At 36.6% G+C, this 72089-nt stretch overlaps 2 protein-coding genes across 2 annotated transcripts; one reads left to right on the forward strand and one right to left on the reverse strand.

The window, feature by feature from the left end:
- The first annotated feature begins 2592 nt into the window (after window positions 1-2592).
- On the forward strand, window positions 2593-31472 carry LOC137961985 (splicing factor U2af large subunit B-like). The gene is made up of 11 exons (XM_068808660.1): window positions 2593-2681; window positions 3034-4433; window positions 4530-4667; window positions 12299-12370; window positions 13503-13544; window positions 29484-29573; window positions 29842-29949; window positions 30122-30214; window positions 30319-30398; window positions 30485-31069; window positions 31291-31472. The coding sequence occupies exons 2-11, from the start codon at window positions 3054-3056 to the stop codon at window positions 31352-31354; spliced, it is 2652 nt and encodes an 883-aa protein (XP_068664761.1). The 5' UTR covers window positions 2593-2681; window positions 3034-3053; the 3' UTR covers window positions 31355-31472.
- Window positions 31473-56280: 24808 nt separating this feature from the next.
- LOC137962657 (rho GDP-dissociation inhibitor 1-like) lies at window positions 56281-59345 on the reverse strand. Its single transcript, XM_068809658.1, has 5 exons — window positions 59067-59345; window positions 58842-58908; window positions 58519-58737; window positions 56716-56840; window positions 56281-56601 (listed from the first exon to the last, which is right to left on the reverse strand). Exons 1-5 carry the CDS (start codon window positions 59322-59324, stop codon window positions 56527-56529), a joined length of 744 nt encoding a protein of 247 aa, XP_068665759.1. The 5' UTR covers window positions 59325-59345; the 3' UTR covers window positions 56281-56526.
- Window positions 59346-72089: the final 12744 nt, after the last annotated feature.

The following is a 72089-nucleotide window of genomic DNA, read 5'->3' on the forward strand; positions in this document are numbered from 1 at the left end:
CAAACATGTTAGAAACACTTAGGATTATTCATTCCCATGCTTTAAAAGTAAATTGGATGAACTTGCATTGGAATGATAGATTAGCATCTGCCAATGATCGACCATCCAGAAGTTTACAAGCCAAAATTATAAAGCTTGATCGATCATCTAGAACATGACCAAACCATGCTACAAAGCATGATGGATTATCCCATTTGGACTGATCTATTAATACTTTCCATGCAAGGGAATTTCATGTTGATTTGTCAATCAACTTATAAGACTGATCAATCATACAAAACTTTGTCAGTCAAGGACATAAAACATGATTGATCATGGGAAGTTTATTAATCAATCATACTTGTAGTACACTACGACAAGGAGTTTTGATTGATCAATCATACCATGCCATTGATCAATCAACTTAAAATGTTTGACCCAATGGGATGATCGATCATACCATTGATCAATAAGACACATTATGATAAAAAAAATAACCATTACCCCCGATTGATCGATCAGTTACTTTACATTGATCAATTAATGTAAACTTTGATTTTTGCAAACATGCAAAAAATGACTAGTTTGGCTAACACTCTGGCTTCCATTGAGAAGTTAATGAGAAATTATTGACATATTCTGAAGCCTTTACTCTAAATTCTTTGAAATCCTCCCATGGTGTTTTTGTGAGAAAAAGTGAGCTAACACTCTGGAAAATCCCATATTCTTTTTTCATTTCCTCTCCATTGCATTTGTATTAGACAAACTCCACTATTTTCATTGTGCTGCAAAGCTGGAAGCTTCAATTTCTCAAGGAGACGATTCTCTCTATGTGATAAAGAATGTAAGTTTCATCCTTTATTTTGTAATTTTCTTTTGAAAAAGGTTAATTTAAAACCTATTGTAATCTAGATAGAAAAAGCCTAGCTAGAGTTAGAATCTAGCCAATCTCTGAGGGAGATTGTTTGTAAAAACATGTATTTGAGCTATACGTGGCTTAAAAAGAGCCAAAATTTCTTTGATGTAAATTCCAGCTAATAGAGCTAAATTAACGGAAATTCCGAAGCATTGGTTTTTGGGTGGTGAATACCAATACAAGAACTTCAATAAAAAATCTTGTATTATCTTTGTGGTGTGTGAATGCTTTAATTTTAAATTTGCATGTTTTCTATTTCCAAACCTTAAGTAAACTTTTAAGTTGTAATCCTCAATTCACCCCATCTTGATAAGCCACTTGGGCCAACAAAACATTTCTTAGAAACGCTCTTCTTATACTAAGTATGGTTTATGTAATGACATGTGCATCTCTCACACCATAGGCAAGAGACATCCTAAGTATAATTTTTCTGCCATTGATCTATTTAGGTACTAATGCTAATAAAACCTATGGGTTTTTAGCTTTTGCTCAAGGCTAGGTCCCAAAGCAATTCTATAGCATTAGGCATAATAAAAAACATGCATCCTTTAAACAAAATTCTCTTACACCAATGTAAGCACCTTCATGGGTTAAAAAAAAAATGAACTTCAACGTATGTAAATATAGTCTTTCAATCATAAAACACCATGAAACCACTAATAGAATAACAAGGCTTCATTCAACAAATAAAGAACTAGAAATCCACAAGCTGTATCAATCTAAAAATTGATTTCTTATACTGAAGATAACATAGATTAAACATATCGTTATCAATCAAGTTAAAGCTGATATATAAGATGCAATAACTCTATCTTTTTATTTTTATTTTTTATCAAAGTATGGTTAATAAACCTTTAACTTGCCGAGATATATAACAACATTCATTTCAAGGAAAAGAAGAGAAGAAAAAATTTATCTTTGTGAGCCAAAAGATATTCAAAACTGAACCTTGTTCAATACCTCAACTTCTATAGAGAGAGTTGATAAAACCTCAATTAACTAACATCATAATTTCGGGATCCCAAACCTAAAACTCTGATACTATGTTAGATTTAGGATCCCATGATAAGGTGCTCCACTAAGCGGGTGAGAGAGGAGAGAAAGAATAAGAGAAGAAGAAAAGGAGAGGAAGGAAGAGAGGATAAATGTGTGAGAGGGGCGACTAAGGAGATGAAGAGAGAGAGAGAGAGAGAGAGAGAGTTTAAGAGAAAAGTCTAAGGACAAATTTGAGAGAGAAGAGATGAGACTTAATGATCTACCCCTTGTCTTGAGTATCTATTTATAGTTAAAGAAAGAAGTTTATAATGACTATAATGTCCTTAGGATTACAAACTCTCAAAAGGAAAATACTTAAACAGACATACATCATCTTCTTTAATTATACCATTGTGTCATCCTTACGAAAAGACCATTAATTTACACCGTTTGCTATCTCGTTGAGGTGGGAAGGTATTTTACCTTAATGCCCCTTTGAGATGTCTTCCAACACATGGGTTGGTTCAAACTTCAAAGTCCAAAGTTCAAACACCATGCATCACACCCTATATGTACTCTCGGATATATTAACTGGACCCAAATAGGTTATTCAGAATCCGACTTTTGTTAATCGGGTCTTTGGGCCCGCCAATTTTCGTCGGTCGCACCTTAAAACAGGTAAATGATATTATCATTTTCTTCTCCTCATTGCTCACCGCGCGCAGCGTTGATCGACTCCATTGCTCAGCTGCTGCCAGCTGAAACGGTCGTTTTCTCTTATTATATCTTTCTCCTTCAACGATTACTAGAGGTATTAGCGTTTCTTAGTAATTTTCTTTTATGATGAATATGTTTTTTGTTTTTTTGAGTATTCGTGATTTTCTGAAAAATGGGATTGAAGCTGCCTCCATACGTGTGTCATTTTTTCTTTTGCTACCTTACTTCGAAACTTTAGATTGTATATAAATTTGTTCCTTTTTGACGAGTGTGTGCTAGTCTCTGGTCAATTTTGAGTTTAGTGGCATGGACTCTGAACTGACTCAGTTTCTTCTTCCTCTTTTAATGAAGTTCTCACTGTTTTTTTTTAAACCTATGCCCACGGTTTAAACTTACAAGTATGTCTTGTTGATTCTTGTTCTAATGTTTTTGTCTTGCTTGAGTAGGAATTATCTGGCCTACTAAGATGAGCGGAACTGGTTCGTTGAAAGATAACAACGATAGGAAAAATGTGCTGTTGCAAGGTAACGCAAATGAAGGAACATCAGCCCGAACAAGACCTTTCAGCTTTGAAGAAATTATGGTAAGGAGGCAAAATAAGAAATTAGCTGTAGATGCCAAAGATGCAGAGCCGATGAATTTATCTGATAGTTACACTACCCTAAATGTGTTTAGTCATCCTGATTCTGACGGAGGGACTACGTCTATGAAGGAATCTGTTCCCATTAAGCCTGTAAAAGAGGACACTCTCAAGGGTACTTCGAGAACCAAAGAAGAAGTTAGGTCAAGAAAGGAAGATGACTTGGTGAAAGATAAAACAAGTTGTGATTTGGCAACCAATTTAAAGTTGAAGTCCTACCAAAACTCAAGCAGTAGAGACAGAGGAGCAAAGATTGAAAAACAAAGTCATTCCAGGAATAGAACAGATGAATGTTTGAGGAATGATCTTGAAAATAAATTTGAAAAGAGAAAGCCAAAAGATGTGGCATCAAAGGATAGATACAATGAGAGAGAAAATAATTCCAAAAGATTGGGCAAGAGAAAACATCAGAATGAAAATGGTGACAGAAGTAAAGCAGAGCTAGATGTGAGTAGTTTAAAAAAGCATGATTTGAAAAGACACCAGCAGGCAGAATATTCAGAAAGAAAAGCCAGGAAAAAAGAGTCATCCGGGTCATTTTATGAAGAAGTGAAGTCAAAAAGGAGAAGGTCAAGGAGTCATGAGCATGTTCAAGATAGAGATGAGAAGTCTCTATCAATCTCACCAAGAGCCCAGAAACGTGAGCCCTACCATTCCATAAGATCAGGAAGGCATCAGTTTGATGCAGACAAGAATAAGACTGCAAGCAATGACCGTCCTTTTAGTGGAAGTTATAGACGAAACAGTGGGCATTCAAGTAGGCTTGGTGGATATTCCCCTAGGAAAAGGCGATCTGAGGCTGCAGTTAAGACTCCTTCCCCAACTAATCGTTCACCTGAGAGGACGAGTGTAGCATGGGATTTCCCACCTTCTGGAACAATAAATAATTCTACTGGCTCCTCAAAGGCTGGTTTTCAGCAATCAGAGCAAGCTGTTTCTTTAAATTCACATGGGTTATCCATCTGTAGTTCTGTCACACTGCATTCACAGTCAGGGCTGCCTTCTTTGAACAAATTTTCAGTTAATAAGATTGTATCAATTGATTCTATTCAATTAACACATGCAACCAGACCGATGAGGAGGCTGTATGTAGAAAATGTTCCGTTGTTAGCCTCTGACAAATCCCTGATGGAAGGCCTAAATGACTTTTTGCTGTCATCAGGTGTTAATCATGTTGAAGGGACCAAACCCTGTATCAGCTGTATAGTAAGTGGGCTTTGATCTTCTTTTTCATGTATCTTATGTTTTTCATCTTTTTTTTAGTTATTTAACTTGATTCTCTTGTATTATTTGTTTAATCAGATAAACAAAGAAAAAGGTCAAGCTGTTGTAGAATTTCTCACACCCGAGGATGCGACATCTGCTCTAGCTTTTGATGGGAAATCAGTTTTTAATTCAATTCTTAAAGTTAGGCGCCCAAAGGACTTTGTGGAAGCTGCTGTAAGACTTCTGATTATTGTATACCCTGTTTATCTCTTTTCCATTACTTTTTCTCTCTGATGACTTTAGATTCCTTTTATGTATACAATGCATTGAGATTTATCCAGATGGATTGTCTGATTTTTTTTCTTTTCTTTTGATAAAGATGTATTTATATATAAACAAAAATTAAAATTTTCATCTGTTTAATAAAGACAAGAATATGATTGTCTGATTAACGTAGATGGTTTTAGAATTTAATGTAGAATTATTTTCAGTATATTTCAGTGTTTAATAAAGAAACATGAAAACGTTGTTGGTGTATTGGTTTTGAGCTGGTTTGAACTTGTTCCTGGTTGTTCCTTGTGACTTTTTGAGTTTAATCTGTAGGCTTTAGTAGTAGGTCCAGTTATAACTTCTTATAAGAGTTATTTCATTGTTTTTATTGTCAGAATCTTCCAGTCAAAGAACATATTTGTTATAATGCTGGTTTAATTTGAACTTATCTTATGATGTTGGTTGAGACATGCATTTATCATTGGCTAGCCCCTGTTACATATATTACAGTACATCTCTTACAAAACTTATACATTTCTAGTAGCTATCTTGGCAAAGTACCATCTTTTATTAGGGTACTTGTCCAAAGAAGAAGTTCCTGTATTCTAACAGCCTATTTGTTACTTTACTATTTGGGATTATCTTGTCAAACTTCTTGCCACTACTCCAATGTTTGAAGTGACAATAAACTTGGCTTTATTTATCAGTCACTCTTGATTATCTTGTCAAACTTCTTGGCGGTACTCCAATATTTGAAGTAACAATAAACTTGGCTTTATTTATCTATGGTTCTTGATTATCTTGTCAAACTCCTTGCCGCTATTCCAATGTTTTGTAGTAACAATAAACTTGTCTTTATTTATCTGTGATTCTTTGCACTGCTGATGTTTCTGAGCTTGCAATCCACAGTCACTGGTATTTTGGACATGATAAATAAAAGAGCTCTTCATCAAAATGAAGACTTCAAGACTGATTGCCCTATCTACACAAAGAAAAATGATAAAAAAAAATGAAAAAGATGTATCACAAAATCAAGTAGTTGAAACTTATTCTTGCTTTATTAAACAGATGAAAAGGCGGATAAACTTGGAGTGTCCTTTGTCCTGGTTTTTCTTTTCTGTGAAAGAACTACAGATACTGTTTATTCTTAGAGGTGAATCTTCTCAATTTATCCATTATTGTGTTGGCTATTGGTATGCAGATACCATGATTCAGGAGCCATTTGCCAAGGTAATCATCCCAGACATAGTTGCCTAAGTTCCACTTGGAAGTGCTGCACATATACATCTAAACTAACAAAAGTTGTCAGGTTGCAAGTCTATGGCCAGTTGTGCTTGTTATCTGCTCATGTAGGGGTTGTAAATTCTTACCAAATCAGAAAAATGGTCATTTCTGTGGCATGATTACCCAAATTCAGCACAAGTTCATCAATCATGAATGGAGTTCTATCCATGGAGCCTCAATTGAAAATCCCATGGAGGTCCATGTGAATTAGATGGGTCTACGAAAGCTAAAGAGCAAAAAAAAAAAAAAAAATTGTTCAAATACATCTTAGATTTTTTCCTTTCTGTTTTGGAAAAATCTAACTCTACTTGTATGGAGGGAGGAAACTTTTACAATGTAGTCTTGATAATGTGTGATGTAATTGATAACTTTAATGTAGAAGCAATAGCTGAAGAATGAGGAAGATTATGAGGAAACTTAGAGCCATCCAAAAGAATTGAAGGTTTATGAAAGGAAGCAGAACAATGGAGAAAAAGGGATAGAAAGTCTTACAAAGAAGTAGTTTTATTTGGGGAAAGCCTTAGGTCTTTTCTTTAAATGATTGCTCTTTGTTTTGGGAAGCTGGTTAGAAAGTCTTATGTCTTTTCTTTAAATAATAACTAGCTTGTTTAAGGTCTAAAGCTAGTAAGTTTATGATGACAATTTCTTCCTTAACTAGTTGCTTGAATTTTTTTCCATGGCCTATAATTAGATACAGGAAAGTCATATCATGGTATTGTTTCTTAGTTTATTCATTCTACCTGACCATAAGTAACCCATTCTATGATCCGTTCTTGAGAATTAATGTTTAAACATGAGTTTTGGGATAATTTAGTTTGATGATATGTGAAAGAGTTTATTTGCTTAGGGCAGTCACACAATTTTCTGTTACCATTTGAGTCGCTGTGATAAGAATTTGGAGGGGTGGAATGACGACTGTTTGATAGTTCCCATTCCTCTGTCTCTCTTCCTCCCTTGCAACTCTCTCATGTCTTTTTCTTTTATTTTTCTTCTCTGCTCTCTATTTTTTGTTTTCTCTTTAGTGTTGAAGGTCGACCCGAGTACCGACTCAATGTAAGGTGTTAATTAGGCTCCACAACTAAACATTTTCTTCTTTGGTAAGTAGCCAGAATGGGAGGTGATGGAAGTTCCAGGCTGAGTGTGGTTCCAGAATTGGGTTCGGAGTCCAATGTATTCTCTGGATCATGAAGAGATGGCTTGGGGGGGGGGGGGGGGGGGGGGCGCATTTCATCCGAATTTTGAATCCTGGAAGTGAGGTTAGACGCAGTTTTTGCCATGGTGGTGTTTTGAGGGATTGGCGGAGTCGTGGGCTTTTCTAAGGGGAGTTGATTTCGCCATGGTTCGAAATAGATCGTCTCTGGGCAAGGGCTGAATCCATCAGAGTTGTTGTCTTCATGGTGGTTGCAGAGGGGGTTTTGGAAGGCAGGCACGAAGAGGGTCGTTTGATTTTTATCGGGTGAAGTGTGGTTATCTGGTGGTGATGAGAGGTAGGGACATTTCTGGAGGGTGGGAGGCATATGGGGATTAGGGACGGGGCTTCCAAGATCATTTTCCGAGGTTGAGGTACTCAAGGTTTGAGAGTGGGGTAGCTGGAAACTAATGGTGGGGTATTCTAGGTACGAGTCAGCAAACACGATACTCAAGGAACGAGGGTGTGGTGCGCGGGGGAGGGAGGTGGCATTCAAGGTTTGTTTGAAAATAGCACTGACGGGGAGCTGTCCCAACTTTCGGCAAGGAGGGGGAGGGCATTCAGGTAGGTTTTTCTAGAAGAGGGAGTTTCGAAACATGCTCCAGTTGAAAGAGGACCTGATTTCTCTAAGATATAGATCCGCGCCATGATCAAACCTCCCCTGCTTTGGATGATTTTGCTTTCTCTGGCTCCATGGTATTGGAAAACAGAGACGGAATTGGTTATGGAGTTGGATCAAAATTCCATTTGACTAGGGGAGGAGGCGCTTTTGGTGGTGATGGCGTTGAAACTTTGAAGAAGATCTTTCAATGCTGCCTCTAGGATCGAGATGAAGGCGCGTTTCAATCCGTTTCTTATTGTGATTCGGATTGAAACTCCATTCTTTTCCCGGAGTTGTCTCAGTGAGATCTCCGAGTCTTTGTCGGCCGATGATGAAGAGCGTCGGAGAACACTTTTTGCCGTCGGAGAGAGTTTTGCGAGTAGAGGTAATTTCCCCATCTTCCTCTTCTCGTCGCTGAGTAGAAAAAGGCTCAATTATCAGTTTACCAATGTCGCTGGCGTCGAAAACACCCTGATCCCTACATTTGCCTTGATTTTGTTTTCCGTGTTTGTTTTACCAGATAACGTGAGCACGCTCGTCGCAGAGCCCCTTACCTCGATCAGCGCCCGGGAAAGCTCTTTTTTCTCCTTCATTTGCGCTATTCGCACATTTCTCGCTTACATTTCTCTTACCTTCTCGATGTTCTTCGCTCACACTCACGCATTGATACTATTTTAGATGAACAAGTGGTTTATTATGATTCTTTCAATATCTTTGACAACTTTCGCTGGGCAATGCAGGAATGAGAGGTAGTAGGTGGGATTGCCTGAAAGACATGCTTGGCTTAGAGGAAACATTACTGCCCTAGAGATCATCTTCCCCTTTCATGTAGACAGATGATTGCGGAGTTTTTCATTAACTGGATACTGCAAATTTCTGTCAATTCTGTCAATTTCTTTCAGTTCTGTCAATTTCTTTCAATTCTGTCAATTTCTGTCAATTTCTGTCTTTCTTCTCCAAACTGCTGCGTACTCTTCCTTCTTCATCTCATATCTATTGCTTCAGTCCTCTTGTCACTTCTGTTACTTTTTTTGTTTTTTTTCATTTGCTATATTTTTTCCTTGTTGATATTTACTGGTTGGAGATGAGTGCTGTGCAGCTGTTTGGGGCTTGCAGGGATGTGGTGTGGCGGTGGGACAGGGTGAGGATGTGGTTGCATGTCCAACTGTGTTTGGTTGAGGTGGCTCAGATTTTCCAAATCCCAGCCCTAATATGCCCCACAGTCACCACTTTTTTAACCCTATATATGCTTTAATTTTTAGCTTTCCTTTTTATATTATCTGCAATTTGATGGTTTTCTTTGAAGTTATATTCTGCATTATTTGATGATCTCCACTTGTATGTTTCTAGTGATTTACCCAATTTCTTCTACGGACTCTATGTCTGGTGGTTGATATTCAAATGTTAGACATGCATGTCTATGTTATGTTGTTACATACATATGCACTATAGGATTTTAGTTTATTATTTGGTACTTCAGAGACATTGTTGACTCCTGAAATATTTCTGCATGTTTCAATGATATCAGAATCTTTTAGTGCGGGATTTTTTATTTTTTTTTGAAATGTAAGTGGGAAAAAATTTGAAGCATCATAAATGCCCTTTACTTTAATATCTATCTATCATTATTATGAGATGCTCCATAGATCAAATAGAAATATGTCATGTGTTTGTCTAACCAATGGTTGTTTTTGTTCAGTAAACACTTTTTTTTTCACCTTGGGTGAATGCACGTTTGAAGATAATAGAGTTGTTCTTTTGAGTTCGGGTGGTGATTTATATTCCATTTTAATCTTTTTTCTTTTTTTTATGTTCCATTTATAGGTTTCCCAACATTGCTAATTGGATTTTCCCACAGCCACTGTTTTTTTAGTTTCACTAGCTTTTTGGTTTGCTGAGGTATAATATCCTGTCTGACCATGGTACTGGAATCTTTCTTAAATAGGGTATTTGTGTTGGGTATGTCATAATTCACATTCAGGATGGTGCAAAAGCGAGAGGGCATTTAAAGGGAAGACTTCCTACTGGAATAGTGGCAAGCTTGATGTCATCATAGTACCATCTATTTCAGAATTATAAGTTGCGGTTTGATTCTTGACATTGATGAATTGACCATTAAGTGGTCCTATGCTTTTATTTAATGGCAAACCTACAGGTCGTATCAGGTGTGCTCCTGACATGACAGTGATAATCATTCACATTAAGTAGTTTCTAGGTGTCCGTATGGTTCCTGAAATCCTGCTTGGTTATTTAACTTAAGAAAAGGCTTGTATAACAATAAACATTGTTCCTTAGTTGTTTATACAACGTAATGTAAAAACATGTTTTTGTGGAACTTTGTGCACACATACTCTTTTGATGATTTATAACCCATGTGATCAAAGAATAGGCCTCCTTCCCTCTGGAATCGAATCTAGAAAACCTCCATAGAATTGTACTACAGAAATAAGGTGTTTAGAATTGGGTAATGAAAAAATAATATTCAAATTATTTGAAAGTTAGTGCCTTGTTTACATGTGTGTGTACAAGTCTTTCAAAGTTTATTTGATTCTTGAAGTGACCTGTGCCAAGTTTTTTTTTTTTTTTTTTTTTAATGAAGACTTGTGCCAAGTTATTATCCAACAAGCAAGATATGAAACATATAGAACTGCTCTTTTTTCTTTTTTGTTCCAATAAACTAAGTATTATCTCTTCATATGATTCAGATGGCAAAAATACTACTCTAGATTAAACCTTTTTTGCATCTATGAATCACAAGTTCATTTCTAGACCTTCAAATTTAATCAGGTTATTTTTTTACTCCTTTTTTGACCAAAAATTCCATTTACTAAAATAATTACAAGTTGTGTTACTTACAGCAGCTTAGTAAATAAACTCTCTAGTGAGGTCTATGATATATTTCTTATATCTTTTTAACTATCTGTTCTAGTTCAGAACTTGAAACTGAATCTGCTGCGTGTAATTCTTTTTGGGAATGAGTAAAAATATGCACCACATCAGTGCTTCTGACATAGTCTAATTTTCCATTTCCTTTTATTTTTTTTTCTGGTGATATAACTGTTAAAATGTTCTTACGTGGATTTTTACAATGTTGGCATGGTTGACTAATGTAAACACTAAAACCATTAATATGTCATCAAGTTCCATGTTGGCCCAACTTAGAGAATGATAAGAATCAGTGATAAGTATTGTTTCTTGTTGAGGCTCAAACCAGATTAAGATTAATTTATGAATGTTGATATTGTGTGACGAGTCATTCTGAACTTGTTTTCTAACTTGAATGGAAAAGTTGGTGTTAGCCAGTATACTTAAAATTAGACAGTGTGAATATGTCCCTAGACTCGAGGAGTTTTTTCTTTTGTGAGCAAACCTGAGAAAGTTAACTTTAGGTTTCTTCCAAATTCTTTTGTTTGCTGTCTATATAACGAGCACAGTTGACAACTTTTGCTAAAAACAGAATTGACTTTATTATATATCAACTATCTCATCAAACTGTTCTATCTCTGAAACAGAATCATGAAAGAAGCTGATATCTGTCTTTGTGGAGATGAAGTTTTTTTTTTTTTTTTTTGGGTTTAATTGAATATTTGATTACATTGGGGGTGTTAATGAGACTTTAATTTCTTAAGCCTAGCATACTGATTGCCAATCCCATCAGCTTCAAACCAGTTTTAGGTCTCATTGTCATTGGATCTCAACAGGAATTTAGCATAGATGTTGGCATATCAAACATCTGATAGCCCACATATATCATGGCCCTTTCTTCAGTTGATTTGGTTAGACACCTAAATTGTAAATTTGGGGTGTTGGAAAACAAGTCAGGGGTATTTTGGTCATTTCATTACTTCAAGTTTCATACACTTAGGATGTATAGGATGGGAGATATAAGGAGATAAGGCTTGATTGATTAAGTGAGGGCATTTTTGTAATTTAAAAAGAAGCTCCATTCAGAGCTTTTCTCCATTTTCTCAATTCTCTCTTCCTTCTTTCCTTTCCTCTACTCTTCAATCTTCAATTTTGACAGGGGTTTTTGAGTTGAATCGCAAAAATAGCATGTATGTCTTGCCTTTTGATACTTGCTTCTGTATGCATGCTTCTTTAGCTTATTTTGTTACACTGTCATTGTGATTATGCTGGAGACCATGCCTGTATTATTCCTGCTTCCAAGTTTCTTCACTTTCTCTTTCTCTAGTTACTAGTTTCTTGGTGTCCAAGGACCTAAAAAATGCATTTTCTGCATTAATGAAAAAAAAAAATGATTCTGACGGCTGTGAAGATTGGATGGTTGAGAACTGCTGCCCCGAGTTTTGTTCTGAGAAGTAAAAAACACACTGCTATGAGTTTCATCCAAATGTTTTATTGTTGCTGTTGTTTTCTGATTTTCTCTGGTTTCATTAATCATGCTTTTGTTGTGTAGATTCTTGGTTATTGTTGTTGAATAATTTTCTTATGACTTTCCTCTTTGTAAATGAACAATGTTGTGGTTGCATAAGCTTTCAGTTGCTTGATGTTTATGTGCAGGCTGGGGACCCAGAAGGATCAGTTGTAGCAGCTCCTACAGTATTAGACATAGTAAAAGATTCACCACACAAGGTACTCACAGGAAGCAACAGCTACTAATCATTAGATTCCTTTTAAAGATTGTTTTTACATGATTCATAGAGGTTTCTGTCTGTGTTTCGAGAAAAGAAAAGATAAAAATTATTGTTACATAAGATGCATTTTCTGTACATATATGGAGGATCAGGGAGCTCTCTGATCTATATAATATGATTTACTAAAAGTTGCCTGACTATAGGTAGTTTTTCATTATTGAAATTGACCTGAGTATAGCAATAGGAACAGGAAATGGAAACATGAAAGTAAATGGGAAGGGGGGAATGGTAAATGTGGCAAAAACAACTATTAAGATAACAAATTTATGAACTGACTGGGAATGTTTGACAAACTTGTGTGAATGGTTGAGGATACAATTAATATAAATACATCTTTTTAAAATAAAAAATAAAAAATAAAATGGTTGAGGATACAACTACGAAACCATTTAGAAGTTGTAGGAAATGAACAAGAAACAAATAAGATGCGTTGCTGTAGATAGTATAAAAAAAATAAAGTACTAATTAAGCATAAAACTTATTGAAAATAATTATAAATAAAATTAAATAATTGATTAGCTATAATTGATTTTATTTGCTTAAACACCTACCTTAATCAGAATGCTTCAAAATTTTCATGTTAACCTCTTATTTTGGGGAAACATATATAATCTATTATCTTATATGGATAAATAAACATATTTCAAATGAATTTTAGTAATAGTTTCCATAAAGTTTTGTTTGGGTCCAAAACAAGTTTGCCACACCAATAGAAGCTTTCCTATGACTATTTACCTGACAAATTACTTGTAGCATTATTTGCTCTAGATGTAAAGGCTACCTTGGGCATTGCAGGGTGAAATAGATCAGTATCCCCCTGTTGCCTAGATCCTGCCTAATCAGAATTTTACTTCATTATCTTGTATAGTTCAGCTTTCGGAAGTGCCACAGTGGCAAGCCAAGAGCTGCAGTGTCTTCCACCTCCAGTGCTAGGAGGTTGGATGCTATGTCAACGCATCTAAAACTTGCTTTTGCATGTTGGATTTCATAATCATCTTTCATTTCATTATTTTTTTTAGCGCCATCATTGATATTTATAAAGTCTGTTTCTCAATTTTCTTTTCTTGCAGATCTTCATTGGCGGGATTTCAAAGTGTATTTCCTCTGTCATGGTAATGTTCACTATATACATGTTGGCGCAGAAAATAAAAAAGCATGGAAAATGAACCTAGTATATGATAGATAAAAATATAGGAAAAGGATTTATATGCCAATCCTAATGTAGGTGGAAGCTAGAGAGGAGGATGATAATGATAAAAGTAAATGTTGCACACTGTAAAAGGAAAGATGAAGTTGTTTGTAGTAACTTCAGTGTTAGAAAATCTATTGAAGTGCAAATATTTCCTATAAAGTCCAGCAGCTACACTATCCTATTCTATATGTTTAATTTTATCTCTAGTTCAATTTTCGTGTAATTTGAATAAGTATGTAAGGAGATAAAAGGGTTTAAGTGTTTTTAGGTGACTAAAGGCATTCTTGTAATTGTTTTTCAGAACTCTAATAAAGCATTGGGGGTCGAGCTCGACCCCTACGCAGAGTCATTCCAGAACTCTGATTTTTTTCTCTTTTCTCTCCCTCTCTCTCTCCACTTCTCCAAAACCCTAAAGTTCACTCTTTTACATGGTATCAGAGCAATAGATCTTGGTTGAAGTCTTCAAGTCCTTTCTAGATATCTCACTCAAAGCCTACGATTTCATGAAAGAGAATTTTTCAGAATCTGCCTTGATTGGTTGGTAAAAATCTGAACTTTTACCTTCTTATCCTACCACAACCTAGGGTTGATGGCTCCTACTGTCTATTGAGTAGTTCTGAACTACTTATTGCCTTATGACTGATCACTGAGTAATTAAAGTCACTTTTTTGGACTTTACAAACCCAACAATGGGTCCTTTGCTTGTGTCATCTTCTAGACTGCCTGCGTCAACCCTAATCTTCTGGATTTTTGCATGAGTTGTGTACACTTAAGTGCTTAAACCTGGAATTATGCCTTAAAGGAGAGTTCTTTACTTGAATTTCATATTTTTCTTGCCGAGCAGCCTATTACCGTGTTGGACTGCCTGCATCATCATTGGATTGGATGTCAGCCCTGGAAATTGTGAAATTTGTGGATTTTATTACCTACCAGAAACAAAGAATTGCATGTTAGGGTAGATTGGTTCTTCCAGTTTGTGAAACCCAATTTCTTTCTTGCAAGGTGGGACCCACAACACCTATGCATATTAACTTTGTATGCTATTTTGTGCCTGTTTAGGAACTATAATGGCTGATTTAGGTGAGGTTTTTACTCCTTCAAGGAGGTCTGCAAGCTCAGAAGGAAGGGTTACTATTATGACAACTACTGAGACACTGAATGACCAAAATTACTTGAGCTGATCAATATCAGTCACTTTATATTTGAAAGGTAAAAAAAAGGCAAATTTCATTAGGAATGACCCTCCTATTCCACTGAATGAAGACTGAGAAGTTGAAGATAGTCAGGTTATGACCTGGATACTTAATAGCCTGGATCCTGATTTAAGAAATCAGGTTATGAACTGCGGTACAGCTCAGAAATGTTGGATTTCTTAGAATCTGTTATACACAAGAAAGTAATTTGTCACATGTTTTTGAGCTGTATGCTAAGATGTTTAGCCTCAAAAGAGTTCAGAGGTCTTTCACTACATACTATAGTGAATTGGTTGGTATACTGCAAGAGATTAGTGTTTTCCATCCCATTACTTCGAATGAATGGGAAATAAGAAAACAAAATAGACAGGCGCACATTGCTAAATTTCTGGATGAATTAGCCCCGAATTTGACTCTATTAGAGCTCAATTATTGGCCTCTGAGAATGTTCAATCATTATCCACAGCCTATAGTCGAGTACTACGTGCAAAGAAGGCTATTGTAGCACTGGGAAATACAGAAGTGACCAGCATTCCGACATCAACACTGAACTCTACGGGCTCCTTAGAACTACCTAAGGGCAGATTTGGAAACACTAGAGGAAAGGGCAAAGATAATCAAGGAAGGGGAAAGGTAGAGGTGACACTAAGCCATGAAGAAAATGTATTCTCTGTGGCCGTACAAACCACTTCTTTGAAAAGTGTTGGGAGAAGTTTGGTAAACCTGTATGGGCCAACTCTCTTGTTCATGAGAGTACTGCATCATCCACTGAGCCTCCTGTACAAGTTGTAACATGCGCCTTTGATGAAATGCAACAATTACTTTAATGCATGACACAATAGAATGCTGCCTCATCCTCTATTACTCAATCTTCCACTCCTATTGCCACATTTATGTCTGCCTTTCATGTGCGTCCATCTTCCACTTGGGTCATTGACTCGGGAGCGTCAACTCACATGCCACGTATGTCCATTGTTGGAACAGGAATTGTAGTGACAAATTTGTATTTCTAATTATAGGAGATTAACTATAAATTAGTAGATAATAGTTTCCTAATTTCTAGAGATTAGAGTCAGATTTGTATTAGCTGTAAATTAGATTTGTATTCCTAATTTCCTGATTTCCTAGAATAGCAATACCTTACTGTATTAAGTCCTTGTATTTTATCAGTTCAATATGAATAAAATTTCAGAGTTTTCTTCATGGTATCAGAGCTTTAGACTCTTTTATGGGATCAGAAACCTCGTCATACAGGCTTTCATTGCAAAAATCATACCGCTGTTTCATTGTGCCCTGTTTCTACCTTATTTTTAGTTAAAAAACAGAGTTTTTTTTTTGTTGTTGCACATTTGCTGTTCAGCCGTCACCAAAACTTTGGGCTTCATAACCCCTCATCCAACGTTTTTCACCATTGGTCTTCATCACCATTCTTTTCTCTTTAAATCCTATTTCGAAAGGATTTCAACATGTCTTTCACAACCGAGAATACTCCTACTGCTCAATCCCTCACTAGTGCCCAATCCGAAGAGGGGACACTCAATCAAGCAACAAGATAATTACAGAATATTCAATCTGCCTTCAGATTGAATGATAAATTATATGAAGTGGTCTCAAGTGGTTAGGACCATTTTGAAAGGGAACGGAAAATTGAACCATCTCCTTGGTACTGGGCCCAAGAAGGGAGATCCCAGATTTGATGCTTGGGATGAAGAAGACTCCATGGTCATGTCTTGGCCATGGAATTCCATGCTGCCAGAAATCAGTGATACGTTTATGTTTCTACCAGTGTCTAAAAAAATATGGGAAACTGCACAACAGACTTATTCTAAGGTAAGGGATGTTGCTCGAGTCTTTGAGATTAAAACTAAAATCTTTGAACAAAAATATGGGAAACTGCACAACAGACTTATTCTAAGGTAAGGGATGTTGCTCGAGTCTTTTAGATTAAAACTAAACAAGGAGACCGCTCAGTCACGGAGTATGCCAATCACTTGAAGAATCTATGGCAAGAGATGGACCATTATCGGTGTATTGAGATGAAGTGCAGTGATGCTGTAGCTGCATTAAAGATTTTCATTGAAAATGATCGAATTTATGATCTCACTGGTTTAAATGTCGAGTTTGATCAGGTGAGAATTCAAATATTGAAAAAAAAAGATTTACCTTCATTGAATAAGACCATCTCCATTATCAATGCTGAAGAAAGTCGAAGAGAAGTTATGCTTTACTCTCAACCGGTTGAAGGATCAACAATGATAACTAGAAAAATCAATGATGAGAGTCCAAAGTTCAATATTGAAAAAACATTGGCCTCCTCAAAAGTTGAGAGAATGGAATCTCGACCCTCAAACAAGGATAACCTATAGTGTACCTACTACAAAAAGCCTTGTCATACCAAGGAGCAATGCTGGAAGCTTCATGGAAAACGAAAAAGTTCTCAATGAATAGAGGATCTAGAAGTGGTACACAACGAAGCCAGGTGAATATGACTTGATCTAGGGAAGACAATTACATGATGTTGTATATTCAAGTAGTGGAGAGCAGAATGAATTCAACAAAGAAGACATTGATAGGTTGAGATCACTCCTGGATTCATTAGAGAAGTCTAGTACCTGTTCCTTGGCAAATTCGGGTAATCTTTGTTCCTTATATGCTTTAAGTGCCTCTGGTTCAGATTTTTCAAAATCATGGGTTATTGACTCCAGGGCAACCGATCATATGACTCATTCTTCACACAAATTTCTAACATATCATCCCTGCCCTAGCAACAACAAACTAGCCATTGCCGATGGATGTCTAGCCATTGTTGCAGGCCAGTGAGACATTGTTCTAAGTCCATACGTGATCCTTAAAAACGTGCTACATGTACATAAGTTATCTACAAATCTTGTGTTTATTCGTCAACTTACAAAAGATTTAAACTGTAGTGTGACGTTTTCTCGTCACTCCGGTTTCTTGGATTTATTTGTTAAAACAAAAATCTGAAGTGAGCAACATTTTTCCTATTTTTCATACAATGGTCAAAACTCAATTTAATGTTAGAATTAAGAGGTTGAAGACAGATAATGCTAGAGACTACTTTAATCAAAATTTGTCTTCATTCTTTCATAAAAAGGAAATTATTCATGAATCTTCATGTGTTGACACACCCCAACAAAAAGGGGTTGCCGAAAGAAAAATGGTCATCTTTTAGCCAATGATCGTGCTCTTTTTTTTCCAAAAGGATGTTCCAAAAACCTTTTTGAGGTGAAGTTCTCACTGCTGCTCTCCTAATAAATCATATCCCATCTCGGGTCTTTGATTTTAGAAGTTCAATGGAGGTGTTTTCTTGATATTTTCCAGATTTCAATGTGTCAACTAAATTAACTCCTAAAGTTTCTGGATGTGTCTCATTTGTTCCTACTCACTCTCATGGCTGGAGCAAGCTAGATCCTAGAGCTATCAAGTGTGTCTTCATAAGATATTCATCTACTCAAAAAGGATACAAGTGTTACAATCCTACCACTTGTAAAACTTATGTTTCTGTCAATGTGACATTTGCTGAACAAGAAAGATATTTTTCTAGCCCTTATCTTTAGGGGGAGACATCATCTATGGAAGATAAATATTTTTTTTTAAGAGAACCTTCTATGTTAGTCAAAACATCTCTCATGCATACTGAACCCACTTCTAAAACTAAGCTCACTTCTGAGCACATTTTTGAAGCTGAGCCTATTGAATCATCTCCTAATCTTTCTAAAGAACCATCAAGGCCAATAAACCCTACACTCACAAAGCCACAACAGGTCTACTCAAGAAGGATAAAGCCCATGACCAATCCTGTGCAAGTTCAAGAAATTGAATCGTCTCTTGGGAATGGGGTAAATCCTTCTACTGAGCTATCACCTACTGTTCTTGATTTGGATGTACCCATACCCACAAGAAAGGGTGGTAGAAAGTGCACTCAACATCCTTTATCATATTTTGTATCATTTGGAAAATTATCAACCTCACACAAAAGCTTTCAACTCATCTAAACATTGTAGTCATTCCACAAACCTTATCTGAGGCACTTGGCAAAGAGGAATGGAAGCATGCAATGAGAGTAGACATGGAGGCCTTGGAGAAGAATAAAACATGGGAACTAGTGGAATTACGAACTGGAAAAAGACCGGTGGGGTGTAAATGGGTCTTCATAGTGAAGTATAAGTCGAATGGATCAATTGAGATGTATAAAGTGAGACTAGTAGCCAAGGGATATACACAGACCTATGGGGTAGATTATCTGGAGATGTTTGCACCAATGGAGAAGATGAACACAGTAAGGGTGTTGTTATCTCTAGCATCAAACTATGATTGGACTTTACAACAGTTCGATGTGAAAAATTCCTTTTTACTTAGAGATCTTGAGGAGGAAATCTATATGGAAGTTTCACCTGGCTTTGGCATAAATCTGGGTAAAAACATAGTGTGCAAATTGAAAAAGACCTTGTATGGGCTCAAATAATCTCCTCAGGCTTGGTTTGGAAGATTTACTAAAGCAATATTCAATATGAAGTATAAACAGAGCTAGGGTGATCATACATTGTTTATCAAGCATTCTGCTTCAGGGGGTGTCACAACATTGATAGTTTATGTGGGTGATATTATAGTAACTGAGAATGTTCTAGATGAAAAGGAAGCTCTTTAGAAGTATTTAGCAAAAGAAATCGAAATAAAGGGTCTTGGAAAATTAAAGTACTTCTTAGGAATAGAAGTAGTTCGGTCCAAGGAATGAATCTTTATTTCATAGCAAAAATACGTTCTTGATCTGCTAGAAGAAATAGGTAAATTCGGTAGTAGACCATCATACACGCCTATTGAACCAAATCATAGACCGGAAGAGTCTATGGAAGAAGAACCAATTGACAAAGGCATGTACCAACGACTTGTTGGGAGGCTAATCTATTTGTCACACACATGACTTGACATTGCATACGCAGTGAGTGTGGTAAGTCAGTTCATGCAAAACCGTAAGGATGTCTATCTCCATCCAGTATACCAGATCTTACAATATTTGAAAGGCAACCCAGGAAAAGGGATTTTCTTCAGAAAAAGCACAATTATGGAACTAGAAGTATACACAAATGCTGATTATGCCGACTCTGTTACTGACATAAGATCAACGTTTGGTTATTGTACCTTTCTTGGTGGTGGTAACCTGGAGGAGTAGGAAAAAACCGGTTGTAGCTAGATCTAGTGCAGAGGCAGAGTTTCAATCGATGGCACAAGGTATTGTGAGTTGTTATGGCTCAAGATTATCCTAGAAGACTTGAAGATTAAATGGGAGACCCCAATGAAGCTTTATTGTGACAATAAGTATGCAATCAACATAGCTTATGATCCAGTTCAGCATAGCATAACTAAACATGTGGAAGTTGACAGACATTTCATAAAGGAGGAACTTGAAAGCAGAATTATTTTTACTCCCTACATTTCTGCAAAGAGCTAATTAGTAGACATCTTAACTAAAGGATTGACGAGTTCAGCATTTCAGAGGATTGTGAGCAAGCTAGGGATGAAAAATATCTACTCCCCAGCTTGAAGGGGAATGTTGGAAATTCGGAATTTATTGAAATTCCTTGATTTCTGTGAATAGCAGTAATTGTAGGGACATATTTGTATTTCAAATTATAGGAGATTAGCTGTAAATTAGTAGATAATAGTTTCCTGATTTTTAGAGATTAGAGTCAGATTTGTATTAGTTGTAAATTAGATTTGTATTCCTGATTTCCTAGAATTAGCAATACCTTGCTATATGAAGTCCTTGTTTTCGATAAGTTCTATATGAATAAAATTTCAGAGTTTTCTTCATCCACCTTGTTTTTTTATTTGAAAAAGTTAACTTCTATTAAACAAGTCACCTTGGCCGATGGATCTATTTCTCCAGTACGAGGAATGGGTACATTAATTCCATCTACTTTTATGTCACCAGAGTCTATCCTGTTTGTTCCTAATGTCCCCCACAACTTGTTGTCTATAAGTTAACTCACGAAATCTATGAATTGCTCGATGACCTTTTATCCTTCATACTGTGTTTTTCAAGATCTTATGACGAGGAGGATAATTGGTTTTGTGCATAAGAGAGGCGGACTATACTATGTAGAGAGCAATTCTCAAAATCCTCCACGAGCATTACACGCTATAGTTTCTCTTCTACAGTGGCATCTACAGTTAGGTCACCTCTCTCCTTCAAAGTTGATTCAACTATTTCCTGCATTTCGTTCAAGTCTATCCTTCCAGTGTGACTCGTGTCAAGTGGGCAAACATCACAAAACATCATTTCCTACAAGTCAATCCCAAAGCAGTCACTCGTTTGATATTATTCATTCTTATGTTTGGGGGCCTTATCCAATGCTTAATATTTCTAAATATAAGTATTTTTTGTCTTTTATCGATGATCTCAGTCGATATATTTGGTGTATCTCCTACGGGAGAAATTTGAAGTATGTGATATGTTCAAACTTTTTTTATAGTGAAATAAAATATCAGTTCAATACTTCTATTCGTGTACTTCTCGTTGATAATGGTCTTAAATTTATGAATCAAAAGTTTGACTTATTCTCTAAAGATCATGGTATTATATGCCAATCTTCATGTGTTTTTATGCCAGAACAAAATGATATTGTGGAACATAAGAACCTTCATCTGTTAGAGGTGGCTCGTATTATACTTCTCCATATGAATGTACCTAGACCATATTGGAGCAAAGTTGCCCTAACTGCTTGTTTCTTCGGGTATTTAGATGCGTTTGTTTTGCATATGTATTTGGTTCCTCCAGAGACAAGTTGTCAACTTGGGCAGTCAAGTGTGTCATTTTTGGCTACTCATGCACACAAAAAAGGATATAAATGCTACTATCCATCTACTAAGAAAACATTTGTTTCTGTTGACATGACATTTTTGAGGATACTCCTTTCTTTTTTTCATCTTCCATTGATGTGTCTCCACAAGTTTTTATGCTTGAGGTTGTTGACCCAATTCTTTTGGATGATATTCCTAGTCCACTTCTTGATGCTATTGCAGAGAACTATAGGTATATCACAAACATAAAGATACTAAAGATGAAACGGTTTCCTCTCTCCCATTTGACCAAAAACCCCCTTGTCTACTGATCCTGAGGTAAGCGACCTACATTTGCCCATTGCTCTTTGGAAAGGTGTTAGAAAAAGGTACCTATTATCCTTTGTCTTACTTTGTATCATTTGATTCTCTTTTTGACTGGTAGAAACGGTTTGCCTTGTTCTTGTCTTTCTGTACTACTCCTTTGTCTGTGCAGGATGCTCTTTCCTCCCCTCAGTGGAAGAAAGCTATGCATATTGAGATGGAGGTACTACTGGATAGGGGCACCTAGCAGTTGCGGGCTATAGATGGGTATACACTGTGAAGTATAAACCGGTCAGGTTTGTTGAAGGATACAAGGCTCGCTTGGTAGCCAAGGGCTATACTCAGACATATAGGATTGATGTATTTGAGACCTTTTTTCGGTTTGCATGTCGTCCGATCTGGATCTTGATGTCCGTTGCAGTTAACCAGGGATGGCCGTTGTAACAACTTAATATTAAAAATGCCTTTCTGTATGGTGACATAGTTGAAGAAGTTTATATGGAGTAACCTCCTGGGTATGTTGCTCAGGGGGAGAATGCAAACTATGCCGACTAAAGAAAGCCATATACGGTCTCAAACAAAGCCTTGAGCATGGTTTGAGAAGTTTAGTCAAGTGGTTACGCCGATTGGATTTATCATGTGATCATTCACTACCTGTTATGAGGAGGTTGTCCATTATTGTGGTAATACTTGAATATGTAGACAACATCATTCTCCCTGGCAGTGATTTACAAGACATTGAGAAGGTAAAAGCCCATCTGGCATAGCAATTTCAGATTAAAGAACTGGGGTCCCAAAGATATTTTCTAGGTATTGAAGTAGCTGGAAGCAAGGCATATTGAATGACTTGGAGGAAATATGTCACAAACATGCTACACGAGTATGAACTATTGGGTGCTAAGCCTTTGGAGACTCCTATGGGGGTTGGGCATGACCTTCATGATGAACTCTGCGATAAAACAATGTATAGTATACTGGTTGGAAAACTCATATATACTATTGTCATTCATCCTGACAAATCATTTGCTGTGAGCATTGTTAGTCAGTTTATGGAGGGCCCTTTCAAAGTTCACTTAGAAGTTGTCTAACAGATTTTGAGATATCTGAAAAGGGCACCTAGAAAGGGAATGTTCTTTAAGCCTCATAATCACATGAAGATAGAGGTCTTCTCAAATGTTGACTATGTTGGGTCCAAGCTTTATTGAAAATCTACTATTGGCTAATGCGTTTTTCTGGGAGGTAATCTGATTAGTTTGAAGCGTAACAAGCAAAATGTTGTAGCTCGTTCTAGTGTTGAAGCTTATAGAGCCATGACTCATGCAATCAATGAATTGATGTGCGTGAGATTTGTGGTAAGAGAGTTGAAGCTACAATAGGAGGAGCCAATGACTATGTACTGTGACAATCAAGTTGCCATATTTATTGCAAGGAACCCTGTATTTCATGAACGAACGAAACACATTAAAGTTTATTGTCACTTCACTTGAGAAGTGATGAAAAATGAAGTCATCACCCCCTATGTGCGGTCTGGTGATAAGATTGGAGGTATGTTTACCAAAGCACTGGGTCGACGTGAATTCAGTGTGTTCTACATGTTGAATTTATGAAAAAGAGAAATACTCTATATTGTTGTATGAGTACAATGAGTCTCTATTTATAATTGAGGAAACAAGTCTAATCAAATTACAATTAAACTACTCTTCTACCAGTTACACCCAAAGTTAAACACTAAAAAATAAGTCATAGAACAATTAAACAATTGAATAATAAATAAAATACTAATATTGCTAAAAGTCCTTTAAATTGAGGCTCTTCTATGACATTCTTCCCATGAGACTCTTCATGGACTCCACCATATTAATTTTGATTTCGTGAGATTTTTTGATATAATACTCATATAAAACTTTTTCATACCTGTTCTTTATTGCTCCCCATCAAACTGGAGTTTTTGACTTCAACTTGAAATGAAAAAGATTCTTGGTCTTCAATCTTCATTGGCTAAATTTTTTCATAGATGCCTATTCTTCGTCTTACGTTTTTCCCCTTTCTTGAATATTTTAGTCACATAAAATTTATTACAATATATGAAATAAAATACCTCTTTCTCCTTCTATTTCTCCCCCTTAGGCTTGGAGGTATTGGCGTGATCCAACTTGAAAAAAAAAATAAAAAAAATAAAAAATAAAAAATAAAAAATAAAATAAACTTCATCATGGATGAGTATATGTACTGAATTGGATACAAATTCTCAAAAAATAAGAAATATGAGTGATAAAAAAGAGTAGAAGCCAACGTCATAGGATTTCAAAAAAAGGGGTAATGTCTGTCACTCAAAGAACGGCGATGAAAATCACTTTAAGAGTTTTTTATTTTTTTTTATTTTATGAAATGTGAATTTTATTAAGAGAAACAAAAAGAGCTAACTCCTGACAACAAGAGATTGCAAGGAGGCTCCTTGTTTGGCTAGAGCATCAGCCACAAAATTTGCTGATCTCGGAATGAGAGACTAGAAACACTCCAAGAGATTTACAAAATCCAAAACTTCAAAAAAAGCATCCTAGTGACACCATGGAGGAGTAGAGGCATGCTGGCACCAACCGATCACAACCTTAGAGTCTCCCTCGATAAGGACAGGTCCGAAGCAATGATCACGAAAAACACGAAGCCCATTGAGGAGGCTTTGGAGTTCAGCCGTTGTGGAGTCTACAATACCAAGGGGCCCAGAGAAAGAGACGATTTGGTTCCCAAGAGAGTCCCGGATCACGCCACCAAACCCAGCTAAGCCAGGGTTACCAAGAGAAGAGCCGTCAAAATTCAGCTTAAGGACTCCAGCAGGAGGCGGGGTCCATTCGCATCTGACAGGAGGCTTCGAGGAGAGGTGGAGCTGGGCTAAGCTTCTCTAATTATCCATGATGGATGTTCCAGAGAACGGGGAGAAGGCCTTTCTTGAGTGAAGCCAAGTAGCAATACTGCCTGAGATGGTTTCAATAACTCTATCTTGATTGCTGGGTTTGACATTGAATCTTCGTTGATTTCGCTCCAGCCAAAGACCCCACGGGATGAATGCGGATATAGCAGAGATCATCAGTTTCCCAATACTGGGGATAGGAGTTCTAGCAAGCATACAACAGGTGGCTGACAAATCCTCAGGGAAGCAGAGTTGGAGCCCAATTTTCGTAAGAATCGACGTCCAAATCCCCCAAGAGAAAGAGCACAAAAGGAGCAGGTGGCTTACAGTTTCTTCCTGTGCATGGCAGAAGGGGCAAATGGGGTCAAATCCTTGATTGCCACGAATTCTGAGGTTGTTAGTAGAAAGAATCTTATTACGACAAGCACTCCACATGAAAAATTTTATTTTTGGGGGGGCACTAAGACGCCAAGTGAATTCCACTGCATGCTTGGGACCCTGAGTGATCTCTCCTCGAATAACAAGATAGGTGGAGCTGACAGAGAAGGAGCCACTTTTATCTGGCCATCAGACTAGCTTGACTGATTTGTTAGCTTGGATTCTGGTTGACTGCAAAGTGTCCAACAGTTGACTGGCTTCAAGACCTTCTGAATCAGATAAGCCATGATGAGGCTGAATGTTCCATCCCCCATTATCAGCAACTTCACTAATGGTACTATTCCTCAATCTCGAAATACCGTGGAGGCTAGGAAAAGTGCTCTGAAGAGGCATATCCCCCAACCATAAATCTTCCCAAAATCTGATATGATGGCCATCTCCCACATAAAAGCGGACTGCAGCTGAGAAAGTAGGAGTCAAGAGATAAAGCGACCGCCATATAGGAGATAAATTCCTTCTGTTTCCCCCATTTGTCCACCATTTTGAGGAGATACCGAGCTTTGGTAGCACCATATTTTTCCAAAGGTTTGGAGCTGATGAGTTGAACCGCCAAATCCATTTAAGAAGTAAAGCCTGATTCATGTCTTTGGATAGCCGAATTCCGAGACCTCCAAAATTTTTTGGAAGGCAAACTTCCTCCCAGTTGATCAAATGGTACTTGAAATCCGGGCTATTCCCTCTCCACAGAAAACGTTGCTCAAGCTGCTGACAAATAGAAGCTGGGGCAAGGCATGGAGGAGAGATAATCGTTTGGAATGCCAGCGATACATGATTTCAAAAGAGTCAACCTTCCTGCCTTGCTAAGCAGACGACCCTTCCATGATGCAAGACGTAATTCCATCTTCTCTATGACTGAAATCCAAAGATCTTTGCAAATACGACCAGTGAACAGAGGGAGGCCAAGGTAAGTGCGAGGGGTGGATGAGATTACACACCCAAGCACCTCTGCCATTTCTGAGAGAGAATTTGGGTTGATATTGAATCCAATCAAAGAAGTTTTCCTCCAATTAACTTTCTGACCTGGGCAGATTTCAAAGAGCCCCAATACTACCTTTACTTTTTTTATGTTGTCCAGTGTTCCTGCACCAAAAATTAAAGTTTCGTCCGCATATTGAAGCACCGGAATGTTGAAAGCCGAAGAGCTGCTGATTGGATGCAACCATCCACATTCTTTGGCCAAGACTAGCATAGTAGAAAGAAATTCCGTCACAATGTTGAAAAGATGAGGAGAAAGAGGGTCACCCTGTCTCAATCTTCTAGATCCCTTGAAGCATCCACAGACTGTTCCATTTAAGATAAGAGAGTACGAGGCGGAGGACAGACAACTCCTAATCCAATATCTCCAATGATCTCCAAAGCCCATCCTACTCATAATGTCATCCAGTAGACTCCAATTTACCCGGTCAAATGCTTTTCTAAATCCAGCTTAAGGATAAAGATTGGATCCTTTGAGCGAGAAGATTTATCAAACAACTTGTGCGCCGCCATAGCCGAGTCCAATATGTTTTTGCCCTTTAAGAAAGCACTTTGGCCATAGCTAATAACAAGTGGGAGAACTATTTTGAGTCTGTTTGCAAGGAGTCTTGCAATGATCTATGAACTTGAAATTAGGCTGATAGGACGAAAGTCACCCAAGGGTCTCGACATTTCTCTTCTTGGGGATTAGAGAGATAAAATCACTTTAAGAGTATTAATAAAAAAAGTCTCAATGGACTTCAAAACACCCATATATAAAAAAGAGGAACCAACCAAATCAATGCACCAAAAGGTTGGCCCAAAGAGGTAAACACTGACAACGGCTAGCCAATACACCCAAAAGACCGATCTGTTAGGTGCAGAAAGTTACTGCCTACAAGAGTGGACGGAACCACTCTGACACCCACCCCGCCCATTCTCTACTGCCTCTCACGGGATTCGAACGTGGGATGTGGCGTGCCCAACTCTGATACCATGACAGCGCCTAGCTAATACACCTCAATAGACCGGTTTGTTAAGTGCGGAAAGCCAAGTACCTAACCCAGGTGGACCGGAACCGCCTAGCTCTGACACCCATCGTTCCCATTCCCTACCGCTTCACCCGGGATTCGAACGTGGAACGTGTTGCCCAACTCTGATACCATGACAGCGGCTAGCCAATACAACCCAACAGACCGATCTGTTAGGTGTGGAAAGCTACCGCCTACAAGAGTGGACGAAACCACTCTGATACCCACCCCGCCCATTTTTGACCGCTTCTCACGGGATTCGAACGCGGGACGTGGCGTGCCCAGCTCTGATACCATGTCAGCGGCTAGCCAATACACCCAACAGACCGATTTGTTAGGTGCGGAAAGCTACCGCCTACAAGAGTGGACGGAACCACTCTGACAAACACAATATCCTTAGTTTATCCCCCAGCTTGGACAAAACATAATATGGGAGAAGAAAATCACTGTAAGCCGTACGACATAGCTCCATATACAGTCAAAATGGTCATAGTCCGAAACACACTCCACTCAATTTTAAAGGTGGAAAAATGACCCAACTTTAGAGCAAAACGAAGAGACTTCTCACTTTTTAAGGGTAGCTCAAACACAAATCACCTCTTGGTTGAATAACAAAAAGACTTGACTGAAGCTGTATGTTGGACACAGTCCTATAGTTTTAGGTAGTGAGTCTAGGCATTGCTTTGAAGTGATGAAAACACATGATGAGAAACTACGGAAATAGTACCCTATCTAGGAGGTATCGACTATGTAATACCAAACTACCCTTCATATTGTTTTCTAATGAGGTGGATTTCAATTGTTGGTGAATTAGATTGCTGAAAGGAAGATTGATACTTTTGTGCTCAAAATTATGTCTTTCCATCTTTTTCAGCATATTGAGCTTTGGTGAAGGTTTTGAAAACAAAAGTAAGGGTGAGCGTACTCTATTTCCTGTAGATAGATGGTTTCAGTCCATTCATATGTCGATCTTGAGTTTTTCCCAATTGGTTTCTTGCTAGCAATTTGTAGAACTCTTCATGTAACAAATTTTGTACCTTGTGTGAGATTATGAAGCTTTTTGTACTAGGCTTGATGAAGGGCAGAAACTCTTCTCCTATTATCCTTTTCATCTCTTGTCATGTAGTGATCTCGAGCTCCAAAAATTGGTTTTGGTGGTATGTTGTGGCTTGTCTCCCCTCAACCCTAAAACTAACAAAGCAAGTTGTTTATCTGGTGGGACCTCCTTGAACTTGAAATTTTTTTCAACCGTAGTTACCCAATCAAGGTAATCTTCAGCATCAAGGCTTCAATTAAATTCAGAAAACTCAATTTTGATTCCATCTCTCATTGTTGTATGTTGGTGGAGGATTATCTTGGAGGTGTCTTGGGTGCTAATTCTGTAGTCTTACAAGAAAGGCATGTTTTTGGACTGGAGTTTCCATGAAATTATTATTACCTTCGTGTCTTGGGTGCTAATTCTGTAGTCTTACAAGAAAGGCATGTTTTTGGACTGGAGTTTCCATGAAATTATTATTACCTTCTTCATATTCTTGATTTTGTAGTCTTACAATAGAGGCACATCCTTGGACTGGAGCTTCCATGAAGTTATCACCTTCTTCATAATCTTCAAGTCCCACTATTAGTGGCAATAATAGTAGTTTCTTGTGACACTTGCTTCATTAGCTGCTAAAATTTGCTTGTGATATCAGCCATAGACTCTTCAAAATCTGATCTAGACACGTTCTCCATGTTGATTTTTTCAATATTTAGAGACTTGGTATTAGCCTTGATTAGACACTTACTCTAATAAAATAATGCCACCAATTATTGAAATAAAGTTGATGTTACTAGCCTTGATGGACCAAAGTAAATCAATAAATGGTTTGGTAGTTAAATACTGTGTTTATATCTACACATTTTCAACAGTATGAGAAAAATCTGTCTCCAAGTATTGGTAGGAAAGCTTCCCTGCAGGAAAATGTGTATCAACCTATAAGGTGCAAAGTCTAAGTTGCCTGTCCTATGACATTCTGCTTCTACGAGATTTTGCTTCCAGCAATGCTCTGTAGATACTGGTTTACTAATATAAAATGCAGTCTCCTTTTAACTGAGAGAGTTGTTTACTGAGGTGATGCTCCATTAAGTAATGAAAGTCGATGCTAAGGATTACTAGTAAGTTTTATACTTCCAGTATTTTGATCTAAATTTTATTGTATCTGTTTTTTCAGCTTAAGGAGATTGCCAGTGCATTTGGGGTTTTGAAGGCATGTCATTTTGAACTTAATAAGGGCCTTAATGAGCATTTTGCTTTTCTCGAGGTACTTGTGCTATGCCTTTTAAGTCCATGACAACTGTTCATGCTATAGCTGTTTTGAGTATGATCTAGAAATGGAAAGACAATAGGTCTTTTAAAATGCTAATATGGTCATCAGCAAAACCGCTTATGCACAAAAGCTATTTTGCATTCTGCATTAAAAAAAAAGAGCTATTTTGTCTGCAATTTTCTCTTATGTAATCAATTCATTTATACTGTCTAATTGAGATGTCTTGAGACGTGTGTTCCATCTGAAGAGCATTCTCTTGCAGTATGCAGATCAATCAATTACCCCTAAGGCATGTGCTGGATTGAATGGGATGAAGTTGGGTGGGGCTGTTTTAACTGTTGCTCAGGCAAATCCTGATGCCTCCAGACAGGTAATCTTGTATGTTAGATGATCTTTTCTATTTCTTATTTTTTTTAATCATTTTTTCTTTCAATTTCATATTTCATTTGCCACTTGTACTTCTATAAAAGTATCAAACTGTGATTCTCTTTGAATTTATCCTTTCTTTCCTGTAACTAAAAGTTGGAGTGTCTGTGTCACAGGAAATTACTGAAAGACCTCCTTTCTACGGTATTCCCGAGTATGTGAAGCCACTGCTTCAGAAACCAACGCAGGTCTTAAAACTGAAAAATGTTGTATGGCTCTAGTCCCTGCTAGTTGATCATCCAATAATGTCTTTTATTCCAACTTTTTAGAGTTTGAATCTGATAAATTCGTCTATGATGTTGGTCTGGATCAGTTTACTCGAGAGGAGTTTTTCCTGCTTACTGAACCAGAACTGGAAGAGATGTTGGAAGACATACGGTTAGAATGTGCCAGGTCGGTGTATGACTGTCATATTGGAATTCTTATGGCAATCCTGTCAAGCAATTCGCTAATACCCGTTTCTTGTGAAAATTATGCAGGTTTGGGACTGTCAAATCTGTTAATCTTATTAAATACAGTTGCAGTGATTTGGTTGTTCACCATGAAGTGGACATTGTGAATGATACGAGTGCCCAGAGTCCCGGACCTGGAAATGGTTCTGAGGCTGAACCAAATTTGGACCACTCAAACTGTGTTGATCAGGAATGTGGTAAAGAATCGTTTCAAAGTGTGAAAGAAGCTCAGAGTGTTGAAGAGGATTTCCATTTGAGCGAATTGAAACCAAAGCAGGACTACGAGCAGGATGAATCTATCGCGGGTAACCTGCAAGACACTGATGCTGAGGCCGGGATTGGAGACTCTAACCAGAAGCTAGAGCAAACAGACACAGATTTGCAAAAACTTGCGGTCCAATTGAATGATACTATGACAGAAAAGGCAGATGTCATTACGGAGCATAAATGTGGCTACATGAGCATATTTGAAGAGGGGTGCATCCTAGTTGAGTATATGAGGAAGGAGGCTGCATGCACAGCTGCACATTCTCTGCATGGACGATTTTATGGGGACCGGATGGTGTCAGCAGGCTATGCCCCATACGATCTGTATCAAGCAAGGTTCGCAAGGTGAATAGTCACTAAATTTGATCCCGTGCTGAGCCCAACGTGGCTATCATTTGTTTCTGAGAGGAGTATTTAGTTATACTGGAGGGCCTATATAAGCCTTGTTCTCTTTTTAGGAATTCATTATCAGCTGCATTGTATCTGCTTTCATTCAGGTAGAAGCGATTATTTTACAAAACAATATCAGTCTGACTTAGTGACTTGGAATACCCTTTTCATTATAGGTTGTTACATCGTGATGGAGTAAAACCCAATTTGTATTCCAATGCATTCACTGTGGAAGTATAGCTAGAAATGACAATCTATGATGGTAACTTCATTCCGGTATTCTAGATGGAAGTTTGCATTTGTCCATGGAAGCATGTACCTATCCAATTTGTATGTCTCTACAGGTAATTTTTAATAGTTTTAGTATCCTATCTGTTAATAGGAATAAATGTACTATGTACAACAAAAAATGTGTAGTTTGCTATGTGCACCTACTATAAAATACGGAGTTATCTGTAATTGAAGTATTTCTAAATAAGACTGTTGGGAGTAATATTTTTGTCTTACTATGATGCATTAGATTCAAGGATAAATTGATAGTAAATACATTCACTAGGGGATAAATTAAACTTAACAAAGTAGTCCCAAAGAGTTTGTTTCATCCAAGGTCGAAATATGCCATGGATGAAGAAATGAAGGCTATGTCCAAGAATTTGGTTCCTCTTCCACTAGGAAATAAAGCAGCTGGGTGTAAATGGGTATTCTCACTCAAGTATAATCTAGATGGGTTTGTTGCTCAATATAAGACTCAGTTCTTTATTAAAGGTTATGTACAGTCTTATGGTATTGATTATGATGAAACTATTTTTGTCATTGCAAAAATAAACTCTGTTCAAGTTCTCATTTCCCTTGCGGCCAATTTTAAATGGGAGCTCCACAAATTCGATATCAAGAATACTTTCATGAATGGGACTCTATCTGAAGAAGCTTATATGAGCCAACCACTTGGTTATGTGGTTGAGGGGGAGAAAATATGTTGACTGAAAAAGGCTATTTATGGGTTGCAACAGTTTCTTTGGGTTTGGCTTGATAAATTTACAATTATTGTTACAACACTCGATTTCAATAGGTGAAAGTAACCACTCAGTGTTCACCAAAAACATCACTACGGGAAACATCTTTATGGTTGTGTGTATGGATGACATTACAAGCAGTGATCCTAGTGACATTCAGTAGGTTAAGCAAAACCTAAAATAGGAGTTCCAAACCAAGGACTAATTACTTCTCAGGTACTTTCTAGGGAATGAAGTTCTTCAGTCCAAACATGGTATAATTCTATCACAAAGGAAGTATGTACTTGATCTATTGAAGGAAACCAGGATGCTTAGATGTATGCTAGTTGATACACCCATGGAACCTAAAGTTAAGTTGTGTGGTGGAACTGGGGGTGATATTGATGTTAGGTCGGTTTCAGTGATTAGTTAAAGAATAGACGAAGACAAGGATTGCTATACAAATGTTATGGGCACACCGAAATTGAAGGCTTTGCTGATGCAGATTGGGCTAGGTTTCCTGCTGATAAAAAATCTATCTCAACAATTGGAGGCAATCTAGTTACTTGGAGGAGCAAAAAATAAAATGTGGTGGCAAGATCGAGTGTAGAGGCTGAATATCGAGCTATGACACAATGAGTGAGTGAGTTGTTATGGTTGAGATCATTCATGACTAAGTTGGGATTTCAAATAACCAGGCCCATGCAACTTCATTGCGATAATCAGGCAGGTATCCATATTGCAATCAATCTAGTCTTTCATGAAATGATCAATCATATTGAGATAGATTATCATTTCGATCTGGAAACACTCCAAGCTAGATTAATATCTATGCAGTATATAACTTCGAGGAATAAATTGGTAGATATCTTTACAAAAGCTATTGATATGAAGCTACTCACTGATACATGCACTAAGTTGGGAATATTTGATGTTTTTTTCACCAACTTGAGGGGGAGTGTTGAAGACATTTAAGTGGTATATCATGTAATTAAGAGAGTGAGTGACATAAGTTGTAATTAGTTATAAGTTAAGAGTTATTTTTTGACATACTCGTGTATTAGGACATTCAATCTCACCTACATAAAGTAATATAGTGAGGGGGAGGAGGATCATTGATCTCTTCTCTAAACCCTAATCTTCACTCCAATTCGTGCCTCTCATAAGCTCTCTTCTCTTATCTTCTTTCTTCCTTCTCCTTCTTTGTTCTTCTTCTTCTCAGATCTAGTTCTTATGGATTAAACTCTCTCTCTCTCTCTCTCTCTCTTCCTGGGGCACTAGACGTATCAAACCTGATAGAGATAAAGATAAAAATAATAATAGAGATAAAGGTAACTAGTGATTGAATTAGAGATAAACTCAAATTGTAGAGTTGTAATCATTTATTGTATTTTTTGTAATTCTATAAATAGTGTACTCCTGATCAATGATAATCACAGAAATACTATTCTACATTCCTATATTCTATATGGTATTAAAGCTTCCGATCGATTAATCAGAACCAATCCACCGTCGCTGGAAATCCTTCTTGGAAGCAGCTGATTGCCGCTGTTCATACCTGTCACTTTTCTCTTCCTCTTCTTCGTTCAGCTGTCACCGTACAATCTCGCCGATGATATTCTCCACAAAAAAAAAAAACCCTGTAGCTGATCACCATCTGTTTTTTGAACTTTCCCGAGTCGTCACCGACGATCACCCTCGCCGTCGCGGCTGCCCCTGCCGCCACTGCGGCACCTAATCCTTCCCCCTGCGCATCGCCTTCTCTACCACCTGTCGTCGTCGACTCCCACAACCTCGCCCTCGCTGTTGATTCCCACAGCGTCACCCTCGCCTCATCATACCCCAACTAGAGTAGCTTCTCCAAACCCTCGCCCGTCATCGTTGGCCCGCTACCACCGCTTGCCATCCATCGCCATTGACTCCCACAACCTCGCCCTCACCTCGTCATACCCCATCCAAAGAAGTTGGTCCGAACCCTCTCTCATCGTTGTCACCTCGCTACCACCGCTTGCTACCGTCACAGCCACCACCCTCGCTGCACAACCCCCCCCGAATACTTAAGTTAAAGGGGAAAATTATTTTACTCCTTCGACCCACCATCCCGCATGGCGTGCGAACTCGCATGTTCAGTTCACACATGCGACAAATAATTTTTTTTATTTTAAAAAAACCCTCAATGAAGAACCTCCGAACTATGCGATTCCATCCACCCCATCCACTGCTCTTCCATCGGACGATGTGATTCCGTCCACCCCAGGCGCTGCTCTTCCACTGGACGATGTGATTCTGTTTGCCCCAGCCACCTCTAGTGTTGCTGCTCTTTTTAGTCGTTACCACTCATGTTGTTCTCTCCAAATCACTTCCGAGAACACCTTCCTCTTTTTGCAGATCAAGAATGGACTATCCACTCGGAGTTTCATCTTGTAGAGGCATGATAGAGATAAAGATAACTAGTGATTAGATTAGAGACATACTCAAATTGTAGAGCTGTAATCATCTACTATATCTATTGTAATTCTATACACAGTGTACTCTTGATCAATGATAATCACGACAATATTATTCTATTCCTATATTCTACAAAACTTGACCACATAAAAAATGGTGCGACCAAGATTTTGATTAGGCTTAGATTGGGGAATCACTTGCATTGATTCATCTGCAAGTCTCTTTAGGGGATAATAGGCTATCAAGAAATGACTTTGCCTTGAACTTCGACATGCCCATGGCCATGAGAAACTTCATATACCAACATGTATACCAACAGCATTTGAGATGTGATTTATGTAGTCTTCATCTGCACAAGCAAACACTAAGTATTCCAAGTCTGGCGATAGATCAAAGGCTTTGATGCATGGGCTAACATTTTTACGGAAATGCTTGGTTTTCCCTCGGTTCATCGTCGTGACCAGTCCTCCCTGAATTCGAGTCTCAAATGGATATGAAACTAAATTGCTTGCCAAGTGAGAACGAAGAGAGATCAGGGCACGGATTCCCAACCTACGTGATTTTACCATTTTGGCCTCTATCTTTTTAAATAGTGGCATAGGATTTTAAAATCCATAAGAAAAAACACCACATTAAAGTATTTAATTTAAAATTACTCTAGCTATAAAGATAAATTATTTACTATCTCTTCTCTTCTTATTGTAGTAATATGTTATTAAAGAAGATAAATGAGTCTAGTTCATCTCCCACAATAGGAGAGCAAAATATATATAAATAAAAACAGAATAAGTTATTCTGCACAATATTTTATTTATATTTTTTATGTTGATATACAAGATATTATTGATATATAGAATAAGTTGTTCAATATATAGGCTATTTATCTATTCATCAAATGTTAGAACGGATAATCGGGGTAAGTAAATGGAATAAAAATATAAACAACTTTAAAATTTTATAAAATTATAAATAAATAAAATATATTATCATATACCTATGTAGTATATAAAAAAAATCTTCAATTTTTTTTTAAAAAATCCTTAGAAAAAGATACTTGAATCATGTTTTGTCTCAAATATATATTCACTCAAATAAAAATTTACCAAACTACTATTATATATAATCCACTAATCAATTAATCAGTTAATTGGATGCTCAATAGCCCTTAGTTATTTCTATTCTATTTAATAAATGGTAAAGGGGTGAAATAACCTGAATGCATAATTGAGTAAGAAATTCAATCATTTTATTCTATTTTAAAAAAATATGTAAAAATGACACCCCTATTCCAAAATATGGGAATTAGTCCTTACAAGGCGTCTCACAGGCTTTTTGGTTTTTAGGCGTCTCACACTTATTCCTCCCTTCTATTTTCTCCTCCATCTGTCTCTATTCAGTTTCGATCCAAAGGCTGTTGTTGTTTGTCAATAGAATAAATACTATTGACGGATGTATTAACTCTTTCTTTAGGTCTATTAAGCTGGTTATTATACATTAGTGTGCTCCATTGCTAAATCTTGGATTTCTCTGCGATAACATGCAGTTTAATAGTATTAAGTTCACCATAATATTCTCTTTAGTTATTTTTGTAAATTTTTATTTTATAATTTTAAATGTAGATTAAAGCTCGAACCCGCCTCAAGCTCGGGCTCGAGCTCAAACTTGATTACAATTTTTGGGCTCGAACTCGTTTCCAATTTTAGGCTCAAGTCTAAGTTCGAACTCAAGCTCAAGTTTGAAGTACTCATATCAAACAAAGCTTGAACATATACATGTTTGAGTTTGGCTCGACTCGATACCGCCATAGCTATGTATCTGAATGTCGTAGCCGTGACGCTTAGATGATGGAGCCTTAAATTTCAGACTTTAGGGCCAAAAGAAATTGGCAGATATATATCTATGCAATATATACATTTGAGGAATAAATTAGCAGATATCTTTACAAAAACTATTGATACGAAGTTACTCACAAATACATGCACCAAGCTAGGAATATTTGATGTTTTTTTTCACCAGCTTAAGGAGGAGTGTTGAAGACATTCAAGTGGTATATCATGTAATTAAGAGAGTGAGTGACATAGGCTCTAATTAGTGAGGCAATTGCAGGTGAAGAAGAGGGACGTTAGAGAAAGAGGTATAGTGGCTAGATTGGCGAAGGCCAGCTCTTGAAAAGCTTTTGTAAATTTTGCTTTATGTTTTAAACAATTTGTATAAATTTTGGACTTGATTGAAATTTCTCATAAGTTAAGAGTCATTTGTTTACTTACTCATGTATTAGGACATTAAATCTCAACTATATAAGTAATATAGTGAGAGGGAGGAGGATCATTGATCTCTTTTCTAAACTCTAATCTTCACTCCAACTCATGCCTCTCACAAGCTCTCTTCTCTTTATTTTCTCTTCTTTCTTCCTTCTCCTTCTCTCTTCTTCTTCTCAAATCTAGTTCTTATGGATTAAACTCTCTCTCTCTCTCTCACTCTCTCTTCCTGAGGCACTAGACGTATCAAACCTGATAGAAATAAAGATAAAGTAATAATAGAGATGAAGATTACTAGTGATTGAATTAGAGATAGACTCCTCAAATTGTAGAGTGGTAATCATCTACCCTTTCTGTTGTAATCCTATAAATAGTGTACTTCTAATCAATGATAATCACGATAATATTATTCTACATTCCTATATTCTATATGGTATTAGAGCTACCAATCGATTAATCAGAACAAGTCGGTTATCACTAAAAATCCTTCTTGGAAGCAGCCAACTGCCGCTGCCCAAACTTGGTACTTTTCTCTTCCCCTTTTTCCGTTCACCTATCACCGTACAATCTCGCTAATGATATTCTCCAAAAAAAAAAAACTCTGCCACTAACCACCCTCTATTTTTCGAAATTCCTCAAGCGTCACCGACTACCACACTCACCGTCGCGGCTGCCCCTGCCACCACCGCCGCCCCTAATCCCTCGCTTCGTCATACCCAAGGCAAAGCAACTGCTCCAAATCCTCTCCCGTTGTCGTTGCCCCGCTACCACTGCCCGTCGTCGTCGACTATCGCAGCCTCGTCCTCACCTCGTCGTACCCCAGCCAGAGTTGTTGCTCCTAATCCTCTCTCCTTGTCATCTCCCCACTACTACCGCCCGCCGCCGCCGCCGCCTGCTGATCCGCCGGCCACCGCTGCTTGATCTGATGGCCACCGCCCTTGACGCACAGAAACACCCCCGAATACCTACTCGACGCCCCATCCTGTACACTCGCATGTTCAGTTCACACGTGCGAGTTTTACATGTGCGACAAATAAGTTTTTATTTTTATATTAAAAAACCCCTCAATGAAGAACCCCATCCAATCGGACGATACACTTCCATCCACCCTAGCCACTGCTCTTCCATCGGACGATGCGACTCCGTCCGCCCCAGCCTTTGCTCTTCCGCTGGACGATGTGATTCTGTTCGCCCCAGCCACTGCACTTCCATCTAACGATGCTATTCCGTCTGCCCCAACCGTTGTTCTTCTCAGTTGTTATCAGTGTTATTACTCTCTCCAAATCACTTCCGAGAACACCTTCCTCTTTTTGAAGATCAAGATTGGACTCTTTTCTCAGAGCTTCATCGTGCGGGGACATGATAGAGATAAAGATAAAAATAATGATATAGATAAAGATAACTAGTGATTGAATTAGAGACAGACTCAAATTGTAGAGTTGTAATCATCTATTCTTTATTGTAATTTTATAAATAGTGTACTCCTGATCAATGATTATCACGACAATATTATTCTTTATTCCTATATTATACAAAACCTGACTACATAAAAAATGGTGCGACCAAGATTTTGATAAGGCTTAGATTTGGGGAATCACTTGCATGATTAATCTGGAGTCTCTTCAGGGAAATAATAGGCCATCAAGAAATGACTTTGCCTTGAACTTCCACATGCCCATGGCCATGAAAGACTTCATATACTAACATGTATACCAACAACATTTGAGATGTGATTTATGTAGTCTTCATCTGCACAAGCAAACATTGGCCATCAAGAAATGACTTTACCTTAAACTTCCACATGGCCATGGCCATGAAAGACTTAACATGTATACCAACAACATTTGAGATGTGATTTATGTAGGGGGGGGGGGGGGTGTTGGTCGTCAATGAACTTGAAGTGGAGAATTCAATTCATCTTAAATGAATTGATTCAACTTCAACTCATCCTTGGGAGTATAGACGAGTTCAAGTGCACTAGAAAACAGATTCCTGTGTTAGTGCCTCCAAATGGAAAGTATGATATAAACAAGAGAATGAGTAACCTTTTATAATATACTTAAATAGAACATATACCTAAACAGATAATTAACCAAAATAAACATGGTTACTACACTCATAAGTGATTTAACGTGTAGTATTAAAATATATTAATATCCTAATTAATGAAAAACTATATTATATTACTTAATGACTAATATTTATTATAAATTAATACAATAATTACATGTGACTAGAAAAATTATTAAAAATTAATAAAAAAGTAAAAAATAACACAAGCGAATATAATAAATAAATAAATTATTATTATAATAACATTAGATATATTTTAGCATTAAAACTCACTAATTTAAAACAGTAATAAAAATTATAATAAATAAATAAATAAATAAATAAATAATTTTATCAATAACATAATAGATATTTTTACGACTTATTAATTAATAATATATTGACACAAAATGTAAAACCATTGGTTTAATTAATTATAGCAATGGGACAGTTAAACCTATTACTGATTACATTTTATTATAAATTAATATACTAATTACGTGTGACTAGAATAAATTATTAAAAATAAATAAATAAAGTTAAAAATAACTTAAGAAAATATAATAAATAAATAAATTATTTTTTAATAACATAAGATATATTTTAACATTTAAACTCACTAATTTAATACAGTAATAAAAAATAAATATATTAATTTATCAATAACATAATATATATTATTACGTATTATTAATTAATAATATATTGATACAAAATGTCAAACCATTGGTTTAATTAATTATCTTAATGGGATAGTTAAACCAATTACTGATTACATTTTATTATAAATTAATATGCTAATTATGTGTGACTAGAATAAATTATTAAAAATAAATTAAAAAGTTAAAAATAACATAATCAAATATAATAAATAAATAAATTATTTTTTAATAACATAAGATATATTTTAACATTTAAACTCACTAATTTAATACAATAATAAGAAATAAATATAATAAATAAATAAATAAATATATTAATTTATCAATTACATAATATATATTATTACGTATTATTTATTAATAATATATTGACACAAAATTTAAAACCATTGGTTTAATTTATTATAGAAATTGGATAACTAAACCAATTAATGATTACAATTTATTATAATTTAATATACTAATTACGTGTGACTAGAATAAATTAGAATTTTATTTAAAAAAAGTTAAAAATAACATAATCGAATATAATTAACAAATTAACCATTTAATTGAACTGAATAAATAAATAAAATTATTTTTAATTATAACGGAATATGAATTTTTTATAAAATTATTAATATATTTTTATAAAATAAAAAAAGATTGGTTTAAATAAATTGTTAATAACATATATACATATGTATGTATATATATATATATATATATATATATATACACACACATATATATATATATATATACACACACATATATATATATATATATATATATATATATATATATACACACACACATATATATATATATATATACATAAATAATTAAAACTTAAAGAAAAACCTGCTTCAAATGAACCGAGTTACTCATAATAGTCCATAATTTACGTCATAAAAGCAACCGTTTATACCATGGAATATAACAACGAGTTCGTGCATTTAAAATCATCAATTTACTAATTTAGTACATACGAACGACAACATACATGTTCACAAGCAGTAAAGTACAACCATCAATAATTACTCCACATGCTAGTCGCTATGGCATCTCGAAATTGTGTGGCTCTAGTGGATTCTAATGCATGTCGCCTCCACATGGTTGTTGATAGGTTGTCTTCATCCACAAGATCATCGCTATCTTTATCCTCATTTATACCTGATAATAGGACCTCATCACCTCCTCCACTAAACTCATCATCCGAATTATCATCTTCCAATTCAAACATATCATTGTAATCGACTTTACGTATATAATTATGTAATATGCAATAAGCTATTACAATTTTTATTTGGATTTTATAAGAAAACGGAGGAGCTTTTAAAGCACCAAAAGTTCGTTCAATAGTATTCCTCAAAGATGAGTGCCTTCGGTTGAATAACTCTTTATCATTTCTAGGAAGGTTGTCTCCAAATTCTTGTAGATGATAACGAGTTCCTCGATATGGAGCCAAAAATCCTAGCGTATTTGCATAACCAGCATCGACTAGATAATATTTACCTACAATACAAAATATATTTCACCTAAGATAATTGAAGATAAAATAGAAAACAATTACTACATAATTTTTTTTTTTTCGGAACAAAGATTCGATTTCGACAAGTCAATGCGTCCTTCAGTACACGGGAATCAGTTGCTGATCCCTCCCATCCAGCAAGTACATAAGCGAATTGCATGTCAAATGTACGTATTGCCATCACATTTTGTGAGAGATAACCCTTTTTGTTCCTGAACCTTTGTTGTTATTCAAGTGGGATATTTGAATTAATACAAGTTCCATCAGTAGCCCCAATATAATCCTAATTATATCATTTCAATTAATACAAGGTAACTCTATATATTAATCTAAAATTTTTCATTAGAGGCCAAGTGATGTTACCTTAAAATACGGATAAAACATTGAAGTGTTTAAAACCTTCGAGTGAGTGCGTTCTGATGGCCGTTTGGTGTAATCAGACTGAAGTTTGATAATAGCATTCAACACCTTATTGAAATACCTACTTATATAGTCCAGTTTGATCTATCAAACATCTTTGTTGTGACACTATATAATTGTTGTTGACCAACAGTTAGGAGAAAATATGCAAGTCATTCTTCCACTGAGATGGTCTTTGTGGGTGATAAAAATCCTTTATAGTTTATGAAACACAATTTGATTCATCCTGTAAACTTTTTTAAAATTTAACAAGTGATTTCGCTAATGACTTTTGTAAATAAATCGGACCACCAATCCCACAAGGACGTAGTGCACGTCTATTCCTATGGTTGAGATAGTATCTTCCCATCATGTACAAAATACATGTGAACACTATAATGCTTACAATCCTTTTTTTGTCTTTTTTAATATCCATGAAAACTTGCAACTACAATCACCACAACCACAATGACGACAATAAAAATAATTCTTGTTTCTTGCTAAATGTCATAAACACAAAAACATACCCTTATCTTCATTCATAACCTATTTTCAATCACACCTTTATAATACCATATCCAATCACACATCCACACAATAAGAACACAACAATCATGAAAACCCAAATCTTAACCATAAAGACATTCATAATCTATCAATGATAAGTCTCATAATGTCATAATTAAAAATGTGAAACAGAAAGAACCGAAAAACAATAACAGAGATTCAAAGAATGATTTTCCGATGATGTATTCTTCTCCGTTTAGGAGGCAATTTATAATATAATACATACTGATTTTAGATCAATTTAGATCCTAAAATCAAGGAATAAATTACAAGATCAAGGAAACAATTCGTTTCTTAAAATCACGTTAATCAATTTACATCCAGCTCATTACAGGTTTGCAAACACTCCCCCTCAAGTTGGTGCATAGATATTGATCATGTCCAACTTGTCAATTATACCATGAAATGCCTTCCCTGATACTACCTTCGTGAGCATATCAGCCAACTGACTCTCAGATTGAATGAAGGGGAATTGTATGATTTTTGCATCGAGGTTCTCCTTGATGAAATGACGATCAACTTCAACATGTTTAGTGCAATCATGTTGAACCGGATTCTGTGCAATGGCGATGGCTGCCTTGTTATCACAATGGAGATTCATCGATTTGGAGTATTCAATCCCTAAATCCCTCAGTATATTCTTTATCCATAACAACTCGCATACACCATGAGCTATGCCTCGAAATTCAGCTTCAGCACTTGATCATGATACTACCTTCTATTTTTTGCTTTTCCAAGTGACCAGATTCCCTTCCACAAAATTAAAGTACCCCGACGTGGATCTTCTGGTTGTCTGATCACCTGCCCAATCAGAATCTATATATCATTCAATACTAGAGATACCATTTTTTGAGAATAACAAACCTTTTCCTGGAGCACTCTTTAAGTATCTCAAGATCCTATAGACTGCTTCCATATGTTCTTCACTTGGTGCATGCATGAACTGACTCACAACGCTTACTGCATATGCTACATCGGGCCTTGTGTGTGATAGGTAGATTAATCTTCCAACTAATCACTGATAATGCCCTTTGTTTGCGGGGATTTGATTTGGAAGAATTCTGAGTTTATGATGCATTTCCATGGGCGTCTTTATTGGTTTACAGTCAAGCATTCTGGTTTTGGCTAGAAGATCCAACACATATTTTCACCGTGAAAGGAAGACTTCATGTTTTGATCTTGCAACCTCAATTCCCAAAAAATATTTAAGATGTCTGAGATCCTTCATTTCGAATTTAGTGGCTAAATACTCCTGTAAAGCTTGCATTTCACCTGGGTCATCTCCTGTCATGACCATATCATCAACATATACAATTAAAGCTGTTACCTTCCTTCTTTGTGTTTTATAAATAAAGTATGATTTGAGTTACTTTGTTTATAACCAAACTCCTTCATTGTAGCCGAGAATCTCCCAAACCATGCTCTAGGTGACTGTTTCATCCCATATAATGACTTCTTCAATTTACAGACTTCACCTTGAGACAAAGAACCACTTTTTATGCCAGGTGGTAGTTCCGTGTAGACTTCTTCTTCTAAGTTTCCATTGAGGAAGACATTTTTAACCTCAAATTGTTGCAGAGGCTAGTCTCGATTTGTTGCTATAGATATAAGAATACGAATTGTATTGATTTTAGCTACTGGTGCAAAAGTATCCTAATAGTCTATCCCATACCTTTGCATATATCCCTTTGCAACTAGCCGAACTTTATATCTGTCAATACTTCCATCCGGTTTGAGTTTCAATGTGAACACCCATCGACATCCAATTGTTTTTACTCCTTTAGGTTGGGGAACAAGTTCCCAAGTGGCATTTTTTTGTAGAGCCTCCATCTCTTCGTTCATCGCTTTTTTCCATTTTGGATCAGCTAATGCATCCTACACATTACTAGGAATAGAAACCCTGGATAATTGATCAACAGTATATGCATACGATTTAGTCAACATATGGGAGGACACATAGTTATTGATTGAGTATTTGGTCTTGGCTTCAAGATCAGGTTCATACTGTTTTTCTGAACTCCCCTATTCAATCTTTGTGGATATCTAGGAGTTATGTTTTCTATAGGAAGACATGTTTCATTAGACTCACCAAACACAGGATTTGTATTTACCTAAGGAGGAACATTCCGGGTTGATTCTTCAGTTGTTGGTGCAGATGGGGGCAACTCTGGGGGTTCTTCAGGTGAAATTACTGAATCACAGTCTTGTTGCACATCATGATACTTGAAAAATTTACTCACCGCTTCTAACTCAATAAACTCAGCACCTCCGTTAGTTTCATGTGGAACATTCTCTTCATTTGAACTCTCCCCCTGAAGAGATGTCCAAGAAACTCCCCCTGAATAATAAGGTACCGATTCATGGAAGGAGACATCTAGAGTCACATGGAGCTTGTTGGTGTGTGGATCATAACACCGATATCCTTTTGAAATTCAGAGTAGCCAACAAATACACGTCGCTTGGCACATGGATCAAGTTTATTTTGCAAGATCTTTGGGATATGAACATAAGCGATACACCCAAAAATTCGGGGTTCAAGATTCGGAAGATGGGGAATTGAAATCAGGGATTGCAACTTGCATAGAGGAGTTTGAAAATCAAGTACTCTAGAAGGTGTTCGATTGATGAGGTAGGCAACAGATGTGATAGCTTCACCCCAATAAAATCGAGGCATGTTCATGCCAAAGAGAGAGGCACACACTACTTCCAAAAGTTTTCTATTCTTTCTTTCTGCCAATCCATTCTATCAAGGAGTATAGGTGCAAGAAGTCTGATGACGAATTCCATGAGTGGTCAGAAAATTTTCGAGAGAAGCATTAACAAACTCAGTACCATTGTCAGATTGCAAAACACGAATCTGCTTTTGGTATTGAGTATGTATCATTGTATGGAATTTCTTAAATGCTAGACACAAAGTCTTTTGTATAAGCAGAGATACCCAAGTCATTCTTGTGAATTGATCAATAAATGTCACAAAGTAACGAGCTATAGAAATGGAGGGAACTTTGGCTGGACCCCAAACATTAGAATGAATAACCTCAAAAGGTTCAAAAATTTTATGCAAACTCAGTAAATAAGCAATACGGTGGCTCTTAGCCAATTCACATGTGTCACAATGAAAATGCACATCATTCAAAGCTGAAAAAATTTGAGGTTGCAATTTCTTAAGATAACCAAAGGAAAGGTGGTGCCGCCATAACCATATAGTTGTTTGAGCATTATCTTCACTGCTAGCTTGATATGTTTGACTGATTTTCGATCCCCCGTTCTCTGTCAACTCCAAATAGTAGAGTTTGCCCTGTCTAACACCATAACCTAGAATCTTTCGGGTTAAAATGTCCCGAAAGACACAAAATGAGGGCCAAAAAGTTACAGTACAAGCAAGAGTGGAAGTAATTTGGCTAACAGACAAAAGGTTATATTCAAGAGAGGGAACCACAAAGACAATATCTAATGTCAGATTATTGGATAATATAACAGATCCTTCCCCAGTAATAGGAGAGGTACTACCATTGGCTGTTGAAATAACAGATTGTGGAGAAGGTAGGATAGATTGTAACTGACTGGGATCCCTTGTCATGTGATCGAATGTACCTGTATCAATAATCCAAGGTCTATTCTTAGAATGTAAAGAAAATACTAATGCATTATTGGGAAACATTTGTAGTAGGTAGCTCTTGATTATCTTCCATGGATGTCACCATAGCTTTCCCAACAATCTTTTTAAGGGTTTTTTTTGAGAAATCCCACCACTCCTGAGAGCCAATAATCTCATAACACCGGTGTTGTGAATGTCATTTTTCTCCGCAGTGAGTACATACATGATTGTTACCTTTGCCAGAGGATTGAGGGTTCTGACTGCTTGATGATCCTTGTCGGTTTGGGTTGACCAACATCCCGAGTTCTCTGAGACTGGACGATAGCTCCCCATTGTCTGTCTCTATTGATATTCGCGTTTGACATATGCATATGTACTCTCCAAATCAAGTTTGGGGTCATTTCGCAAAATTTCTCCACGGACTTGATCAAACTCGGAGTCAAGCCCACTGAGAAAAATATGACCCCGAAGCCTAGCCATTGCTGAGTGCAACTGGATTAGCCCTTCGACTGTTCCTTCCTGAGATATAGCTTTTATGATCAATCTCCTAAAAAATAGCAACAAGTTCATTGTAGTACGTAGATAACGGTCTACCATTTTTTTTGGTAGAAAAAGATCTCTGGTTCAGCTCAAATGTACAAGTTTCATCTGATCCATCATAGAACGTTTTTGATACTGCTTCCCATATCTCCTTGGCAGTGGAGAGGCAAAAAAATCGCTGCATGAGCAATGGACTCATGGAGTCAATAAGCCAACTTTTGACTCTTTGATTTTCAGTAATCCATGCTCCAAGATTGGCATCGCCAGATGCTGGTTTTTTTGTTTCGCCAGTGAGGTATCCAGCTTTGTTGCGTGCGCCAATTCGCATCTCCATGAGTTGAGACTATAATGAATAATTGGTCTCATCGAGGATAATTCCAGTTGGATATGCATAATTATCTTGGTGGACTATAATCTGTGGTGATGGGATAAGTTCGATGGATGCGCCTGTAGTGGTGGCCATCGATCTGAAATTTTGGTCCGATCTTGTCTAATCCAGTCCGATCCGGTTTGGTTCAGTCCAGTTCAGTTTGATCTGGTCCGGTTCGATACGATCTGGTTTGGTTCAATTCTGGTCGGGTCTAGTGCTGGTCCGATTCGGTTTAGTTATAGTTCAATGTTGGTCCGGTTCGATTGACTCGTCGGTCTTGGTTGATTCGGTCGACAGAAAAATAAAGGAATAGTAGTTCCTAAGTTTAAAAAAAAAGTACTTATCTTCTTCGGCAGCGACAACGGAGCTTCGGCTTCCTTCGGCAACGATGGTGGTTGGTAGCGACAACGGGGTGGTGGTGCCGTCATCGGCGTTCATCAGCGATCGTCGCCGCTTGTCAGCAATCGTCGGCACTCGTCGGGGACGTGATTTCGGCTACAGGATCGTCGTCGCAGAACTCTGTTCTCTTTTGGCAATTCGGCTTCCCTCGGCGACAGTGGTGATCGACAACAATAACGGGCAGGTGGAACGATAAACGGTGGTCGTCTTCGATCTTCAGTGATCGTCGTCGGTCGTTGGCAACGTTCTTTTGGCTTTGGGACAGCCGGAATACGGAGTTGTAGAAAAAAAACAGAGTTCTGTAATTTCAACGATTTTTTATTTTTCTGGCTTCCTCCTTCGGCGATTACAGGAGCACTTAGCTCCGACTTTCGGAGACGAAAAAGAGAGGATAATTCTCCTGCTCTGATACCATGTGAAACAGAGAGAACCGAAAAACAATAACAGAGATTCAAAGAATGATTTTTCGATGATGTATTCTTCTCCGTTTAGGAGGTAATTTATAATACATTTTTATTCTGATTTTAGGATCAATTTAGATCCTAAAATCAAGGAATAAATTACAAGATTAAGGAAACAATCTGTTTCCTACAATCACGTTAATCAATTTACAACCAACTCATTACATGCTTGCAAACAAAAAAACATAATTAAAATTCAAAACAATCATCCCAAAGTAGATAGTGTACTTAAAACTCATTACTACATTTCACTAGAACAATATTTAAGCCACTAGAGTCACTCTTCCACTATCAGCTTCGTAAACAAGTTCCTCTTAGTTTTTGTATCTAACCATTTAGGAGCACGAAACTTTCACTGTATTAGCATGTCCAGGATTTTCGTGAGCGCTTCAAACCATTTCTCTTCGACTTTATCATGTTCCAATTTTATAGCATCATGCAATACTGCGGCAATTTCTTTCATTGTATCAAGGAACATAAAATTGTCATCAGTGGACATTTTTTGTCTCTTTCTACGACGACTTGAAGTTGATGGGTTACCACTTCGAGACTGATCAAGTGTTGACTCATTTTACATAAAATTGGGCATGACCTCTACTTAAATTTTGGCATAAGGGCGGCATCAAATCCAGCTGAGTCCGAACCTTGTTTGAGCCGAGCTTGATTTAAATATTTTGAACTCGAGCTTGAGCCTACCCTAGCCTCGAGCCTAAAATTGTAATCGAGCTCGAGCTCTAGCCGAGTTTGAGCTTAACTTACATTTAATACTCTACATAAAATATATGTCAAATAAATTATATATAAAATTATGCATACATTTTAAAAAAAAGAATGATAGGGGTGGTTCGGGATTGAATCTCGATAATGGATTAGAACGCGTCAATATTAATCTTTTTTACCCTAAATGTTATCTAGCTTATTTTTTAATTTTTGAATCTGGACATAAATTTACTATAGCCTCCTTAGTGCCCCTGGTTGAAAAATTATATTCTAGGAAAAACTAGAAATGTTTTTCCTATGATACATATTTTCAAAAAAACCTTCAAATAAAATGTTATTATTATTAGTGACTTACTAGAAATTTACAAGAAGTATGTTACAATTTTCTTAGGAAAGTTAAATGGACCTCTTATTGCCTCTTCTAGGGAAATAAATAAAAATTAATAATCAATCTAATATATTGCTATACTTATCAAATAAATGTCAAACACAAAATTGCTATGAAAATTGCCTCATGCTAAAAGTATTACAGCATGAACTATCAAATACTTATTCAAATACCTATACGGTTTTCTAGCCTATCTTGGTAGGAAAATCTTACTTAGAAAATTATATGATTTTTTAATAAGAATTTTTAATTAGAAAAATGTTTTAAAAAAACATGAGGCTCTCATAGTCCCTAGAACCGTATTTCTACTAAAATGTCTTTTCAATTTCTTCAAGAATCATGAGGAAGGAACAATTGAAGTTTAAGAAAGAGTTTGTTTTTTCACTTGTTTATGATCTTGCGCGTGCGAAATCGTCTTCGAGCGCGAGGGAGGGGGGGCGGAATTATTTCTCCCCTTAACTTAGGTATCTCTGGTTTTCCGTTGAGAAGATGTGGAGAGAAGGGGTAGCTTGCGAACCGGCTCGGTTTGATGCTACCCCTACTCACAGACCCCTGGGCTCCTTGAGGGTTTCTCTCACTTCTGCATCTCTCGCAACGAAGTTTCCGAACCTCCGCTTTGTAACGTCCCAACTTGCAGGCCTGAAGATTTGCCTCACTTTCTCATTACTTCTGTGATTTGTGAAATTGGCTATTGTTCGTTTGCTCTCCTTGGATTTCAAATTCCCTCTTGGCATGGTGTGAAATTGGCTATTCTCAAGTGCCACACCGTGCAATTCTTCCATGGAGCTTGGGGTGGACTTCTTTAGCTCAATGATTGCGCTATTTTTAATTCATTTCAAGCGATTGCTTTCTGATTATCTTTGGCCAATTTCTGAAGCAGGATTTCTAATTTAAACCACAATAACAGTTTGTAAAGCATCCTGGATGTAATGGGTTCTACTGTGTTACAATGAGCTATACAATTTGTTAATTTTTTATCATAATTTTAGGATCTGTATATCGAAACAATTTGTTTCCCTGATTTTTCCTAATTTTAGGATATGATTTGGACCTAATTGTAGATTGTAATTGTATCAATAAATAGCCTCTATTTGAGAGAAGAAGAATATGTCAGAAAATTATTCTTTTGAGACTCTGTTTGACATGGTATCAGAGCAGGAGAATTCTCTTCTTCTTCCAGTCGCCAAAGATCAGAGCTAGTGCTCCTGTATTCATCTCTATTGCCTGCAAAAGTCGTTGAAAAAAAAAAAAAGTAGAACTCTCTGTTTTTCTTTTGTGGCCTGACGAAGAAGTTCCAGTGCCGAACCACCTTTCAGTGCTCCCGTAAAACATCACAACTGCTACCCAAACTCCGCTGAAAGCCAGCGCCGAAACACTTGCGACTTGCACCTGCATCACCGATGGAGAAGACGAAGGTGCGATCATTTTAATTTTCACATTCCTCTCGGTCGTCACTGTAACACTGACTCGTCGCCACCTGAACTCTGACGGGACTTCCAAAAGCTGCTGCCAAACCACTGGTCGGCCTTCCACCGAGAAGGAGTAGCGTTGTCTCCGCACTGTCTCGACGAAGGCGAAGGTATGGAAAAAAATATTTTTTCGCTTAACTTAGGTCTGTTGGTTTATTATTCGCCGAGTGACCCAGGCTCGGACCGGACCACGTTCAAAGGCCCAAACCGGGTCAACCCAGCGAACAGAAAGCAGAATCCACCTCCATTGGACAATCTGTTGCTGCCGCTGCACAATCCGTTGTTGTTGGCTCTACGAAGCATCAAAACTCTTCATTTAATTTTTTTCGTCCTCGAATTTCATCGCTACTATGAATTTGGTGGCTACCACTACAAGCGCATCAACCGAACTTATCCCAGCACCAATACCGTAGATTATTGTACACCAAGACAATTCTGCCTTTCCAACTGGAATCATCCTCGATGAGACCAATTACCCATTATGGTCTTAACTCATGGTGATGCTTATTGGTTCTCGTAAAAAAGCTGGATATCTCACCGGATAAATGAAAAAACCAGAATCTTGATATCCCAATCTTGGCGCATGGATTACTGAAAATCGAAGAGTGAAAAGTTGGCTTATAGACTCACTGAGTCCGTCACTAATGCAACGATTTATTCGCCGCTCCACCGCCAAGGAGATATGGGAAGCTCTATAAAAAACGTTCTATGATGGATCAGACAAAACCTGTATATTTGAGTTGATCCAGATGTCTTTTTCTACCAGACAAAATGTTAGACCATTATCAACGTACTATAGTGAACTTGTTGCTATTTTCTAGGAGTTGATCATAGAACTACATCTCAACAAGGAACAATCGAAGGGCTAATCCAGTTGTACTATGCGATGACTATGCTTTGAGTTCATATTTTTTTCAGTGGGTTTGACTTTGAGTTTGATCAGGTTCGTGGAGAAATCTTGCGAAAAGACCCAAAACTTGATTTGGAGAGCACATATGCATATGTCAGAAGAGAATATCAGCAGAGACAGACAATAACGAGCTATTATCCAATCTTTGAGAACTAGGCTATGTTGGTCAACCAAACTCGACAAGGATCATCAAACAATCGAAACACTCAATCCTCTAGAGAAGCTAACAATCGGGTATGCACTCACTGCTGGGAGAAAGGTCATTCGCAATAGTGTTGTTATGAGGTTATTGGCTATCCAGAGTGGTGGGAGTTCTATAAAAAACCTCGTAAAAAGATTGTTGGAAAAGCTATGATGACATCCATGGAAGAAAATCAGTTAATGCCTACGGAAAATGTTACCCATCCAGGTATTATCGATAAAACATCAATATTCTCTGCAAATTATAAGAATAGAACTTGGATTATTGATACAGGTGCATCTGATCACATGACGAGGGATTCCAGTCAGTTAAAATACGTCCTACCTTCTCCTCAATCCGTTATTTTGACCACCAATGGCAGTACCTCTCCTATTACTGGGGAAGGATCTGTTATCTTGTCTAGTAATATTACATTAGATATTGTCCTTGTTGTTCTATCGCTTGATACATTCTTTTGTCTGTTAGCCAAATTACTTCAACTTTTGCTTGCATTGTAACTTTCTGGCCCTCATTTGGTGTCTTTCAGGACATTTTAACCCGAAAGATTCTTGGTTATGGTATTAGACGGAGCAAACTCTACTATTTGGAGTTGATGGAGAATAGGGGATCAAAAATCGGTCCGACAAGTCAAGCTAGCAATGAAGACAATGCTCAAGCAACTATATGGTTATGGCACTGAAGATTCATTCATCTTTCCTTTGGTTATCTTAAGAAATTGTAACCATAACGTTTTTCAGGTTTGAATGATTTGGATTTTCATTGTGGCACTTGTGAACTGGCTAAGAGCCATCATATCTCTTATTTACCGAGATTGAATAAAAGTTCTGAACCTTTTTAAGGTTATTCATTTTGATGTTTGGGGTCCTGCAAATATTTCCTCTATTTCTAAAGCTCGTTACTTTGTGATATTTATTGATGAATGCACTAGAATGACTTGGGTATCCTTGCTTATAAAAAAAAGTGATGTGCGTCTAGCATTCCAGAAATTTTACCAAATGATACACACTCAATTCCAAAAATAGATTCGTGTTTTGAAATCTGACAATGGTACTGAGTTTGTCGATGCTTATCTCGGTAATTTTCTGAACAATCATGGAATTCGTCATCAGACTTCAAGCACCTATACTCCCCAACAAAATGGATTGGCAAAGTGGAAGATGTTATGATCCTGGGGTTAAGTGCTTGGCTTTTCACTACCTACCAGGCCGGTCTTTTGGGTAGTATTCGCTAAGTGCTTAACATTTGGTATTAGAGCTATATCTTTGTTGCGAGTTCGAATCCTGGAGGGGGCGACCTAGAGACCTGTGTAGTGCAAAAAGGCAGTCTGGGTCACTTGAGTGGGCCATCGTGGATGTCAGCTCATAATGGTGGGAGTATTGTTATGATCCTGGGGTTAAGTGCTTAGTTTTCCGCTACCTACCAAGCCGGTCTTTTGGATAGTATTGGTTAGGTGCTTAACATTTGGTATTAGAGCTATACCGTTGTTGCGAGTTCGAATCCCGGAGGGGCGACATAGAGACCTATGTAGCACAAAAAGGCGGTTTGGATCACTAGAGTGGGTCGTCGGCTCATAACGGTGAGAATATTGTTATGATCCCGGGGTTAAGTGTTTGGCTTTCCACTACTTACGAGGCTAGTCTTTTAGGTAGTATTGGCTAGGTGCTTAACAGAAGAATAGACAACTTTTGGAAGTAGTGCGTGCCTCCCTCTTCGGCATGAACATGTCTCGATTTTATTGGGGCAAAGCTATCCAATCTTCTGCCTACCTCATCAATCAAACACCTTCTTGAGTAATAGACTTTTAAACTCCTCAACACGAATTGCAATCCCTAATTTCCATTCCCCATCTTCTGAATCTTGAATCTTAGGTTTTTGGGTGTACCGTATATGTTCATATCCTAAAAATCTTGCGAAATAAACTTGATCCATGTGTCAAACGATGTATTTTTGTTGACTATTCTAAATTTCAAAAAGGATATTGGTGTTATGATCCACACACCCGAAAGCTTCATGTGACTTTAGATGCCTCTTTCAATGAATTAGTGCCTTATTACTCAAGGGGAGTCTCTCGGAATTCTCTTCAGGGGGAGAGCTCAAGTGAAGAGAATATTCAACAAGAGAATAGCAGAGGTGCTGAGTTTATTGAGTTAGAAGCGGTGAATGAATGTTTTAAGCAACCAGGTTGTCATGATGTGCAATAAGATTGTGATCACAATCACAACCATGAAGCCGAGAGTGAATCATTAATTTCTCCTAAATAACCCTCAGAGTTGCCTTCATCCGCACCATCAACTGAAGAATCAACCCAGAATGTTCCTCCTCAAATAAATACAAATCTTGTGTTTGATGAGTCGAATGAAACATGTGTTCCTACAAAAAATATAACTCCTAGATATCCACAAAGATTGAATAGGGGAGTTCCAAAAAAATAGTATGAACCTGATCCTGAAGCGAAGACCAAATACTCAATCAACAACTATGTGTTCTCTCATAGGTTGACTAAATCGTAGGCATTTACTGTTGATCAATTATCCAAGGTTTTTATTCCTAGTAATGTGTAGGATGCATTACCTGATCCAAAATGGAGAAAAACGATGAATGAAGAGATGAAGGCTCTACAAAAGAACGCCACTTGGAAACTTGTTCCACAACCAAAAGGAGTGAAGAATTGGATGTCGATGGGTGTTTAAGGTGAAACTCAAATTAGATGAAAGTATTGAAAGATATAAAACTCGGCTAGTTGCGAAGGGATATACGCAAAGGTATGGGGTAGACTATCAGGATACTTTTGTACCAGTAGCTAAGATCAATACAATTTGCATTCGTATATCTATAGTTGCAAATTGAGACTGGCCTCCGCAACAATTTGATGTTAAAAATGCATTTATCAATGGAGACTTAGAAGAAGAAGTCTATATGGAGCTACCACCTGAAGTTAAAAGTAATTCTTTATGTCAAGGTGAAGTTTGTAAATTGAAGAAGTCATTGTACGGGCTGAAACAGTCACCTGGAGCATGGTTTGAGAGATTCTCGGTTACAATGAAGGAGTTTGGCTATAAGCAAAGTACCTCAAATCATACTTTGTTTACAAAACACAAAGAAGGAAAAGTAACAGTTTTAATTGTGTATGTTGATGATATGGTCTTGACAGGAGATGACCCAGGTGAAATACAAGATTTACCAGAGTATTTAACCACTAAATTCGAAATGAAGGATCTTAGACAGGTTAAATATTTTTTGGGAATTGAGGTAGCAAGATCGAAACATGGAGTCTTCCTTTCATAACAAAAATATTTGTTAGATCTTCTAGCCAAAACCGGAATGTTTGATTGTAAACCAGTATAGACGCCCATAAAAATGAATCATAAGCTCGGAATTCTCCTAAATCAAACCCCATCGGACAAGGGGCGTTATTAGTAGTTAGTAGAAGATTAATCTATCTATCACAGGCCAGATGTAGCATATGTGGTGAGCGTTGTGAGTTAATTCATGTTTGCACCAAGTGAAGAACATATGGAAGTAGTCTATCGGATCTTGAAATACTTAAATAATGGTCCAGGAAAAGTTTGTTATTCTCAAAAAAGGTATATCTAACATTGAATGATACACAAATTCTGATTGGGCAGGTGATCAGACTACCAAAAGATCCACGTCTGGTTACTTTACTTTTGTGGAAGGTAATTTTGTCACTTGGAAAAGCAAAAAACAAAAGGTAGTATCAATATCAAGTGTTGAAGTTGAATTTCGAGGCATGGCTCATGGTGTATGCGAATTGTTATGGATAAGAAATATATTGAGGGACTTAGGGATTGAATATGTTGAACCTATGAATCTCCACGGTGATAATAAGGCAACTATCGAAATTACACAAAATCATGTTTAACATGATTGTACTAAACATGTTGAAGTTGGTCGTCATTTCATCAAGGAAAACCTTGATGCAAATATTATATAATTTTCTTTTATTCAATCCGAGAGTTAGTTGACTGATATGCTCACGAAGGCAGTATCAGGGAAGGTATTTCATGGTATAATTGACAAGTTGGGCATGATCGACATCTATGCACCAGCTTGAGGGGGAGTGTTGCAATGAGCTGTAGAATTTGTTAATTTGTTACCATAATTTTAGGATCTGATTTGGACCTAATTTTAGGTTGTAATTGTATCAATAAATAGCCTCTGTTTGAGAGGAATACATCAGAAAAATTATTCTTTTGAGACTCGCTTGACATATTGCTTGGCTGATGAATAAGTTTCCAGTTAGTAATCAGAATCAGTATGTCAATATTACTCTCTGTGTATTCTCGCCGAAACCAATGTAGTTGTAGTAAGTCTTGTCTCGTGTCCATTAGCCTCTGATCTTCCCTTTCTTAATCATTTTCTGCAAACTTAGCAACTGTGTATTACCTGCTCAGGTCGAGTATGCCCATTCACTGGGAAGAAATCAAACAAGGCAAACAAGGTTTCACATTCCAATCACAAAACAAAGAAGTTGCAATTTGTGAACTTGCAGTACAAGAAAATCTGGTGGGAGGCAGGGAAGCGGTTTGTCAAACTGCAGTTGTCTGAAGACCATCGAGAAAAATGGGTTGGCATTGATTTCTGGAAAGAATGATGTTAGCTGTAAAGTTCTTTTGTTATTTTGAAGCTCTTCTGTTTGTTTTCACATTCACTGGGAAGAAATCAAACAAGGCAAACAAGGTTTCACATTCCAATCACAAAACAAAGAAGTTGCAATTTGCGACTTGTAGTACAAGAAAATCTGGTGGGAGGCAGGGAAGCGTGGGAGACAGGGAAGCGATTTGTCAAACTGCGGTTGTCTGAAGACCATCGAGAAAATGGGATGTCATTGATTTCTGGAAAGAATGATGTTAGCTGTAAAGTTCTTTTGTTATTTTGAAGCTCTTCTGTTTGTTTTCAAATCAAGGATCCTTCTGCTTAACTGAGTTCCTGTAATGACTGGGTACGATTCATTTCATGGATTAAAGATTAACGGCAACGAGACCCTAATCAGTTCATTGGAGAATAAATAATGGGATCGGATTTTGGGATTGGAGTTTCGAAAGACTTCCTGCTTTACCTTTTTTTTTTTCTCTTGAAGTTTTGATCGCAAGCGATCCTGTGTTCAAAGGAACAAAAATGTCAACCAAGTGATCCTGATCTTGCTTTCGACTTTGTAAGAGTAAAGATCATGGAAGCAGCCAAGGATATGCAAGTGTAAATGAAAGTTCCTTTTCATTGAGAGCCAAGGGATTCTGCATCTTCGTTGTGGCACTTCATATTGCCTTGATAAGTAAATAAAAATTTAGTACCCCATGGCCTGGACACAAGCTGAAGGACTTAAAAAAAAAAACAATTGTAAAGTTTAAGCACATTGTACTGCAATCTACACAAATTTCCAGTACAAATCATGGATTCACTGCTGGCGGTATAAACCTCGTAAGCAAGAAGCCGTTACTGTGCTTCAAGCGCCTAAACGCTTCTTGATTTCGAAGGAGTAGTCAAGCTCCAGATGGCATCTTTTATCATCATCTTCAAACTGCAGAGAGCAGTCATGAATTTAGATTATGCATCTGTTCCACACCAATATGAACAGACTGGGCACAACCATGGAAAGAACCTAGGAGTATATAAAGGCAGCACCTGAGTTTACCTTAAGCTTTGCTGAGTAAATTCCTCTCGCAAACACGCCAGTTGGAGTCGTCTCCTCATCCATTATATGGATGTATTGTTCTCTCTGGGGAGCAAATGTACCCAACATCCCTCTGCTATGATCAACTGGGGTCCAAAAAGATTTGAAAAAATGAATCATAAAAGTTATGGTCATAAAATAACTTTCCCAAAGCCAATGCTGGATTGGAGAATCCCCAGTAAAAAGGCAATGAAAGACTATGACCCAAATTTACCAACTTCAATAGGGATCACTATGTGCCCGAAAGCTACTAACTGAAAATTATGACTACTTCCTTGCTCAAGGAAGAGCAGCAAACTACACTTTCTCACCCCTCATTGGTTTTACAGACTACACAACTATAACATTGTTTTATATCAGAATCTTGCTTCAACATCATCTGGCACAACCTGAACCTTCTAGCCATTGCAGGTTGCTTACCTGCTGGCAACAACAACCAATGAACCACAAAAGGTTCATCCACAGTGATTCAAATTCTTTAGGTATGATTTAGAACAAGCAAAACTTCAAAAGAATGTCAGAAAACACTAACAAAGACTAGACCAAGAAAGGGTCCAGCTACTTCTTACTTAACAAACCAATATCACCAAGAAAAGAGAATACGCACAAGCATATATACTCGTTCAGCAGTATCCATGAATGCAACATATGTCCGTGACAGTAAGCATGTGGAGATCACTCTCCGGTAAGCAAGTCAAGTCAATAAAGCATGTTTAACTTTCAGATTAACAGCTGCATTGTTTTTCTAAATGGTCTGAACGAGGTATCAATGGGAACCTGACTTCCCTCTGCTATAGAGTAAGAACAGAAAAATTTTCTTCTCAAACCGAGTTAACATGAGACTCTGATGAGAAAATAGGGCTATCCATTCGAATTCAGCATCTCGCTACATTCCACATTATAGAAGTTATAATAGCATCTTGAATTTAAGTACAAGGCTATAGGCTTCCCATTTGTGTATGCTGACAGTAAAATAGGCATAGCTCCAGGATGGAGATATTGATTGTTGGTGGCATGAAGTAAAAGAAAGACCACTAGGACCCAGAGGCCAGAGGTGTAAGCTTTGTCCGGTAAATTTTTTATTTCATCTTTCCGATTACATACATTTTACACACACACACACACACACACACGCATATATATACACAAATTTACAGTTTCTTTTTTTCTCTGATCTCTCGGATCGTATACTCCTCTGATTTTACAGAGAACTTCATCCTCTGTTTTTATGGAAGACTTCCTCCTCTGGAAGACAGCTCAACAGAGGAAGAGGAGCCAACAAGAGGTCTACAATAGATTATCAGTTTGAACAGTAGTTGATTATCAGAAGTCCCACCTAAAATCAGACTATAGACAGAGGCCAGAGGTGTAAGCTTTGTCCGGTAAAGTTTTTATTTCATCTTCCGATTACATACATTTTACACACACACGCATATATATGTACACAAATTTACAGTTTCTTTTTTTCTCTGATCTCTCGGATCGTATACTCCTCTGATTTTACGGAGAACTTCATCCTCTGTTTTTTACGGAAGACTTCCTCCTCTGGAAGACAGCTCAACAGAGGAAGAAGTCTTCCTCTGGAGCCAACAAGAGGTCTACAATAGATTATCAGTTTTAACAGTAGTTGATTATCAGAAGTCCCACCTAAAATCAGACTATAGACAGCTCAGAAACAAAAAGGAAATATTTACACAACAATCACACTTGTTGTAGTTAAGATCTTTCGAAGCAACCTCAAAGTTTGGAACTTTTAAATTTTACCTTGAAGACCACCTTTCCAGACAGTGTTAATGTACCTCAGACCAGAGACAATGTTATGCTTCACTGTGAATGTCAACTTAAGATGATACTGAGACCCTTCCTTGAGAATAAAAAGAAGAGGGTTTTGGTTGTCTCTAACCGGTAGTCGAGTATTTATCTCTGCAGAATCTTCAGTCACGATTCCTATGGACAGGAACGTGACTTCAGGCTCCATTTTGTCTGCAAATCGGTAATGAAACAAAATAATGGGACTACAATACGGAGAAAGACAAGAGAGGAGACAAAAAAAAATGACTTCGAAAACACGAAGTTGATTGTCCAACCATTAATCAAATCGTCCTCCAGACAGCCCAGAAGTTTCTGCTTCCATCTCCTCAGGCTCTCATCATCCTGCACAATACATCTTTCAAAAATGAGATCTTCGCCTTCTTTCAATTCTTTTTGGTTTCCTAGTAAAATAAACTCAAAGAAATCCTCTACCGTAGTGATGAGTAATGACCAAGCAGAAACCAGACGGAGTAAGACAGAAACAAAACGAAATGAAAAACCTTGTCTTTCTCAATTTGCTCTTTGAGGGGGATCAAAGGGCCAGGAACATAAACGACACGCTCGTTGTCTTCATCTTCGTCGTCCACTTCAGCTGCCCAATCCTTGCTGAGAACTTCCACATTGTCACCAGCAGGAATGGGGTCTCTACAAATCCCAGAAGAAGCGGAAGTTCCCGCATCCACTCTGTCACCGTCCATCTCTTCCCGACCCAAAAACCCTCCCACAGATTCAGCTAGAAAGTTTAAAGAGAGACCCATTTTCCTCTCTCCTACGCTGTATTATACACTAAACTCCCCTGATTTCCGTAAACCCACTTTGTCTTCGCTGTCACTACCCCGTGAGTAGATTTGAACAATTTTGTCTTTTTCAGGAAAGTCAGAAAACTAGCTTTTAAGTCTTTATCACTGTTAGTTTTTTTATTTCATAATTCATGCAATAGATTAAAAAGAAAAGAAGAAACCTAGCGGGCAAATCGATGAAACAGAGACAGGTACCAGCGCGACAGACTCGGTTCTTCTTTCTCTAAATCTTTCGAGCTTCACTTAATTGATGCCAATTTCCCATTTATATCTTCATAAATGTAAGCCCACTTTGTAGTTAATGAGGAAGAATTGTTTCGTCAAATCAAGCTGAATCTTCACCGTGGATATCAAGGCATTGGATCTGTGTTTTAATTGTGGAGGCAATCGATGTTTACTCGAAATTAATTTTCATCAAGTGGTGGCAGAGAACACCAGAGAACACAGACTGTACTTTTTTATTTGGTAGAGATAACAATCACGTCAGCATTAATGAAAGGGTTTAGGCTAGGGCTGAAATTAGATCCTCCCTTCTTTCTCTTTATACTCCATTTTTCTCCTTCTTCGATATTGTTTTCTTTTGTGAATGTAGATCAAAACCCTTTTTTCTCCTCTTCCACCGTTTTTTCCTTCGATTTTTCTCTTCCGAGCAGTCTTTTTCATTTTTTGAGTTTGAGAATAGATGCTGAAATGCCTAAAAGCTTCCCCTGAAATAACTTCTGTCTTTGTAGGTAACCATGATCTGGTATAAAGTTCAAAGGCAGTAGCCTTATCTGATTATCGTGTATCGAAGAGATTTTCAAGGGAGTTTCGAAGGCATTGAAGATCCGGAACACGTTTGTTCCATTTCGATCGGGGCCAAAGACTTGCATCGTCCAGAATTATGCCATGATTGAGGCCGAAATGGCTCTGGCAGCCGTCCCTTCAAAATTTGTCAAATGGAATTGAGCTAACTCAAAGGTCCATAATACCTCGAGTTTTATAAAATTTTAAAGTATTTTTGAACAAGAAAAATTGGAGAATAAAATTTAAGAAGTACGGAGAAATATAAAACTCAGTTTATTAAAGAGAGCAGCCAAATTCTTCTAAAACTTGAGGCACAATATAAATTTTGGAGCTTTAAGACATATTTGTATTTAGGGGTGGCATTAAACTGAGCTAGTTTGCGAGCGGCTCGAACTCGACTTGGTTCTGGTTTGGTTCGGTGTATCTCGATGTTGAATTGAATTTGAGATCAGACCGGGCTCATTTAAGTTAACGAGCCAAGTTCGAGCAAACTATGGTTCGATTCAAAAGCTCGCAAGACGGTTTGTTAATGAGGGCATGAACGAGGCTTCAGATTAGTCGGGATTCGGTAGCAGCAAGCGACAGTTCAGGAATCAAAAATGGGGATTCGGGGCTCAAAAAGATCGAAAGAAATCGGCTGTTGGTGATAAAAACTGAACTGCAATATGCTCCTTTAGGTAAGTTTTAGTTTTTTATTTGATTATATCTTCTTTTTCTTTCATGTTCCTCTCCGATTTCTTCCTCGTCGACAAAAGTGAGGGAGCAGAAGTAAGTTCTTTTATTCTTTATCTTTTGGTTATATTTTGTTTGCGTCGCCGATGTAACTATGATTTTTTGCATTTTTTATCTACTGGGTTCTGGTCCTCTGGATATGCTGTATTCCATTTATTTTTCTTCAATCTTGTATTAAAACTATTATGGACGAACGCCTCATGCTATATCAGGAGCTTATTCCCACTCATTTCTCGGAGGTAATGGCTCTTACCATTTTGTTGCTTTTTCTATTTAAGCTTCTTTAGCAGCCCATCCATACTTGATAGTATGAATGATTTTGTTTCATCTAGAACATAACGTACTTGAATATATGGAGTCGTAAAAATTTGGAGTAGATCCATTTGTTATTTCGTAAATCTGTAAATGTATGCTATCTTTTATTTTTAACTTACTTCATTCAAAAAATTCACAAAGTGTTTTGGTAGATATATCATTTATTTAGAAATAGATCTATATCTATATCTATTCGGCTACACATCTGGCTGGTTGACACGGATTTAGAAGTATGTTATACTATCGAATAACAAGCCCTCTATTAGATTATCTATATATCCATTTATAGGTAATATGTGTGCTTGGGAGTCCCTGATAATTGAATAAACCAAGATTTTACCATGACTGCAATTTTAGAGAAACGTGAAAGCACGTTCTTTTAGTTTCGACCCCATTTTTGAAATTTTGATTTTTTTTCTTTCATGGAGCTGATGAAAACAAAATTTTGTCATTGTTTATTGACTTGTTTTTGAGTATCCAGAAACGTGACAATTTTTTTTTTTGGTGGTGGTGTTTTAGAGTCTCACTCTCTCTATATAATTTACATAATAGAAATTAGAAATTGTTTCTATATGCTCTCTCATTTATGTGTCTACATTTATTTGTTAATCATTCTTTTTTTGGATTTATTTTTTGGATTGGGTTTTTTTTCTTTATGTTTTTAATTTGTATTTTTTTTTATAGAAGTAAGAATGTCAACACCTCCTGCTCAATAAACTTTAGTAGTTAACACTAGTTCTAGTGTGACCATAGATAATGACTCTACTCCACCAGAGTCATATCCCTCTAAAACTACTAATGTAACAATAGTAAGCCTCGATGAAGTTACCCTAAATGGGGAAGAAGGTAACTCTATCCCTAGTTCAAAAAGACAAAAAAGGTTTCATGTGTGATTGGAATTCAAAGAAGTCTCACTTATAGATGGTGCAAAAAAAGGCTTAATGTATTCATTATAAAACCAATTTGAGTATTATTAGTAGTGGAATGAGCACACATATGAGTTGACATTTGAAACGTTGTCCTAGTAGAAAAGTGGCAATGAGAACAAAATACCATAAACTTTCAACCAGTGGGGTATAATGTTGATCAGAGTCCATTAGCTCATCCTATTATGGATTTTGGAGGTAAATATGATCAAGCTAGAATGAGAATACTCATTACTCATTAGATTCTTATGTATGAGCATTCATTCATGATAGTAGAAGAGCAGAGATTTAATTTTGTAATGAAGATGACAAATGTGAATTATAAAAAAATATCCTCTAATACCATTAAGAAGGAGTGTATGGAGGTGTATGAGGCAAAGAAGAAGAAATTGAAAATTTTATTAAAAGAGATTAACAAGATTAGTCTTACCACGGATCTTTGGAAGTCTCAAAATCAAAAGATTGAATACGTGGTTATTACTAGGCATTTTATTGATAGAAATTAGAAACTACAAAAACGAGTCTTGAGTTTTGTGCATAGTCCTCCTCATTGTCATGGTGTTGACATAGTAGATGCTATTTACAAATGTTTGAAAGATTGGGAAATCGAAAATAAAGTATTTAGTATCTCAGTTGATAATGTTGCATATGATGTTTGTCTGGGAGTTTTGAAAGATGATTTTTCAAGAAATAGGAAATTGGTTTGTGGTGGGAAGTTATTTCATGTGCATTGTTGTACTTATATTCTAAACTTATTAGTCCAAGATAGTCTTATTCAGATTAAAGATATCATCGAGAATGTGTGTGAGAGTGTCAAATTCATAAATCTGTTTGAGGTTAGAGTTCGCACTTTTTTTGAAAATGTGTAGCAACTACAACTAGGTGAAAAAAAGGTTGGTTGTTGATTATCCAACTCATTGAAACTCCACTTATGACATGTTATCTTCTATATTAAAATTCAAAGATACATTTCCTAGATTTTAAGATAGAGAACCGACTTATGATTATTTGCCAAGTCTTGTTGAATGGGAAAAAGTAAAAATGGTGTGTGGGATTCTAGAAGTTTTTAACGTAGTCACTAATATAATTTCTAGGAGTGACTACCCTACTTCTAATTTGTACTTTAGTGAGGTATATAGGGTAAAAGAAGTTATGAATTTTTATTTTACAAATGAAAATATTTTCATTAGGACAATGGTTAGTATAATGAAAGAGAATTTTGAGAAGTACTAGGGTGAATACAATTTGTTGATGGTTGTTGCTTTAGTTTTGGATCCAAAGATCAAATTAAAATTGATCAAAATATGTTTTCTAGAGATATATTATGAGGAGGAAGTTACAATGAATATAAACTTAGTTTGATGGACCTTATGTGAGATTTATGATGAATATGTATCCATATATAATGTAGATATTAGTAATGAAGGGATTGCTTCAAGTATTAGCTCTACAGGTGTTTCCATAAGTCGTAGGTCACATTCTTCATCAAGTTCAGGTTGGTCAAAGTTAATGACTTATGTGAAACAAGTAGAAGTAGTGAATTCACTAAGATCAGAATTGGAAAATTATCTTGAAGAAGGTGTATATATTTGTGAGAAAATTTCACAATATGATTTTGATGTTTTAGTAGAGTGGAAAAGGAATAATTTGAAATTTCATGTATTATCTAAGATGGCAGCAGGCATCTTTATAATTCCCATATCCCTTTAGTGCTGGTGGTATAGTAAAAGACCCATATGGTTCTTCCATGCCACCTTATATAGTTCAATCTTTGATTTGTGGTTGGGATTGGGTTTGGGCTCAAGGTGTCAAGAAAAATTAAAAGGTGAACTACTTTTGAATAAATATTTATTATAATATTTTTTGAGTAATTTTTTTATTTTTATTTATTAATTTTTTTTATGATTACAACATGAGAAGAAGATTGCAAAGATAATGCTACCATTACTTGATTTTTCATTTTTTCTCATCTTGGTAATTTTAATATTTATCACTACCTTAAGTAAGTAGTAGTAGAGGAGACTTTTTTATCAAACAATAATATGTTTTATTCTTTTCTTTTTGTCATAGGTGGAGATTCTGTTCATGCGAACAGGGACTTCGTATATTATTTTCTAGCACGAAGAGAAAGAACTAAAGTTTATCAATTTATACTAGATGTATAGTTTTTATTTAGGTGATTGTAAATTGATATTGATATTTTAATGATATTTTTGTGTTTGATTATTAAATAAATTTAATGCATAATATTATGCAGTGTTTATGTACACAGAGGTTATGCCCAATTTTATGTAAAATTTACGGATAATTTTATATACAATTTATTTGACATGTATTTTATGCAATGTTTTAAATGGAGGTTGGAGCTCGAACATGGCTTGAGCTCGAGCTTGAACTCGGTTAAAATATTTGGCTCGAGCTCAACTACAATTTTGGGCTCAAGTTTGAAATATTTAAATCTAGCTAGCTCGAACATAGCTAGGTTCGAGCTCGGCTCGATTCGATGTCACCCCTATTTGTATTCAAACATGTTTTTACCAAAGCATTTAAACATTTCACATTTGTAAGAATTACTTAGGATCACAAATTCCTATACTTTAAAATTTCACATAGTGAATTAGCACTGAGATGATCGATCAACATTTGCCAATGATCGATCAACCAACATTGAACAGGCTAAAAATTTAAAGAATGATCGATAAAAAAAAACCTTGCCAACCTGTACTATAAAGCATGATCAATCAACCCAAGCGGACTGATCGATCAATATAGTCCAGGCAAAGAAAAATCATGTTGATTGATCGATCAATCTTCAAAGACTGATCTACCATACAAAACTTTGCCAACCAGGGACATAAAGGATGATTGGTTATGCAGTGCTAGTAGGAATTCTGACTGATTGATCATACCATGTACATTGATTTATCAACTTAAAATATCAAACCCAATAAGAAGATAATGATGGATCATATCATCAAGCAATCAGTCAATTTATGAGAGAATATATAGTCGTTACACATGATTAATCGATCAATCACTTTACACTAATCGATCAATGTGAAATTAACATTTTGCAAAACGAGTAAAAAATTACTAGTTCAACTTAGAAACTTATAAATACCCCACCAAACCTCTCATTGACATACCTACATTTTACTCTCAATCACTTGAAATTCTTTCCTAAGTTGTATTTTGAGAAAGAGAGAGCCTATTTTGTAAAAGTCAACCATTCATTTCTCATTCCAACGCCTTGCATTCATAATTAGCCAAGCTCCTATTTACTCCATTGTGCATCAAAGGTTGGAAGCTTGGAACTTTCAAGAAGAAGGTTATCTCTCCACAATTTAAAGGATTTAAGTTTTACCTTTCTTTTTAATTTTTCATTTTCTTAATAGGTTCATCTAGACCCTTGTTAAATTTAGATAGAAATACCAACTAGAGCTAGAGTGTAACTAATCTCTTGGAAAGATTAAGTTGTAATCGTGTATTTGAGCATACACATGGCTTGAAAGAAAATCGAAATCTCTTTCTTGTAATTCAAAGCTAATAGAACGATTTTTAGTCAAATTTCCCAAACACAAGTTCTTGGGCGATGAATACCAATAAAGGAATATCGATAACAAAATATTTGGTGTTCAATTATGGTGTTGATTTTTGTCTGTTTATTTGCATATTTATTTACTATAATTCTTGCACACCTTAAGTTCCCCACTCTTTAAAATCCACTTGGGACAATATCCCCATCCTACACTCATGGCCCCTTACAGTCTCATCTCTCCGACAACATGTTGTTTAGCACATTCTTTATAAACTTGAGCTTCATCCTCCATTGGTAGTGTATGTCATAGTGATCGAACATCTGACATTGTGTAACTACGCTAGTTGAGTATTGGCTATTGAGAGGAGCTATGACCAAACAATGTTGATAATTGTGAAAATCAAAATGAACAGGCAAGGAGGCATCGAACTGGAAAAAAGACAAATATGAAGAGAATCATGGAAGTCAAAGAGGGAGAGGAAAGGAGGAAGGGGAAAGAGGAAACAAAAGACTCGTGGAAGTTGAAGTCAAAGATGAAGAGGTCGTAGTTTTTTTTTTTAGGAGGATGTTGAGATGGTGCCAGGGTGGAGGATTCTGTTGAGATGGTGAGTTAATTGGTCTTGCCTGGAGCCCAAGTTTGAATTCTGATATTTCAAAAAATAAAATTGAGATTTTTTTATTTTTTTAATTAAAAATTTTAAACCGTCAACTTGTTAAATGTCCCTTTTATTTTTTATGCGTTTTTTTTATTAATTATCAATGTTAGTTTAGTCTAAACAAATTCGAGAGGTTTAATAGGTTTTTCAAAGTGAGATGCTATTTTTAAATTTTATTTATATATGTTATTATTAAAAATTGTTAGTCTCAAAACCTCCATCTAACCTACCTTGGTAATAACAAAAAAATCAAGAATTAATCAAAATATTTATAAAAAATAGACGAATTTTCAAATCATATAAATCTATACAATCTACAAAATTCAAATAATAAATGCAAACCATTCAAAGGGTGTAGATGAAAAATAGTGAAAAGCAGTTTTGGAAGTCCACTATTATATAGTGTCAAAGTGGCCATTGGAGCATTGGAATTAAAATGTGATGAAAAAGAAGTTATGGAAGCACTAACCACTTGAATAATACCTAACTCAAATGTTCAACCAAAAAGCAAGAAATAGAGAAGTGGGAGAATTTTTCATCATTTGAATGCCCAATCAACATTCAAATACCGAGGCAAAGTTAAAAGACACCAGAAAACAAGATTGTTTGAAGAGTATCCAACCGGTCTGTTTCTAAAGAAAATTGATCAAACATCATTAATAGTGTTCAAACAATAGCAGCATTGAATGTTACAAAAAAAACTTCCGAGCTTTGATTTGGCTAAGATAGTTATCTAAAAATTATAAAGTGACATATCTACATTTTTTGTAGTTTTGAGAAGAAAATTTTTGGTATTTTCTCCCTTCCACAGCTCAAGGATCCAACTTTTGGACATTCAGATATCCCTTATTTAAGTTATTTTTGCCTCAAACAAGGTGAGGATCCGTTGTTAGAGTGCCTAAACCACTCCCAACCTCTCTCTGACTTTAAAATCAATTTGTCAAGTTGGGATTTGAAATTTGAATCACCTACTTTCATAGTTTCAAGAAGAGCTATGAGCTTATATTTAAAACTAGTGGTTTTTAGCTCTCTTCTATGCTACAAGTGTTGTTCTAATATTTTTAAATCATCTCATACATACTAGCAAAGTTATTTGAGTTGGAATTTGCATACTCATAGATTGGTTGGGTTCCATTTGAAAAACCCAATTACTTATAAACTTGTACTTTGCATTATTGATTGTTCTTGGTCATGTACTGCTAAACTCAAATTCTTTTAGTTTCAAATCATTTATTACGTTCAGTTCACTATTTGTGAGTTTCTATTCTTAAATGTGTTTATTTTGAGTTGCTTCAAAAAGACCCATTGATAACAAAATTAATATTTAGTTTTCAAATGAGCTTTATGTTTTAAGATCAAGCCATTAAGGATTAACTGAGTTGTTCATCAGATCGATTCATGCTAAAGATGTAGATGTGTGAGCGGCATTCTATGTAATTAAGTGAAGGAGTGCCATAGTGTGTAATTATGTAAAAAAATTAAGTTCTTTTTTTTCTTTTCAGGTACTAGGGCTTCCAGCCCTCTTATCTAAAAATGATGAACTGAGGGGGAGAGCCATACTAGTGCTCTTTCACCCCCCCCCCCCCCCCCCCCCCCCCCCCCCCCTAAAATCGTAGTCTCTCATCAAGCTTGTCCCCTCTCTTTTCCCTTCTTTCTTGTCTTTTCTCTCTTCTACATCTTTTCTCTTATTTTTTGAAACCCTAGGCCTTCTAATGATGAAACCTTAGAATTTAACATGGTATAAGAGCAGGGATTGTAGGTGTTATAAAGCAAAAAACTGCTAAAAGGTGTTGAAGTATGTAAATGAGACAAAATTCTAGCTATTAGAGGAGGTGAAGTGTTGGTCTGTTTGAATTTCAACAAGGCCCTACATCAGATAAGTGGTTTAAATTCATGTTTTTCTGTCTTAAATAATTCAAAGTCATGTTATAAACAATCCTAGGTCATTTTTAAAGTTAATTCCCCCTCATATGCAAAATCAAGAGTTTGGAGTTTGGTACAAGAATTTTTTTGAATTTTTTGTCAAGGCCTTGTTTTGGTTAATTTTACATACTATAAATTCATAATCATGAATTCAAAAAATACTTTTGAATCATAGTTTAATTCTCCTATAGTTGTTGATTTAATTGATTCTCTTATCACTTAAAACCCTAAGTGGGGGTTTGGAAGTTTCTTAGAAAGTTTTCCTTATTCATGGTGTGTGGGATTACTTCTAAATCAACAACTTGTTTTAATTTTTTTCAGTCGAAATTATCAATGTTTTTAAGGCTGTTTGAAGTGATTTTTTTTTTAAGTTACAAAGGTTAATGAAGGGTGACCATACTCGTGCACTCCAATTGCCAGCCTTACATACTCAAGTTTGGTGTTGTTTCTTGAATTCTATCTAAAGTTGTGTACTTGTTTGGTTGATTGAGAAAAGTTTGATCCTTTGCTTTTAAAGTTAGTCAAAAGAGTTCTTTTGTGTTCTCTTTTAAGGGGGAAACCTTCTATTTTTTTTATTTTTTTTACCATGGCAGAAATTTCAAATGACTCATCTTCTTCCTCAAGTTATGCTGATTTCACCTAACTTGATCCCTTGAGAGCCACTAGTATTCCACTCAAGGGTTTATGATTACAAGGGATCTTGTTGGATAGTTAGACCAGCCACCTACTCATGTTGATGATGCTTCCTATAACAAGTGGTTGAAGGAAGATACCTTAATTATAAGTTGGCTAATCAATATCATGGAGGAAGTGGTTGACAACAACTTTATTCACTTGAATACAAATAAGGATAACTAGAATACTTATTTTCAATTATACTCTACTCCTGATAGTCTTCAAAAGATTTATGTCATATTTTATGAGATGTGTAAGACGAAGCATGAAGGAAACCTTCATGAATACTTTGCTAGGTTTCGATATCTACTTCAAGAGCGGATAGTTGCTCAACCATATTTAACTAGTATAGCAACTCAAGAAAAATAGAGGGAAGATTTTGTATCTAATATATGCCTTACAAATTTATAGCCTTACCTAGATCTTTCAAAAATACTCAGGTACTCAGTTCCTCAGCTAGACCTTCCTTAATAATGTGTGTGAAACAGTGCTTAGGACACCAGTCAATGTATCTAATCCTCTGGCTAAACAAGTTGAGAATTCAGCATTGTTCCTCCAAGGGAGAGAGAGTAAAAATTCTGGTAGAGGAAGAAGAAAATGTGGCAGGTCATATTGTAAAGGTAGAGGAAGAGGAGGTGGTGAACCCAACTCTAATTCTTCCAAACATCAGTCAACAAAGGAAGTGTACTTTTTTTTGTCTCAATAATCATCTAGTTGACAAATGTTGGAACCTACATGGCAAACCAGGTAATTTTAAAACTTACCAAACATCAACCTCCGCCAATGAAGTGACCCCAAATTTTTCTCTGGGCAAAATGCCACTTTCTATGGGCTTATTTTTTAATTAAATGCACGCCCTCTAGTGTTCTACATGGCTAAACACCTTTTTCTAAGTTGTTCCATGACTCATCTTCTTTTTTAAGTTGACATCTTGAGTTTTTGGTTGCACCTCCTATGTTCATAATTTGGGTTCTCATCAAAATATATTTACTCCCAAGGCAATTATGTGTATTTTTTTTTGGGTACTCCAAATGTTAGAAAGGGTGTGCATGTTATTTATCAGTTCTAAGGCAAACCTTTGTTTCAACCGATGTAACATTCTTTGAAGATGAGCCATATTTTACCGCTAGCTCTCCTCTCGGTTTTACACCCTCGACAATGATGCCCAAGCCTAATGTGTCAATGGATCACCAACTTCCACATGATGAGCAACCATTACAGACTCCTCTCTCTCCAACTGCTAAACACCCAAAAGTGAAGCATCCTAATGTCCTTGAGGTAACTTCTCCTCTCTCTTCTCCAGATCAATTTGGACCACCGTATGACACCAACCCTATTGCCATTCGTAAAGAACCTCGTTTTACTACTCTTAGACTTCCATCTACATCTCATCCCATTTTAAATATGTATCCACTCATTGGTTGTATCCTCTTGCCATATTCCTAAATGTTATACAGAAGGTTCCACTGATCCGAGGTGGAAAGCTGCCATGAATGAAGAGATCTAAGCCATGTACATAAATTCTACTTGGGACTTGGTGTCCTTCTACAAAAAACATAAATAAAGTAGTTGGTTGCAAGTGGGTCTATACAATCAAGTATAATCTTGATGGCATAGTGGCCAGGTATAAATGCGACGTTAGTTTCAAAAGGTTACACTCAGTCTTACAGTATTGATTATGATGAAATGTTCTATCCAATAGCAAAGATGAATTCAGTCTGTGTTCTATTTTCTTTGTACATCAGTTGGATGTTAAGAATGGTTTTTTAAATGGTGATCTGATAGAGGAAGTCCATATGAGTCAACCACCTAGTTATGTGATTGAAGGAAAGAATGTATGTTGATTAAAAAAGGAAATTTATGGGCTACAACAATCTCCTCAGACCTGTTCACCACTGTAGTTACTCATCCTGGGTTAACAATGCGAATGTGATCATTTGATGTTTACCAAAAACACCATCCACGGGAAGATTCTCATGGTTGTATACGTTAATGACATTGTCATTTTGGTAGTGACTACAATGGCATTTAAAAAGTTAAGAAGCACTTGAACACAAAATTACAGACCAAAGATCGTGGACTTCTCAAATATTTTTTGGGCATCAAAGTTCTTCAATTTAGTTATGGCACTGTCCTATCACAAATGAAATATGTACTTAATCCCTTAAAGGAAACTGGGATGCTTGAGTGTAAACCAATTGATACACCCATGGAGTCAAATGCTCGATTATGTTTTGAAGTTGGTAATGATATTGATGTTGGTCATTTTTAACTGTTGATTGGAAAATTGATCTATATCCCAGTTACGAGAACAGATATATCATATTCAGTCAATGTTCTCAATCAATTCATGCATCAACCTAAGAAGTCACACTGGATGGCTTTAGAGAGAATTCTTCGGTATTTTAAGAAAAGTCCAAGTCAAGGATTATTGTTTAAATCCCATGGACATACTAATATTGAAGGGTTTGTAGAAGCTAATTGGCCAAGTTCTCTTGATGATAGAAAGTCCACCTCTTGGTACATGGAGAAGCAAGAAACATAATATTGAGGCAAGGACAAATGCTGAGGCTGAAACATAGCTATGACACATGCAGTAAGTGAGCCATTATGGCTTAAATCCTTCATCACCGAGCTTCAGTTCCAGATAACTAAGTCTATGCAGTTTCATTGTGATAACCAAACAACCACTCATATTGCAACCAACCCAGTATTTCATAAAATGACTAAACACATCAAAATAGATAGTCACTTCGTTCGAGAAAAGTTACAAGTTGGTGCTATATCAATGCAGTACATACCCGCAAAGAACCAACTAGTTGATATTTTTTACGAAGGCTATTGTTGCAAGATCTCTCTTTAATACATGTCCCAAGCGGGGAACATTTGATGCTTATTCACCAACTTGAGGGGGAGTATTAAAGATGTGTGATTGGCATTCTATGTAATTAAGTGAAAGAGTGGCTACAAGTGCTCTCTTTCCCCCCTAAAATCCCAATCTCTCATCAAGCACGTACCCTCTCTCTCTTGCCTTCTTGCTCTCTCTTCTCTCTTCTACTTCTTCTCTTCTCTTCTTCTTCTAAACCCTAGGCCTTCTGATGATGAAACCCTAGAATCTACCATGCAGTAATTAAGTCAAGTTTATTAAGAATCTAAATTGCAATAATGATAG

The sequence above is a fragment of the Aristolochia californica genome, unplaced genomic scaffold (genome assembly GCF_029961685.1).
Source record: "Aristolochia californica isolate CCGP_79_NKW_82.1479 unplaced genomic scaffold, dmAriCali1.0.hap1 SCAF_4, whole genome shotgun sequence".
Lineage (NCBI taxonomy): Eukaryota > Viridiplantae > Streptophyta > Magnoliopsida > Piperales > Aristolochiaceae > Aristolochia > Aristolochia californica.

Bases quoted from the DNA above. Each gene is read 5' to 3' on its own strand.
- LOC137962657 (XM_068809658.1), bottom strand. From the start codon at position 59,324: ATGGGTCTCTCTTTAAACTTTCTAGCTGAATCTGTGGGAGGGTTTTTG. The intron at 58,909-59,066 runs GTTTTTCATTTC...TGTATTGTGCAG, and splicing joins AGCAAATTGAGAAAGACAAG to GATGATGAGAGCCTGAGGAG. The intron at 56,841-58,518 runs GTAAAATTTAAA...TTTGGACCCCAG, and splicing joins CTGGAAAGGTGGTCTTCAAG to TTGATCATAGCAGAGGGATG.
- LOC137961985 (XM_068808660.1), top strand. From the start codon at position 3,054: ATGAGCGGAACTGGTTCGTTGAAAGATAACAACGATAGGAAAAATGTG. The intron at 12,371-13,502 runs GTACTCACAGGA...CTTTTCTTGCAG, and splicing joins TAAAAGATTCACCACACAAG to ATCTTCATTGGCGGGATTTC. The intron at 29,950-30,121 runs GTAATCTTGTAT...TCTGTGTCACAG, and splicing joins ATCCTGATGCCTCCAGACAG to GAAATTACTGAAAGACCTCC.